Raw genomic sequence first — 60,249 nt, forward strand, 5'->3', positions numbered from 1 at the left:
TATATTTATTCATAAAGAGGAAGATTGATTCAAAATATCCAACTCACTCCCTCTTTTTGAACCTTCCAACCATCAAACCATGTAACAACTTTTTCTCTTTTTTCTTTTTTTCTTGAAATTATCATCACATAAATTCAATAGTTAATTAAGATTAAAAGTGGATTCTCCACCAAAAGGGAAGTCAAAGGATAGGTAGACAAAGTGGGTATAGTAAATGTTCTTTTTGCATGTGAAAATGCTTTGAGTTGAAAAGTTTGAATCAATAGTGTGAAAAGAGAAGGTTATCTTCAATGAATTGTTCCAAACCCTATCCCTTTTTAAAAGCATTATGTAGTGGTATCTTGGGATATTTACTAGAATGCATGGTTGAAGCATGTGGGAGATTGATTAGATATATAGCAAAGAGGGGTTCAATGCACTATGCTATAATTGATGATGGTGTTCAAAGACAAAATGCCCTTTGTCTATACCACTGTAAATGATTCTATCACCATGCATGTATGTTTTAAATTATGTTTTTCATGAGACAAAAAGTGGATAGAAGCATGTTACCATCCTCCAAACAAAAAATAAAAATAAAACCCTAGATTTAAGAATCACCAACCTTGGCTTATTTGAAGTCTTGCAATCCCAATCACATGTATATTTCTTAAACCTAAGGTTTTATTTTTAGAATAATATTAAGGTAAGTGAGAGGTACCTCTTGAACAATAGATTTGGACTGTTGAAATATATATGAGAATATCAAATATTTGAAAGCAAAATATTATTTTTAAGATAATGTTAAGATATTAAAGTGGTACTTACTAAATAAAAGATCTAAGCCATTAAAATATGTATAGTGAGATCAAAACCGTTAAATAAAAGTACAAATGAATAGGAACAACTTGTTTTCATTTACATGAAGAGTAAGGTGATGTTTGTTTTATTACTTTTGTTGAAAGCAAATTACTTTTAGATTTCATATTGTTTTTTTTTTCTTAGCTTATTATTTAGTTCTTAAAATTTTTTACTTAATATAAAAATATCAAATATTTGACTTTTATGAATAAATAAACTTAATACTATTAAATACTATTTAGTTTTAAGTTTTATTTAAAATTAAATAAATAAATACCATCTTATATTAATAATTTTTTTAATATTAATATTATTCTTTAAAAAATTTGACTTTGATTTTTTTACTATCAAAATAATTAAATAAGTCAACAATTAATATCACGTAAAGGACGGAAGGAAAAAAAAAAACCCCTCTGACAAGCTTGGAAAAAACAACTCAGAAAATACAAAAGAAAAGTTTGTGTCTGAAAAATATCTCAAACACCAGACAACCAATCCGGTCATATTCTGAAATCTACAGTAAAGTTTCTTTTTCTTTTCCCTTTTTCTTACTGTCAAAAGTGAATATTAAAAAGAGAGTGATTGAATATGTGAATTGGAAGGGCACTTGGGGCCAAGAGAGTTATATACAGCCCAAATGCACCAAATCCCAAGCAGATCAAGTATGGATTAGGGCAACCATCAAATTCAAATAATTCTATCAACAATTGAATCTCAAGACAAACACCTACCTTCTATGACACACTAAGATATAATATTATCATCATAACATTACATGTGTTTATGTTCCTCACAAGGTTCATCCCTTCCTCCATTTTCTCAATAATCAAAAACCCCCAATGGACCTCACAAATGGTTGTTTTTTCAAATGTTAGATTAGGGTTTTAGTATTTCTATGGAGAGGTGTTTCGAATATACTTCTTTTTGCAAAAGAAATATTACATAAAATATTTTCTAAATTTATATATAATTATAATTAGAGTCCTTATAAAATAAGTAAAGCCGGTGGAAATATCCCAATAAATATTTTAGGTTGTGAAGGGAAAAAGTTATAACAAATAGATGAGATAGAGATGTGAGAAAAAGTAGAAACATCTAGTAGAGTAAAAGGGTTCACGATAGAAATATAAAAATACCCACTAATTGTATCTATTTTTTGTCCTATGTAATATTCTATATTATATAATGGAATATTCTCTCTCATTCATGTAGGTAAGGCATGATTTGTCGAACCATGTTAAATCCTCGTGTATGTTTTTTATGGTTTGCTTTATTTTTTGTGTTCTTCTTTGAATATGTTTAGATTAACATTTTCGTTGATATAACAATTTCAGGTAATATTTTTAGTATTTAATGTAAGAAATTCCTTTTATATAAAAAAAATATATATTAAATGTAAAAGTAATTGTTAAAACATAAATAAATTATATTAAAAAATGTGTTGTATTCAAAAGTTTATATAAATATTTTAAAATTATATTTGACTTTTAACAATCCCTTCTCAAAAATGTAAATATTGATCATTCTAGATTCAAAGGACTCTCAATAACTTTAAAACTCATTTACATGGTTAAAATAAGTTCACATATAAAGTATTAGAAACTTTTTTCCCACATTTGATGAGGATATCACAATCACCTTTGCATATAGACGCCATCGTTATGTCCCATAGAATTACAAGACTAAGAAAACAAACTTTCATATTTGGATTGAAAATTGACTCTGATATCATTTATAATGATCTTTCCTTATCACGATTCATTCCCAATTATGTAAATATTATTCATTTTAGACCAAAAAAGTTTACATAACTTTAAAATGCATTTACATAGTTAAGAAAAATATATATTGTTAAAAACTTTTTCTCCCCTCGGATGTGAGAACATAAATATTTAATATATATATATATATATATATAAATATGAAATAAAAATCTTAGACTTGAAAAAATATATATATTATGTTAAAATTTTCTATTATATGTTTTGAAAACTCATCAAACCATTTCATTTTATTTTTTTTATTTATTTATTTATGCATAATTATAGCAGTGTAGTCTCACCTCACGTGGGCAAACGAGGGTGTTTTGTTTTGTAGCAAGTGTATGATAGATTGGTGGGAGTACTTGGAAGTGCACATGTAGAGGTACAGTGGGTGCCACTCTGAAACATGTCTCTAATAAACAAAGGAGTTGGGGGAATTTCTGTAAGGCCGAGAGCAGACACCATGCATCAAGAGACAGCAAGAGCACTGCCCATGTGGGGACGCACACACCCTCTTCTCCAAATGTTGATCCTTTTCTCAGTTTGTATTTTTACCTGGGTAATGAGCAAGTCAATCAGCTTCCCATCCCAATTCCCAATGTCACCACCTCCTCCACACACCTCTTTCCCTCAATCTTTTGCCAGTCTGAAATTTTGATCTCTGATGATGTGGGCTTGGCTAAGCAATTGGGTATAGCAAAAAAATATCCAAACCCATAGGGTTCTTAAGGGAATCCAACCTTAACCCGGCTGAGGCCACAAGTGATAATCCGAGTTGGGAGATAAAAACAAGAGTTATTTGGTGAACAAGTTTCAAATAACACCCCCATATGTCACCCTTTTTTTTTTTTCTTTTGACAAAAATACTCGTATTTATCGCTTATTTGATAAGTGATGTCAAAAATAGTTTTCGATTCTCCAAAATCATGTGACAATCAAAAACCAAAAAACACCGGAGTCATCTCTCTCTTTTCATTTTTCGTCTATGATAAAGTAAGGATTGATAGAAGGTAACAAAGTCAATAAAATGATGATAAGTAACAAATCTCATCTATTTAAAATTATTGTAATTTTAGAAAAATTTAATTATAATTTAATCTTTATGCATATTTTGAATAAAAATTTAATTTTAATTAAGTTCTTTATAAATAAAACTTAATCTCGGTATTATTGAGGTGATCTTTATAACAAATAACTTTAGTTAAGTTTCATGTAAACTTAACTATAATATAGTTCAAATGATCATTGCAACAAATAACTTAACTTAGGGTTAAATTCTCCATAAATAAAACTTAATTATAATATGTAACCCGGTAAATGAAACTTGTATTTATTAGGTGACATCCTTTTAAAATTTAAATATTATATACTATTTCTCATGGAAATAAAATTAATAATATTAATTAAATAAAGGTTTTATTTTTAATTCTAGTTTTATTCTATATAATAAAAACATTATTTTAAAAAATTAAATTTTAATTTAAGTAGGGATTTAGTGCACTTCTCATGAATTTTATTTCTCTCAAATTTTTTAATGATAACGAACTAAAAAAAAATTATTCACAATTTTCTTTCTTCTATTTTTTATTTTTAATTTATTTTCTTCAAACTTTCCGGTGATGAAATATTATTACAGAAATTAAAAAAAATCAATAAAAATGAATTATAGTGATAATATTGTAACAAAAAAGAAAAAATAAATAAATTACCTAAATTATTTCATTGTCACTTTTAATTTGTTTATCAAAAATTATTTAATTAAATGCAATTTAATATTTTTAATGTTTTTGTTAATCACTTAATAAAAAAATTAATTCTTACATATGAATCAAGTAGAGGTTATTTAGAAATATAATTTTATTAAGTTAAATAAATAAAAATAAATGATTGCATTTAAAAAAAAAATCAATTCTAATGTAAATTAATTAAAAATAGAGTTCGATTTCAATGATTTAATACAATTCCAATAAATCAACTAAAATAGTTTTTTTTAGAATTTTAATTTTATTACAAGAAAGAACTAATAATAAAAATTTTGATTTAAAAGAAAATACATTTTAATTTAAAATTATTTACAAGGATTAAAAAAAACTATAAATGAATAGGTAAGTGTCCTTTTCAAAATTAATTATTTATATTATATGTAAATAAATAAAATTATTAAAATATTAAATTGGGTTTAGATTAGACTTCGGTTGTTGGGACATATGAAATTGAATTAGGTTGAAATACCTTAACAAACCCCAGAAATAGGGCCATAACAAGTCATTTGTGGGCCGAAGTATGGGTTGGACTGCCAAATCCCTGGACTATGGGCCATTCCTGTTATGCCTTATCATTTATTTTATTCCAAGCCCATTCTCAAAGTCCAAAACTAGTAAAGATTAGAAAGATGGTGGATTAGTGGATGCACTGATAAATACTTTATTAATCATAATATGAATAAATTCCGAATTTTAATATGCATAGATAGTCTAAATACTCTTTATTAAAAATGATAAAGGAATTTGTAGTATGAAATGCGGCTTTTATCTTCTTCTTTTTTAAAAAAAATATTTCAAAAACTAAAATAAAAATAAAGGATCTCTCTGACAATTATTTTAAAATGTTTGATAATTTTATTCATAAATTTAAATTTATTTAATATTTAATTATATACAAAATACAAAAAAATTAAAATTAATTAATTTATAATTGATGCATATATAATTTATGATATGTATATATAGATAATATTTATAATATAAATGCATAAGTATAGGATATTTATATTTATGAATCTTATATCTATTTTTTTCTTCTAAATAATAAGATTAGTCCGGTCACATTAGTAATAACGACAGTCCAAATCCATTGGATAGTCTGTCGCTAAAAAAAATTTATTAGCAATGGAAAATTTCTATCAATAAACTTTTGTCAATATACCTTCCCCCAACTACCATGCATCGAGATTATCCATTGGTAAATGTTTCATTCCAACAACATATATCAATTGAGAAAAGTAAAATTTCTTGTAATGGTTGTCTTCATTTCTCGGGATGTAATGTTTCATAAACACGTTTTTCCTTTCCATTTCAATTTTCCATTCATCACTGATTCTGATTTTTTATTTTTTATTTTTTCTAATCGTGTGGTAGATGTCTTGACTAAACCTTTGTTTCCTACTCGGTTTAAGTTTTTACTCGGCAAAATGGAAGTGCACAATATTCACTCCCCATCTTGAGGGGGAATATTAAAGTAACAAGGTATTTTTGGTAATATAAGGTTTGGTTTGTTACGTGTGATTGTCTCTAACCACCATATAAGTCTTCTTTTGCACTAATTTTCTAATCAAGAGAAAGGAATAGAATCCTCTCTCTTTCAAGCTTTGTCCCCAAGCCTTCTAATATGGTATCAGAGTTTCAATACTTTGTTGTTCTCTGACCTTTTTTCTATTCTGTGATTTTCTCCCGATGGCTTGAGGAGGCCATAGTAATAATCATATGGTGGTTAGGTTTTCTACATCATCACCTTCGGAGGATTCTAGCAGTCCATTTTTCCTTCATAATGGAGATCTTGTTGGTCTCATCTTGGTTTCTAATCATTTGACTTAAGCAAATTATAACACTTGGAGCCAAGCAATGATTATGGCTTTAATAGCCAAAAACAAGGTTGAGTTCGTTGATGTCTACATCCCTTAACCCGATGATGAAGATCTATTTTATGATACTTGGACCCAATGCGATAGCATGGTAATTTCTTTGATTCTAAACTCTATGGCTATGTTTCTCGGAAAATTTAAAGGAAAATACAAAGGAAATAAAATAAAGAGGAAAAGTAAAAGGAAATAAAAAGTGAAGGAAAATAAAAAATAGAGTTAAAAATGATAAATTATTTTTATTTGTTATTTCAAACTCATTTTATTTATTTTAACTCATCAATATAAAGATTAAATAATTTTAAAATGCATAAGTTTTTAACTAATTTTAATTATTTTTAATTTTCTTTAGAATATTTTATAGGACAATCAAACATGAAAAAATCATTTTTCTTATCATTTTTTTCTTTTATTTGTACTTTCTGATAACTAAACATAAACTATATCTCGAGAAATTGCTAACGAAGTATTCTAAACTTTATATCTATTGTTCCCAAGCAACACATTAATCACACTCCAGGTTTCTAAAAGTAATTTTTAAATGTTTGTTAAATACTAATTTCTATAAGGAAATATTTTCCCCAACTTAGATAACCTCTCTCATATGGAAATGGAAAGATGATGAAAGAAGGGTGAGTACAAGAAAAGGGAAGTTAGACGAAGGAAGGGGTAAAGAAGAAATAGCCAAAAAATAAATTTTTCAAACTGACTCATAATTTGATTGGATACAAGTTAATTTAAGCATTAAGTTTTATTTATTTTAAAAAAAATCAAAACAATTATATATAAGTCTTAAAATGTCGGTTTGACTTGATTTTTATCGAAGAGGAGAGGAAGGAAACTAAAAACTAAATCAATAAAGTTGGTTATAAAAATTTGAAAACCTAATCAACTTTTGTGGTTATTGCAAATCAAACCAAAATAATCGATTTTTCGATTTTACTTAGACCCTATTTGATATTCATAGTTTGTATAAATTTTAAAATAATTTTTTTATACTTTTTATATTTTCTTGAATTCTAATGTTATGTTTATGCATTTTCAAATTAATTATCTTTATATAAATAAGATAAATAAATGAAATGATTTACAAAGACATGTAAATCAAAAATTTTAAATTTTAAATTCAATGTAAGAGTGATCAAATCCCAACCCAAACACTTATCATTTGATAATTAAAATAATTAAGTAATTATTATTATAAAAATAATGACATGGCTTTCTTATCTCTTAAAATCACTTCCAAATATTCTTAAATATTATTTAAATGTATTACGGTAGTATAAGATGAAGTCCTATTAGCTTTATTTTGAATAAATTTAAAATATTTAGGAATTGAAATTCTATTTTATTATGAGTCATATTTTAATTGTTTGTTTTAAATATCTATGAATTTAATATGTTGAATTGGTCTTTGGAGTGTGATTAAACAAAAGTTAAGTCCTATTGCATTTCTTATGACACACGTTTTAAGATATTTGATTATTTTAAAACGTTCACAAAGTTCTTTTTTTTTTTGTAAATATTAATTAAAATGTTTTTTTAAACTATATTATGGTTAAGTTTCATTTACAAATAACTTAACTAAAGAAAATTTTCTCTGTTTTTTTTATTATTATATTTATCACTTAAATTTTGGGTAAAAAAATTCAAGTAGGATAAAACAATATTATAAATTTTATTCGTGAAACACATTCGAAGTATTTTAATCATTTTTATAATTATATTTGTCACTTAAATTTTGGGTAAAAAAATTCAAGTAGAATTAAAAAATATTATAAATTTTATTTGTGAAACACATTCGAAGTATTTTAATCATTTTTATTATTATATTTGTCACTTAAATTTTGGGTAAAAAAATTCAAGTAGGATATAAAAATATTATAAATTTTATTCGTCAAACACAAATCGAAGTATTTTAATCAAAATCACTTCCAAATTTGGTTATTAGCTAATGGGCAAATTACACAATGGATAAACACCATAAAATTAGACCAACATACATAATGGGCAAGATGTTGAAACTCTAGATATTTCCAAAAAAGATGTTAGCTTATCATTGGATTTTTGAATATTTTCCCCAACTTAGATAACCTCTCTCATATGGAAACGGAAAGATGATGAGAGAAGGGTGAGTACAAGAAAAGGGAAGTTAGACGAAGGAAGGGGTAAAGAAGAAAGAGCCAAAAATGCTTTGAAATGACTTGAGAGAAGAATTCAAAGAGAGTGAGAGAGGGAATTTGGCTTCAAAGATATGAAAAATAAAAAAAAATTATTATGGGCTGAAAATAAGACTTGTCTTATAAGAAATAGTAAAAATTTACTTAACTCAAATACGACATGTTTATCTGCTTTGAATAATTCAATAAGACCTATCTAATCCATTAACATGATTCTAATTTATTAAACCCGTTAACACAATTTTATTTCATTAAATGTGTTAACACTACTATAACCTTATTTAATGTATTTAAAATTTAAAATTTTTAAATATATTATTTTAAAATATTTTTTTATTGATTTAACATAATAGTTTTATTTTTAAAATTTTTAATTATTTTAATTATTTAATTTTAATTAATAAAATAACAAGTGAATTAAAATTTTAATTTTGTACTCATCTACTATTTTATTTAATGTTTTAATTATAAAATATTTTTAATCTTTATAATAAATTTATGTGGATTATTCAAATCAAAATGGATTAGGTCATAAATGGGTTGTAAGTGATTAAATTATAAACGAGTCATTTGATACAATTAAATTAACAAAATTACATCTAATTTGAATGGTTAAACTCAAATATAATCTAATTATTATAATGATAATATAGATTTGAATTATGATATCAATACCTATTATATCTATAGGGGTGCAATAATATTATTCTTAAGCTTAAAGATGGATCGCTCAAATGATGGCTCTTAGAATAAGGTAACAGGATATGATATCAAACGCTATTAAAGATTCAACCTATCTTTATCAAATATCAATTGATTTTTAAATGAGATGATTAAAACCCGATCCTACAAGCGACCATCATTCTTAAACCTAAATAGGTTACTCAAATGATGGTTAACAATACCTTTTTCAAATCTTAAAATAGGTTATCGAAATGATGATTCTTAGAATAAGTCTACGGGATATCATATCTAATTTTAATTCAAATTCATTAAAATTATGGACAAGATTTCATCTTAGTTGAATTCATTAAAATATGCGTAGATTTAAAAGTCGTAGGAAGGAAAACGTATTAAAATTCCACCCATGAGCTAACAAGTGTAGAAAAAAGAAGAGTCCCCTGCCTAGAAAAGTCAACCCTAGAATTAGGGGTGGGCGGCCTAGAAACTATTCAACCTTTGACCATTGACATTGATATCTCTGAATTTGAATTTTCATGATTTAGGGGAATCTTCATAGTCGAGGAAGAACTGTTCCACCATAAACTATTATATAGTGGTTGAAACAGGAACCTTGAAATTCAAGTCATCACCCACATGTTGACACCAACTCCCTTGCAGTTTCCCTGTAAACCAATCAAGGTCAACAAGTATTGGTCAACAACTTTTACTTTTTAATTTTTGTTTGTTAGACTTAGCCATGGTTGCTTTGGGTCAAGCCTTGCCATTTCAATTATAGTGGTCAAACCCCCTTGCATGGTTCGGTTTGACCCCTTTGGAAAGGTTTAGGATTTTTATTTTTTTATGGTAATTAAAATTATTTTAATATTGAATTCATTCAAACTTTGAAAGCCCTTTATAATTAAATTTGATATTTATTGTTAATCATTCATATATAAATTATAATTACAAGAAATTAAATGTCATGCTTTTCATATAAATAAATATAATTTTAATTTTTTTTCATTAAGTTAAAAATAATATGTCTATATCAACTAATATAATTAAAATAAACTTGTTATTAATAGATTCAATTTAGTTATATTAGTTAATATTAACAAAATACTTTTAGGTGAATAGAAAATATCAAATATTTTTATTTTTTCTATTTAGTCAAAGAAACAAACACGACAATAAAAAAAAATTAAAATTGACCAAGAACCTTTTGACTCCACTTAATTTTGATAGCTTGAATGAAAAGGGAGAAGGTAAAGAAAATTTTTCATTATTCTCTTATTTAATCTTCCATAAAAATGAAAATTGATAAAAAAAAAAATTAAATTTAGGAAGATGACATGACACTTTATTTTCTCCCTTTTTCACAAGGAAAATAAGGGGAAAACTTTCCTCTTTTCCTTAGACTATTTTTGATTCTTGAAAAGCATCACAGAAAAAGGAAAAGAAATTGTTAAGTAAAATATTTTTCAAATGATTAAAGAAAAGACAATAAAAAATACTAAAAGATTTTCCTCCCTATTTTCCTTAATAAAGATGAGAAAAGTTCAAAAAAAATGTATTCATCAATAATTTAATTTTCTTTCTCTAAACTTTTTCATGGGCATCCAAACATTATGTTAGTTTGGTTTTAGAAAAATGTTAAAAATAAATTTTTTTTTTCATATTTTATTTTACTATAAAAAAAATATAAAAACTCAAATATAATTCAAAAATTAATTAGAAATTTATGCATGATCAATTTATTTATCTTTATAAAAAAAAAAAGATAAAATAAATCAAATGAGTCTCAAGTAGTATTTTTTTTTTTTTACTTTATCTTATCCTATAACATTCAAACCTAAGAAATCATTTTATTTAACATTTTCTAAGAACAAACATGGCCTTAATGTGGTAAAGACATTAAAATTAATATTAAATTATATATGAAAATACTTAATTGCAATATAATTTCAAAAAAAAATATTAATAAGAGTAAAGATATTTTCTAATGTTTTTCCAATGTGAGTGATTTTCCAATATTACACATGATTTTTCAGATTTTAAAAGTATTTCGATGATTTTGCTTAACTCTTAATTTTTTTTTTAAATATACTTTTTAGACTAAAAGTGTTTTCTATAATCACTGTCAAATAAACTCATAGTTTGGTTATATACAAGTTAATTTAAGCATTAATTTTATTTATTTTTAAAAAAATTTAAAACAATTATATATATAAATCTTAAAATGTCGGTTTGACTTGAAATTAAATCAACAAAGTTGGTTATAAAAATTTAAAGATTTTAATCAAATTTTTTTATTTTTTTTTTTCGATTTTACCTATACCTTATTTGATATTCACAGTTTGTATAAATTTTAAAATAATTTTATTATACTTTTTATATTTTCTTGAATTCTAATGCTATGTTTATGCATTTTCAAATTAATTATCTTTATATAAATAAAAAATAAATGAAATGATTTACAAAGACATGTAAATCAAAAATTTTAAATTTTAAAATCAATGTAAGAGTGATCAAATCCCAATCCAAACACTCATCATTTGATAATTAAAATAATTAAGTAATTATTATTATAAAAATAATGACATGGCTTTGTTTTTGGTATACAAAATAATATGAGGTATTAAGATACTAATTTTATTTTTTTATAATAATTATTGGAGGAACTAAAACATTAATGAAATAATAATTATCATAATTATTAATTACATATTTATTAGGTATAATATTTAAGGAAAAATATATTTTATTTTAATTGTAATAATTAGAACAAACATGCCATGACCATTTTTTTTTTTTTATGGTAATTTTTTTAGTTTAAAATATTAATTGAAATCAATGTAATGTCATGGCTAAGTATGAAGATTTCAACATAAATTAAATTTAAATAAAATATTATTAATTAAAAATAAATAAATAAAATATTAATTGAAATCAATGTAATGTCATGGCTAAGTATGAAGATTTCAACATAAATTAAATTTAAATAAAATATTATTAATTAAAAATAAATAAAAAGAAAATTTCCAAAACACAGTAGAGGGCTAAGAATTTTCTTCAGAGTGGGGCCCACCACCTACTCTTTCACCACTAAAACGTCGTCGTTTTACTTTTAAAACAAAGAATACAGCTTTGACTTTGCAACTTCCTCTGCTTTTCCTCTTTTCTTCTCTTTATATTGCCTTCCTCAGCCTCACTTGTTCTTCTCATTCTTTGTTGTGGAGTTCATCGATTGAGTTTTGTTACCGGCGTTTATGGCCGTCGATTTTCTAGGATTCTCCAAGATGGACGAGCAGATGGCTATCCAGGAAGCCGCATCGGCCGGTTTGAAGAGCATGGAGCACCTGATCCTCCTCTTGAATCATCACCATCCTCAATCTCAGCAAATCAACCACTTCGATTGCAGAGAAATCACCGATTTCACAGTTTCCAAGTTCAAGCAAGTCATTTCCATCCTGAACCGGACCGGCCACGCCCGGTTCCGTCGCGGTCCGGTTACTTCTTCTCCTTCTCAGTCTCCTTATGACTTGTCTAATAAATCGGAATTGCCCAAACCGGTTGAGTCAAGCCCATTTCATTCGAACCTGATTCTATCTGCGAAGCCTGATCCGCTCAAATCGGAAGGCAACGCTAGCGTGTCGTCGACGACTTCGTCTTTCTTGTCGTCGATCACCGGAGACGGCAGCGTGTCGAACGGAAAATTAGGGACTCCTCTGTTCGCACCTCCTCCGGCTCCGGCGGTTTCCGCCGGTAAACCGCCTCTTTCGTCGTCTCAACGGAGGAAATGTCATGAGCATGGATCCTCCGACAACATCTCCGGAAAACTCTCTGTTTCCGGCCGCTGCCATTGCTCGAAAAGAAGGTATTGAATTTTCCTTCGGCGATTGGGTACTCTAGAATGCCTCTTAAAAAAATAGATATTAAATATGGATTTTTCGATGTTTTGCAGGAAAAATCGTGTGAAGAGGACGATCAGAGTTCCTGCGATAAGCTCGAAGATCGCCGATATTCCCGCCGACGAGTACTCTTGGAGAAAGTACGGTCAGAAGCCGATCAAGGGCTCACCATACCCACGGTAATTTTCTACTCCTCTAAATCTCCACCGCAGATCCAGAAGACTTTTCAAAGTCACTTTTCTCATCCCAATATTCAAACAATTTCCTCTTCCTCTTCCTATTTTCAGAGGCTACTACAAATGTAGCAGCGTGAGAGGCTGCCCAGCGAGAAAACACGTGGAGCGCGCACCAGACGATCCGGCGATGCTCATCGTCACCTACGAGGGAGAGCACCGCCACTCTCAAACTCCGGCACCGGCCGGTGGGCTCATGTTCCCATCAACCTGACGATCCTCCCCTGCCCCCAATCCAGGATCGGCTGTCAGGGAGCAAGTTGTCACAGCCAGGTGGCCATAGATTCCCCGGGGCACAAAAGTCAAAGAAGAGTCAAACTTACTGTTCGGGAGAATAGTGTACAAAAGAAAAGAAAATTCAAAAATCAATGTCTAGAAATGAATTATTATTTTTCCCTCTTTCGGTATTAAATTAATTGGCTTGAATGGGGATTCTGTGTTTTCTTGCGCACCAAGTCAAAAAAGGTGGGAATACTTTTCATAAGAAGAGGGCCCCACTGCATTGTAGGAGGCAATGTATTGTTGTGGAGGTGTGAGTAGGTGGTCAATGGAGCTTTGTTGAGATGGGCCCCATTACAGCTAATAATTCCAACTCGGGGGTAGTCCACTCCAGGTTGTTGACGAATACGGGGCGAGTCCGCCCATGAATTATTAGGCTGAAGCTTTGGAGGGTTGACCTTATTCCATGTGATTGTCTGCCACATGAACCCAGGTCACATCATAAATAAATAATCAAAAAGAAGAAGCTAGAAGCGATGGCTGACTTTGGTTATTTTATTTAGGTATGGCAAATGGTAAGCTGATGGTTTCAAGAACCTCAACCAACTACCAAGTTTTCATCATCTTTTCCACATTTTCTCTATAACCAAACAAAACACCTACTCACTCTCACACCGGCTCCCTCCTCATCTTTGGTCATCAATACGAAGGAAATTAGAAGTCGGTTTGCTAGATTTGAAATTTGTTTCCCAATAAGTTTGTTGTCTTCTCACCAAGCAAATGGATTTGAACTAAAATATGATTTCAAGTTAATTTCACATTGATTTTAAGAATTGCTTTTAGTTTAATAAATGTTTTTATAAAAAGATTATGTATTTGGTAAAATTTATAAAATATTTAAAAAAAAAATTTTAAATCACTTAAAATTTTTTTGATAACGATTTTAAAAAACGTTTTTAATCTTTTTAATATTTAAATTTTTTTATTTTTCAAAGTATTAAAAAAATTATAAACACTTTTTAAAATTACTATTAAACACCTTTATAAATACACAAGGTGAAGTGTTTTGCTAAATAAACACTCATCTTTTTCTTCAAAAATCAATTTAAATAATTTTTTAGATTTTAAAAAGTAATATTTTAGATTTTAAAAAGTGTTTTTATTAGATATTTTCAGACATTTATCTAAAGATTAATGATAATTTTATAATACCAAATTTCCTTTTTATTTTTAAAACAAAAATTAGAATTCCAAATATATCATATTTTAATCATTTATAGCTTCCTCCAAAAGATTTATTTATTTATGTATTTTCTCATGGAAGATGTTCTATAGACTTTTAATAAAAAAAATTATAATACCAAATTTGTCGCTTTATTATTAAAAGAAAAAACTAGAATACCAAATATATCCTCTTTTCTATAGAACCTTTATTTAACCTATGCAAAAAATAATTTTATGTTTATTGAAGATTTTCCTATAGTAATTTACCATTTAAAAATTATACCTTTGATTTAACTTCAATAAAAGTCAAAAAAATAAAAAATAAAAATAAACATAAATAAAAATCCAAAAAGGGTCATATAGTTCCAATTTGTTATGCCCATGGCCTACTAGTCACTCATTTGTACTAGTCAATTAATCCCACTTTATGATTTCTTATCAATAATATAGCATGCATAGGTTCAAGTGAAATATGGGTAATATTTTTAATATTTTAGCTCATAAATATTATCTAGGGCTATTTACTTTGGGCCTTTTTAATTATGGGCCTTCTTATTCTACTGTCTATTTTAATGAAACCTCAATTACAATGTGGTTTCATCTTTTTAGTAGGATGTATGTTAAAGAAGTTGTATCACTCAATTGAAAATGTAGTCTCAATAGGCTTCCAAAATCTATTTGAGTTGATTCACAATCTTATTATTTTAAATTAAATCTAATTCAAAATCTTAATTTTTTTCAAACTAAGGGTGTTTGTTTTTTTAACTTTTTGTTAAAAATAATTTGCTTTCAAACTTTAAACTATTTGTTTTTCTATTTTTTCGTGACTTATTATAAATTTTTGGATAAATAGAAAAAACCAAAATATTTAATTTTTTCTAAATGGAAAAAGTAACAGGTTAGTATTTCTTTACTTTTTGATACTTAATAGAAATAAAATATTACAAAAATAAGCAACATAATACTTAATACTATTAAAATTTTATTTAGAATTAAAAAAAAAAAAAAAAAAAAAACCACCTAAATCTAAATTAGAAGTATGGAATACTTGATTCCTCCATGGATGGTTACTTTGGATTGCATAAGTACTTTAAAAGGTTCATATTATCAAAATAAAAATTAATCATAGCGAGTTTTGGTTAAAATTAATTGGTAGTATATGATTTAGAAGCCATACAATTAGTATAATGTTTAAGGTCGTCGATCTTCTTGTACAATATTAGAGATACTATTTATAAAATATCTTTAGAGGTCGTTGTCTTTTTTGACAACTTCTTCTCTTGTGTTCTTTTTTACACAACCATATTGATAAATAATTTCTTATAAGTAAAATATGAGTCACGAGGACAATGAATGTCAAGTTTAATCAAGAATTAGTATAAACTAAGAAAGAAAGAGAAAAAGATGGTGGAAGATGACAAAAAGAAAACTCTAGTTATGTATATTATATTGTATCACCTTTATCTTATGTGTGGTCTAATTAGACTTAGAAAAAGATAGTTGAATTATGTTGATCAAAGGTTCTTTCTTGACAAAAAGATGAGCCAAGGGAACAAGAAGACCTCAATCAACGCTTTTATCATATGTGTTTGGTGGTAATTGGATGTAGAAAAACATAAAATGTACTAATAAAATATACTTTGTGAATAAAAAGGTGAGCCATGAGGATGATAAGGTATCACTCAAGGCTTAGGGGGAAATCCAACGAGATTAAAAGGAAAGATGGGGAAGTAGAATGATAATCATCCAAAAGAGATTGAGCATTAAGTAGTAATTAATAGAAAACTTTGGGCAATAAAGTCATGAAGGCCCTTAAGGGTGTTGTGTTGGAGCAAAATGTCGGTCACTCACATAAGTAAGTTGTCAGGCTCTTCATACAAGGGTTCAAAGTAGATCCTTATTAATCAGACAAGTAGATCCTCCTTGGTTGGTCGAGTACAAATAATAGGCCTCTAACCTCTCATCAAGCTTAAAGGGGTAGGCTTGCCATGGGTGCAAGCTCAACTAAAGGGAGGCGTCCTAGACCAAAAACTATAAGGGACTTCGACATTGAATTCAATTGATGGCAATCAAAATAGGTTTGGTGCATATACAATTTCTCTCATCCTTAAAAAACCTCCAACTCTTTCCATCATACCAAAACCTTTAATCTATTTCAAATCCATGTTAATGTGAGACCAAACCTACACCCAAGACCTTACATAATAGAACCGAGGTGCCTCATTCCAATTGGGATGTCTATGAGATAGGGGAAACAAAATGGGATGGTGATAAAGTGGAACAAGCCTAGAAGAATTGTTTTATATAAATGGTACATATTAGCACCATCCTTAAGGGGGTTCACCTAGGGATGGCAATGGGGCGGGTTTTTTCAGGTACCCACCCCGCCCCTAATGGGACGAGGTTTAAGTTTAATAAACGGGTTTGGGACGGGTATGAGATTTTTTTTTAAAACCCGGGGCGGGTTCGGGTATTGCCCCATCCTACCCCGCTCCGTCCCGATTATATATAAAATTTAATTATTATATTTTTTATAACTTATGTAATTAAAAATTTTAAAAATAATTTTTATTTTTAAAAAAAAAAAAAGTTAAACGGACGGGGCGGAAGAATTGTTTTTAACAAACGGGGCAAGGTTGGGATGGGAGCGACCTATCTAGAACTCACCCTGTTGCCATTCTTAGGTTCACCTTGAAAACATCCTTAATTGAAGATCAAATTGAAACACTATGGATCAAATTGACAATCATCCATTTATAAAATTGATCCTTTTACACCATCCTTGTAAGGGGGTTACATTGATACCCTCTTATTTGTAGGGTCAAACCTCTTGGGCTATAAGGGTTTTCCTTTTAGAAAAAGATTATTGAATATGATATTTCATATATTATTAATTATAGTAAAAATAGGTTGTAAAAACCATATAAGATAGGTTGTGATGTGAGGAAAAGTTAAAAAACACTGAATGGACCTCACTTGATGTGGATTCTGGAATGTGGAATTGATGGATTGATTCTCCCTTGTGTTGGGGTGATGGAAAATTTTCCCTTAAGCCTAGTAATTCAATGGGGCGTTCAACATGTTGCATAGAAAGGTTGATCCACATTTAGCTTGTAAAATTGGACATTACCGAAGAAAAATAAATACAAAAAACTTTTACCTATACCTGATTTTTAAAAATAATCTCCTACATGCCCTTGAAAAGTACCTGCTCTCTTATATCTAGATGCCCTTTATCACTTTAAATATTCATCTTACCAAGTGCACATACATTTTTTTTTTATTCTTTTCTTTCCTTCATTAAAAAATTTCTAATTATCAAATTTTAGGTACAAAATTATATTTTTTTGTTTAAAAATGAATAGTCATATTTTAAAAAATTTAGCAATGAATTATAATATTTTAAATTTCATATAAATTTTAATTATTTTAAAACGAATATTATATTATATCTGTGAAACCAAGGTTTGGTTAATCTTGATTTTGATAATAACAAAATAAGGTTTAGAACTAATGATCATATTTCAAGTATGATTAGGCAAGACGACTTCCAAAGTGGCAATCCAAAGACAAATCAAGTCAAGGAGAAATCATGAAGAAGAAGACTACCTCAAAGAGAAGAGTTTTTCAAGACCAAAGCTTCTTAAGATCTCTTTGTAAGGTTGTTGGTGCGCTAGGACTTTCATGCATTTCATTCTTTATTTATGCACCAAAATCATCCAAGAGTAATATTGTTTTAAATATCTTAAGAATTGGATGATTTCATATTTTCAACTAAAACCTTGTGTTAAATGATTTTCAAACTTGTGTTAAAAGGTTTTAAGTTGAAAAATGTTGAGTATTGAGCCAAAAAAATGGCTCAACCGGTTCAATTGGTTGACTGGTTGTGCTCGTCCGGTCGAGGACCGGTTGAAGGAGACCAAAAAGTTTCTTTCTCTCCCAGTGGCCTTCTCTTCCCGGTCAAGGTTGAACCTCAACCGATCGAGGTCCGGTCGAGGTCCGATTAAAGTCCGGTTGAGGCCCGGTCACTTTTTCTAACGACTAGTCATCCGGTCGACCCCTAGCTCGACCGATCGAACCCCCAACGGCTAGTTTGGCTTTTTTGTTCTATAAAAAGGCTTCAATCTTCATTGTTTCATAAGCTAAACCTTCTCAAATCATTCTTGAATATATTTGAGCCTTGGAAAAGTGTTTTTGAGTGCACCATTGTTTCATAACTTGCATATCTTTAGTGCATCATTCAATCCTAGTTTTTCTTATATCTTTAAGCCTAAAGTTCTATTACTAGGATTTTTGTGAGATCAATCTTTGTATATCTTTAAGAGGAATTTTCTCAAGTGAGGGGTATCACTTGAAAGGTTGTTCAAGAGTGGGATAACTCTTGAGAAGTATAAAGGGTGCTTGGAGCCAAAAGTCCAAGAGGGTGAATTGGAACCATAATTCAATTATAAAGAGATTGGAAGCTTGGTTGAAGCTTCAAGATAGTGGAACCTTCACTCGGTTAGGAGGTTGAGGAGAGTGGACGTAGGCAAGGAAGTACCGAACCACTATAAACTCTCATGTTTGCACTCTCTCTTCCCTAACTCTTTTAAATTATATGCAATTGTATTTATTTTGTTTATTATATATTTGCATATAATTGTCTCTTATTTTTGTATAGTTTAAATTTATGAAAAAAAGACTATCACCCTATTTACCCCCCCTCCCCCCTCTAGGGTGATTACCATAGTTTGGATTAGCCTCAAATTCCTAACAATATCGAATACATAAAAAAAATCAATAAATAATAATTTAAATGAATATTGTAATGACAAATTTCATAAATACTAACATTAACAATAAAAATAAAAATTATGCTTTGTTTGTTTTAAAAGAATGATAATATTTTAGTAGATATTGGAAAATATGGAATGCAATATTTTAATAAATTGTATTCTTTTTTAACAAAAAAAAAAATGCATGATTTGTGTTGGCAGATCGAAGGGTTGGCCGCGTCCATCAACTACCCTTATGTTTGTCGTGGGCGCTTGAGTGAATGCACTATAAGGTTAGGGTATGCGCCTTTCCTAACAGCAATTGCTTTTAGGAAAGTTGGTAGCGTCTGAGGTCCTACAAATGGTATCAAAGTCGAGGTCACAGGTTCGAACCCCAGGGGTGTTAGGGGAGGAGATTGTTGGCAGATTGGAGGGTTGGTCGTACCTGAGGTCCTACAATTTGTATTTTATTTTCATGTTAGTATTCCCATTTAAATTTCATTTTAAAAGAAACTTAAATTTATCTTCATTTTGAAAACATTCATAAATTTTTTTAAATTTTATTATTCTTGTTTAAAAAAAAAAAAAAAAAACATGTATAATTTTTCATCATCATTTGAAAATGTGACAATTGGAAAACAAAATTTAATCAAAGGTAAAAGGTGAAAAAAATATGAATATGGGTACATTTAGTGAAGTGCATACGTAAATATGTGAAAATATAAAAATAATAAGGATTAAAAATGTCAAAAATCATAAAAGGATTGGTTCGATCATAGATTTTGTAAATTAGGTGAGCTCTTTTTAAGAGGATATTGTTTTTGTTGGTCTTTCTTTTTTTTACTTTTAAGCGTCCTTTGTAAATCCGTATATATCAAAACATTATTTTGGCACTTTTTATTTATAATACACTCTTTCATTTACTAATAAATTTATATCTATCGAGCACTTGAATTTGTACTTAGATTATAGGAAAATATTAGAAATATCGACAAGATTGAATTTAATCCAAACTTACAAAAGTATTTTTTTTTAAATAAGATTTTTTTTTGTTTAAAATTGTTTATAACTTATTTATTAATTTGTATTTATATATCATGTGTTTAATTATAAAATTACTTATTTATTAAGACAGTTATTATATATATGATGTTTTTATATCATCAACAATTAGTTAAATAGGATTTAAAAATGAGATAATTAAATATCTTTGAAAATGAGATAGTTAAAATTAATTGATTTATTAAAATTTTATTTTTATACTTCATTTTTTCTTTTTTTGAAAAGCTTTAGAAGATACAATTAATACATATATATATATATATATATATATATAGCATATGTCTTATGAGGGAAACTTGCCCTAGCAGCGAAAGCCCGCTGCGCGTGTGTAAGGAGTCGAGTGCAATGCCCGAAAAATCGGAAGAAATCCGAAATTCTCGGAAAATTGCAAAAATTGTCAAAACTCGGCCGAAGAAAATCCGATTTTTTAATCCACGGTCATAAGAGATTATATTTATTAAATACTAAAGAAAATAATTGGAAACATAAAGCCAGCTGGGCTTGTTTTTAATTTTTCTATTTAAGTTAAACAATAAAAATAATTTTCTGGTATTTTTTTAAAATAAGGATGTTTGGTAGCTTGTTTTTAAAAGTACTTTTCAAAAAAAAAAAAATTGTTTGGATAAATAATTTTTATTTTTTAAAAAATAATTTTTCTATTTTAATTTTCTAAAAAAATTATAAGTTCAATTTATTAATTAAATTTGGTTCAACTCTTTAAAAGTAAAAATAGTTTTGTAATTACAAATACATTAAAAAATAAATAGTTTTTAGTAAAATATAAATACTAATATTATAATAAAATCATAAATTATATTTTTATTAGAAATAATATTATTTTATTATATATTATAAAATATGCATATTAACATCTTCATAAAGATATAATTGATTTAAAAATAAATAAATAGTAATATTAAAATTTAAAAATAATACTAGTTAATAATATTTACTTAAAATTAATTTTGAAAAAAACAAGGATTAATTTTTTTTATAGATAATTAAGTCAAAATTTCATTATATACAAGCATTTAATATTCACTTAGTAAAGAATTTAGCATATTGGGTTTTACTTGATTTAGAATTTATTTACCTAATGAAAAATTTTTGAAAAAATATAATTGCATGCAACCGAGAAAGAGTAGTGTCATAATTCATTTTCTGGCCCATTATTTCATGATCGATAAAGATTTGATATATTTTTAAGTTTCAAAATAACTAAACTCATTAATAAAATTAATGCAACATTAAACTCATTAATAAATTCAATATATTAAACTACATTTGATTTTAAATCATTTGCGTGGTGATATATATATATATATATATATATATATATATATATATATATATATATATATATTATTTTGATTTGAAACCTATTTTCCTAATGAATAAAAAATAAAAAACTTCCCCTATTGGTTAATAAAGAAAAAAAAATGATAAAGAAATCATGTTCTACTTCATTTGATTTTTATGGTTTTTAAAAATAATTTTTTTATTTCTTTATATTTTGTTTTTACTTCTAAAAACAATGAAAACAACTGTTATGCTTGTTTTTTGAAAACTATTCTCTGATTTATTGTATTTTTAAAATTTATTTCCGAAGAACAAGTCATGATAATCCGATAAATTTTTACAATCAATTTGTTACCATTTGTCTCTCTTTATATTCTTGTTACCCTTTGTCTCTCTTTCTATTGAAAATTTCCGTAGTATACCCAAACTTTAAATTGGACATGGCACAAGAATTTTGACTCTTGACTGTCGGTGGCTGTATTAGTCCTATACATTCAACCTTTTGGCTTGTCCTCATAGTAGACATTTGACTGTCTTAGCCTACAATTATTGTAACTTTAGGATAACTTCATTGTTAATTTATTTATTTTTATTTGGTTTTAAATTATTTATTTTAAATATTAACTTCTATTATATGATAGTCTTCACTCTCATTTAGGGTTAAATACCCTTAAGGCTTTTTTCTAAAATTTGCTAAATAATAATGGAAAAAATCAATTAATTAAAGTTTAAAATATGAGGAAGTAATAATCATTTAAGGGACATAAAAACACAATTTTTATTTTTCTACTAGACAAATACGATATTGAAATCTTTTCCTAAAACACGATTGGTTTGTAAGACCACTTTCAGTACTAAGCCTTTTAATAATTAGTCCTAATAAAGCCCCCATATGATGTATTTTTTTTAAAATGAAACCCTTGATAACCTGATATAAAAACTCTTTATTTTAGTAAAATTGAATTATTTGAAATTATGAGTGATGATGTGAGAGGTCTTAAATTTTTTTTATTTTTTAAAATATATATAGTTTTGAAAGATTTGATTTTAAGTTTGAATGAGAATATGTTATGGTTGTTTAGTCCATTTCAAAAGAGAGGATCCTATGCGAATACCAAGAGGAATGACTTGGTGGGACATAAAATGATAGAAGGAAGGTGAGAGTCGTGAGACCAAGGTCCACCATCCATAATTTATGTATACTCCTTTTGGGGAGAACACATGAGCTTCAACAACATTTTTTAACATTAATAGGAGGTGGGGAAGACTTCAAAAGCATCCAATGAAAGTTTCAACTAATTTTTTTTTTAAAAGTATATATAATATAATATTAAATTCACCTTAAGATGTTTGAAATAGAGATTAGTAGTTGTCATCACATGCTTTCACACTTCAATTAAAGGAAAACATGACTTGACTCCATTTTATATATGAATACAATTCATAGAATAGGGAATTTTAGCTAGGAAAGCTAAAGCTAGGTCTCATTAGATCCGTGATTCAACACTAAATCTCTTAAAGGAGATAGAATCTTCATTGGAAATGGTAGGGATAAATCTTGGGATCCATGTGATGAAGATTAGGGCTAACATGGGCTCATGATCCCATAGTGGTACAATTTTTTTTTTTTAGATTCTTCAAAAGGTTTTCTTAATTGTTAAAATGTTTCAATATTATATTGGATTATAACAAATTTTGGATAATTTATTATTATTATTATTATTAAAATCCCATTCAATTGTGATTTTGAACAATGATTGAAGAAAGGCTAGCTTGGATTGGTATTGGGATGATGATGTCATTATCAAGGTGTAGTGGAAATTTCACATCCTTCTATTTGTGTTTGCCATGATAATATACTATTTGCATAGTTAGAATGAATAAAAAACACAAGGAAAAGAGAGTACCCACATAGGGATGAAAATAAGGCGGGCTCAAGATAGGTCACTTTCATTTCTACTGTGCCTCAATTATGTAATTCATTCTTATCTTCATTCCAAAAAAAATAAAAAATAAAAAAAGAAATTAAACCATGTAGGGTGATTAAAAATTTCTTATACCTATTTCATCCCGTTTATTCTTATTATTTCTTAAATTTTTTTTAAAAAAATAAATATAACTTATAAATTTTTATAATTTATTTTATGAGAAATAAATTTATTTATTTTATGTGTTATAAAAGGGAAAATGAAAAACAAATATTTTTTATTTAATTGTATAGTAGAGCATGGTTAAACAAAACAATACTCAAATCTACTGACTAGTCTTGGATATATATATATATATATATATATATATATATATATATATATATTTTCTCATCCTAACTTAACCCATTTATACTTCTCTCAAATACATACCCATTTATACTTCTCTCAAATACATTCTATTTAGGAGTGCAACGAGGCAGGTAATTAGAAAAAGATCATCCCATCACCATTTCCTATACCCACATCTTAATGAGTAAGGGCAGTGAATCTTACCAAGGATGAAGTCGTTTTCTACTACACTATCGACTCCAATTTCATTGTTGAGACGTTCCTGTCGCACTCCTCATGCAACATTAAAGGACCATCATTACCACGTGAGTTTAAACAAGGCTAAGATCAATTCATAATTCAACAATTATAGACCTTCTTATAACTTTTCAAAAGTTATTTATAATTTTCATAGGTATAGATAAACTATTTAAAAAAAAAAATCATTTGAAAGTGTGTAGAAATTTATTTTTGGAACATCAAAAAGCATCTTTCTCTTGTGATAGATCTTTTCATTTCATTAAATAGCATCCTTAATTTCCTATTATGATAATTTACTATTGGGCCAAGCATGGAAATTAAGATCATATGAATAAATCCATGCCATTTTTAAAGTTGATTTGCAATGCAAGGCAAGGTCAAATCAACATCAAATTTAGAAGACCATAAAATGAATTAAATAGACCTACTTTTTTTCTTTTTCTTTTTTCAAATTTAAGCTATAAGCCATGTACCACTTGTAGTAAAAAAAATTAGTTATTTTAAAGTCATGTTTTTCACATTAGGTTTGTACATTAGTGAATAGAATGTCTTAGGTCATATGTCATAATCAACCTATTCTTAGTACCAAAATATGTCTTTTTAAGAAATAATTACTTTAATTAAAAAAGTGTTCATAATTTTTATTTTAACGACTTATGTACTTGCAAACGATTTCATCGGTTTTACCCTGATCACAACAGTTGTAAATTTAAATTTTACTTATCTATTCAATAAAAAAAAATCTTTTATATTCAACGTTAGCTATATTTCAATCTCGTATTCTTATTGAGGAATGTCAAGAAATTGTGTAAAAAAGGTAAGTAAATTTTTAATGACTTGTACCCTTGAAAACATTGATATAAATATTTCTTATTTTGCCAAAAATACTACTTTACCATTAATTAGTATATTAGTTAAATATAATGTTTTTAATTTTTTTTTTATCATATGTTGATGAGTAATTAAATTGACAAAGATGTCACACACAATGATGCTGAGAAGAAAAAAAAATGGAAAGGAACATAATCCTTTTTAATTAGGTGTTGGGTGATGGTGGCACTTGAAAACAATGTAATGTGAAGGTGGGTGCAGTGTCAACATTACAGATCTAAAAAAATTAAGAGAGAGAGTTGAGATAGAGAGAGAGAGAGAGAGAGAGAGAGAGTTGGGTGAGGGAGAGAGTTGAGGGAGAAAGAGAGAGTTGGGAGAGAGAGAGAGAGAGAGAGAATTGAGTAGGGTTAGAAACTAAGACAAACTTAAGGACTTGGTTACCTGGATTTCTTCATTGCCTAGTGGTTGAAGGGGTCATGAAGAGATGATTCTCAGCAGGGTTAATTATTGAAAATGGTTTTCAATAATCTGTGTTACCTTTGCTTTGACCTTACTCTAGATGTGCATAATCACAGTGAGACAGATTGGTTGTTATGCACAGTGAGACAAGATTGGTGGGCACCTCCCTACATTTCCTTCCTATCATTGAGCTAACACATATAGGTGATGTAGCTCATCACTTTCCTCCAAATGGGTCTCCACAACATGCAACAAACTACCTTTTAAAAATCTCTACAATCAGCTTGGGGACACATGCAGGAGAATGGTTTTTAAATCTTAGATGGGTGGGTGCATTCCATCAACTTTAGTTTTTCAAAACGATAAAAATACATTTTTATAAATAAATAAAAATTAAATTTATGTTTCTCAACTTCATTTGGGTTGAATTAAAAAAAAATGGAAGAGCTTATTTTTAAATTTAATAAAAGCTTTTTGTATGTATTTAGTATTTTTATTAAATGAGTTTTTACTTTTAAAAAAAATAAAGGGAATTTAATAAAAAAAATAAAGATAATATTAATTCTCATAAAAATCATTTTTTAACTTATATTATATTGATGGCCTTATTGAAAGGTCCATTTCAAAGTGGGTAATCAAATAAATATTATTTTTATTTATAAAAAATAAAAATAAATAAATAAGAACATACTATTGAAGTTTTGCATAATATTAATGATTGAAGATGAATAAGATATGGTTACAATAAAAAATGATTTAAATGTACATCATGACATAAATTTCAAGTAATTGGAAGAATATTACTAGAAAAACAATGACAATTTCCTTTACTAAGAAGGAAAATAAAGTCAAGATCACATTATTGATAGTCATTGATGGCCCTAGCTAACTTGAAATATACAAAATTGAAAATAAAAATTAAAATTAAAAAGAAAAAAAACGGGTCCTCTTTGCTCTTGATGTTCCCATAACACCAAGGCAGACCACATTAATAAAAAAAATGAAGTGGTTAGACTCACATGTAAAAAGGATAATATTGATTGGATTAATTTCCATTATTCATAAATAAATTCTTTTAATTTTAAATATAATTATGGGTCAATTTTTAAAAATTAATATTCTTTTTGTGTTATATTGAATTTCCTGGCTCAATGTCACTTGAGCATGAAAAAATTAAAGAAGTCTCTTGAATATAAAAAAAAAAAATTCTAAAATATCTATAATTCCTAATGGAACAGACAACAAAAATTATTTTTATTGCCCCATGTTACTAAATTATGATCTCTTCAGTTAAATTGATATTTAGAGTTCGTTAGATAGTGATTTTAGAAAATATTTTTTTTTAATAAGGTGTTTGATAAAATTTAGACAATACTTTTAAAAATATAAAAAATCATTTATAATATTAAAAAATCACTTTTATTGTTTTCCAAAAAAAATACTTATAAATAATTCTCTTAAAATCATTTTCAAATAAAACATTTTTATTAAAAATACTTTGAGTAGAAATATTATCAAACATACTTGTATTATTGTATCGAGCACCATTTTCAAATAAAATATTTTTATTAAAAATACTTTGAGTAAAAATATTATCAAACATACTTATATTATTGCATCAAGCACCAGATATTAAAAACATATGAGTGTTTTGTATCAATGGAGTAAATATGAAATAAAAACACTCATTTTATTATTAAAGACAAAAGAATTTATTACTTGAATTATTTTCATTTTCAATATCCTTGAATGATCACTAAACATGTTCCTTGAATATGCCTCCCCGAGATGGTTAGAAAATGAAAATATATATATCTAATAAAAATACCCAAAAATAAAAATAAAAAGTTGGAAAAGAGCATGAGGGGGATGTATGTAGAAAAATTGACTAGTAGATCCAAGTGGCACCACATGTAGAGCTATCATGAATTGAAAAGGCTGCTACATATTCCACTTTTTTAAGACTCACCCTCACTCCCACACATCTCGCTTTTCCCTTATTTTAATGCCATTTGTCCTTTTCCTCACCTTTTTTCTATTATTTTCCGTTATTTCTCATCATCATCCTCATCTCCCTCCTCCCCTCATCTGTCTCCCTTTCACCATCTTCCATCATCACCCTCTCAATTCCCATTCCATCCCACGCTCCCCTCTCTCCCTCCTCCAATATTAACACCTCACCACAATTTATTATTTGAGTTATTTGTCCCCTTCGTACTCACATCTCATGGGTCTCAACCTGGAGGAACTCCGCCCAATTACTCCTATACGAGTGGCTGCGATCTCAACTCGGCCAGCCAATCTCACCACCACGCCCGAATTCAAGGAGCTGCATTCGGAAGATGAGGAGTGTCGGACGCCCAAATCCGAAGATCAAGTCTTGAGGCCGCCTCTGGTGTGCCCGCCGGCTCCAAGGAAGCCTCGGCCGGCGAAGAGAAAAGCTGCTGGCCCTGCTCCACGTGAATTCTTCCAAGTGCCCTATGATCTAGCCTCCATTTTTGTGGTTCTCTCACAGCCTTCAAAGAAGATGAGGTCAAGTTGATTTTTTTTTCTCTCTTGTTATTTTTAGGATTGTTCTCCATTGTTATGCCTTTTTTTTTTTCCCTTTTTTTTTTGGTTTGTATTTGTTATTTCAATATTGATGTGTAGAAAAGGGTGTAAATGAAAATTGTATTATTCCGAATAATGAAGTTTGTTGTGGCTTGTTTGTGATTTTTTTGTTAAGAAAAGATTTATTTAGTAAATGATTTTAGGAAGTATTTTTAATTTTAAAAATATTTCATAAAATTATTATTAAACTCATATCTAAAATTTTTTTTCGTTCATTAATATTTCATCAATAAATAGAAATAGGATCTTGATATTCTCTTTTAAATCGATCATTTTAAATTAAAACTATAAAATTTATACAAGAAAATTTATATTGATAATATTTTGAATATATTTTTTAATATATAAGGATGAAATTTTGGATATTTTTTAGTTTTAAATAATAAAATTATTTAAATGAAAAGGATGTGAATGAAAATAAGAAAATTTATATTGATAATATTTATATATAACAATAAAAATAAAAATAAAAACGACCTTTTAGTGATCAAAAACAGTGGGTCAGATAATTTGAAGAAAAGGCCAAACTTTATTAAGAAACTTTTCAGACAAAAAAAAAGAAAAAAAAAAAGAAAGGACTCAATTGATTGAAGCCAACTAAATGATATCTCACTTTCTCACCAGAAGTTCTACTCATTCAAATGGTTAGGTTGGTTTTTCTTTGGAATCATATAATTGAGAAAGAATATTCTTCATGAGTTTGGTACATGAAAATGGAGAAAAAAAAAAGCACAAAATATAAAATATAAAATATAAAATTTTAATAGGAATGAGTTTTAATTTGCTTTTAATTTTTATGATATTATTATTTTTAATAAGCATTATTCTTATTTTTATTTTCCTATTTCAGCATTAAGTATTTCTCATTGGAGTGGGTTTTTCCACTGTTAAAAGCAATATTTAAAAGTTAAAAACAAATTTTAAAAATGTTTGGATAAATTTTTTTAGGATGAGTTCGAGACTTCAAAATGTGATTTAAACAAAGACACCCGCACTTTTTCGCAAACATGAAAATGGAAATATATTTTTTTAATTAATTTTGTTTAAAATATCGTAATTAAATTCAATTATTTACATTAATGATTAATTCTACTTCTTTTATTGTTAATCGCAAAAGTTAATTAGGTGTTATCCCAAATGAGATTATACTGTTTTAACATTATGAGGAATTTGATTCCTTGTTTGTTTTTATAGAAGGAATTTGATTCCTTGTTTGTATTTATAAAAAAGAAAGAAAAAGCCACAAGCAATCTCTTCTCTTTTATTATTATTATTATTATTAAAGAAAAAATCATAAGCAATTTAATTATTATTAGGAGGAGGAATTTGAGTCCTTGTTTGTTTTTATAAGAAAAAAAAAATCATGAGTATTTTTCTTCTTCAATTTCATGCCTTGTTTGTTTTTATAAAAAGAATAAATAAATAAAAAAAAATCAAAGCATTCTTCTTCTTCTTCTATTATTATTATTATTATTATTATTATTATTATTATTATTATTATTATTATTATTAGGAGGTGGAGGAGGAGAAATTTGATTTTTTATGAAAAAAAAGAAGAAAAAATCATAAGTTTTTTTGTTCTACTACTCGGTTTCAAAAAAATACTTTTTTTGTTTGATTTATAAAAAATACTAACAAAATAGAAAAAAAATATCAAAGAAAATAATTTTTTAATATTTGATTAATCAAATAAAATATAAGAGAAAATTAAATATAATTAAAACTTATTAGAAATTGATACATTTTCAAAGTATTTAATTTTTATATAAAAAAAAAAAAGAAAAATAAGTGAAATGGGTGTGAGAAAACATATAAAAATTATTTATTAATTTTAAATTTATTTCAGTTTATCTCTTTTATTTGAATTTTTTTTCTATTTTTTTCATTACATTTTCCATCAAAGACACATGAAGGCTTCACAATAAGCCAATGCCACATTCCATATATAATAATTAGAAAGGAGAAATAGGTTAAAATGAAATTATTTTTATTAAATTTGTTAGGTGAAGGAAAATTTTCATAAATAATTTAACCAATTATCCATATAGAAATCGAATTTAGTCTAATTATGAGAGAGAGGATCTTAAACCTAACATTAGTAACTTAAGTACTTAACCCAACTAAATAAACCTAAATTTAACAAAGTTGAATGTCATTAAATATTTTTGAAGTTTATTATTATTGTTATTTGAATGATGTTTAGTGTTAATTTGTTTCTTTTAATTAATGTCTTAATAGTATTAAGGCTAAAATTTATTTATTTATATTAGGAACATATATAAAATTAAATATTATATTTTTTTTCTTATTTTAAAAATATTTGAAAACTAGTTATTTTAAAAAAATAGTGATTTATGGTGTTTCAAAAGATCATAATTTATTATAATAATAAAATTTTATAATAGTTAATTATATAATTAGTTTAAAAAAATTGATAATTGATAGTAATTAGGGTTTCTAATTATGTTTGGTTGTTAAGAAAATCTTAAAAATTTTATAAGGTGATGTTTGTTTTTTTGACCGAATAGAAAAAGGCAAAAGTAATTTGTTGATAATTGATTTTTTCTATTCACCTAAAAGTAACTTGTTGATATCAACCAATATAACTAAAATGAACCTAACATGACTAAAATGAACTTATTATTCAATAGTTTCAATTTAGTTATGTTGGTTTATAAAACAAATTATTTTTAACTGAATAGAAAAAACTAAATATTTTAACTTTTCTTATTTAGCTAAAAAACAAACACCAATTTCGAAGAGTCTTCTCCCATGTGAAGAGATTCATTCTGTCTCTCCCTCCAACACCAACCATGGACATATCGTTTGAATTCCTTCAATCCTACCAACCATTCCTTTTGGGACTCGAGACCATTCCTTTTGGGACTCGAGACAAGGAGGGAATAAAGGCATAAAGAGTGAATTTCATTACAAAGAAGACCTTACCAACTTGACTTAATAGGACAGGCACATTTCCAACCCGAAAGCTTTTTGTTGAATTTCTTTGTAACTTAATTTCAGAATTCATCTCTTTATCTTCCCAACATACCCTTCTAAAAAAAATGAATTGACTATTGAACAACCAAACACATTCTGCCCGACTCTCGTAATGGGGATAATTGTTTCAAAAGACAGAAACAGAGAATAGGTAATAACGTCTCTAATATTGACCTTGTTTCATTGATTTTATGTGATAGATCTTTGGTTTATGAATTTATGATTGAAATGTGTATTTCATTATTGACAGTAATTCATTAATTTTTCAGATTTTTAATTTGAGAAATATTATATAGTTTATTTTATTTTTATTATACAAATTAAGTAATTTTATGTTAGTTTTGTTTTTAAATAACAATTTATGAAAATTTAAAATTCATTTTTCTTAAAAAATAAGAGTAAAATGGGAAAAAATATTTCACTGATATTGAGTTTTTTTATTGATGAAAATTTTACTAATTTATAGTAAATTTATTTATCATCCAAATTATATAAAATTGAGGCAATTTAATTTGTTTCTAAGACAATAATTATTTAAAATTTTCAAAAATGAAATTGACTTTATTTTGTGTGAAAAATCGGACTTAAACATTCCAATGAAGTTAAAAAGTGAAAAAGGAAAAAGTACCTTTTTCTTATTAAGATTTTAAAAAAATTAAAAATCAACCTTAACTTTTTCCTATTACTTCTTTGCTTTCTTTTGGATTGAAAAAATTTGGAAAGATGAGTAATGAAATTACAACTTTACCCTTTGATTCACCCTTTTTTATTACTCTTTTGCTTATGTTGAGTTAAAAATATATATAAAATCAAGAAAATTAGGCAAAAGAAAAAATAATAAAAATTATATAATTTTTTCTTATTTTATTTTAAGAAATTAAATTATTTGAAATATATTTTTCCTAAAAAAAGATTAAAAATTTTCATATATTTGTAGAAAATCCAGTAAAAAAGGAAATTTAATTTTCAATTTCTTTGGAATAGAAAACCAAACCCTATGGTTACTATGTCATTTTACACATGTAATAATAAACTTTAATAATTATTCATGGCTAACTAAAAAACTTTGTTACTATAATAGAATAAATAGTTATTTTTCATGTGCACTCATTAATTGAATAATGAAGTTTGCTTTGGCTTGTTTGTGATTTTTTGGTTAAGAAAATAATTGTTTTGACAGTGATTTTAAGAAGTATTTTTAATGGTATCTTGATATTCTCTTTTAAATTGATCATTTTTATTTAAAATTATAAAATTTATACAAGAAAATTCATATTGATAATATTTTGAATATATTTTTTAATATATATGGATGAAATTTTGGATATTTTTTAGTTTTAAATAATAAAATTATTAAAATGAAAAGGATGTGAATGAAAATAAGAAAATTTATATTGATAATATTTATATATAAAAATAAAAACTACCTTTTAGTGATCAAAAACAGTGGGTCACATAATTTGAAGAAAAAGACAAACTTTATTAAGAAACTTTTCAGAAAAAAAAAAAAAAAAAGAAGAAAAAAAGAAGAAAGGACTCAATTGATTGAAGCCAACTAAATGATATCTCACTTTCTCACCAGAAGTTCTACTCATTCAAATGGTTAGGTTGGTTTTTCTTTGGAGTCATATAATTGAGAAAGAATATTCTTCATGAGTTTGGTACATGAAAATGGAGAGAAAAAAAATACAAAATATAAAATATAAAATTTTAATAGGAATGAGTTTTAATTTGCTTTTAATTTTTATGATATTATTATTTTTAATAAGAATTATTCTTATTTTTATTTTCCTATTTCAGCATTAAGTATTTCTCTGTGGAGTGGGTTTTTCCATTGTTAAAAGCAATATTTAAAAGTTAAAAACAAATTTTAAAAATGTTTGGATAAATTTTTTTACGATGAGTTCGACTTCAAAATGTGATTTAAACAAAGACACCCGCACTTTTCTGCAAACATGAAAATGGAAATATATTTTTTAATTAAATTTTTTAAAAATATCATAATTAAATTCAATTATTTACATTAATGATTAATTCTACTTCTTTTATTGTTAATAGCAAAAGTTAGGTGTTATCCCAAATAAGATTATAACGTTTTAACATTATGAGGAATTTGATTCCTTGTTTGTTTTTATAAGAAAAAAAGAAAATATCATAAGTATTTTTCTTCTTCAATTTAATGCCTTGTTTGTTTTTATAAATAAATAAAAAATCAAAGCATCCTTCTTCTTCTTCTACTATTATTATTATTATTATTATTATTATTATTATTATTATTATTATTACAATTATTATTATTACAATTATTATTACTACTATTATTGTTATTACTATTGTTATTTTTATTTTTATTATTATTATTACAATTACTATTATTATTATTATTATTATTATTATTATTATTATTATTATTATTATTATTATTATTATTATTAAAGGAAAAATATAAGCAATCTTATTATTAGGAGGAGGAGAAATTTGATTTTTTATGAAAAAGAAAGAAAAAATTATAAGTTTTCTTCTTCTACTACTCAATTTCTAAAAAATATTTTTTCTTTGTTTGATTTATGAAAAATACTAATAAAATAGAAAAAAAAATATTAAAGAAAATGATTTTTTTTTTTTAATATTTGGTTGATCAGATAAAATATAAGAGAAAATTAAATATAATTAAAACTTATTAGAAATTGGTACATTTTCAAAGTATTTAATTTTTGTATCAAAAGAAAAAGAAAAATAAGTGAAATGGATGTGAGAAAACATATAAAAATAATTTATTAATTTTAAATTTATTTTAGTTTATCTCTTTTATTTGAATTTTTTTCTATTTTTTTCCTTACATTTTCTGTCAAAGACACCTGAAGGCTTCACAATAAACCAATACCACATTCCATATATAATAATTAGAAAGGAGAAATAGGTTAAAATGAAATTATTTTTATTAAATTTGTTAGGTGAAGGAAAATTTTCATAAATAATTTAACCAATTATCCATATAGAAATCAAATTTAGTCTAATTATGAGAGAGAGGATCTTAAACCTAACATTAGTAACTTAAGTACTTAACCCAACTAAATAAACCTAAATATAACAAAGTTGAATGTCATTAAATATTTTTGAACTTTATTATTATTGTTATTTGAATGATGTTTAGTGTTAAGTTGTTTCTTTTAATTAATGTCTTAATAGTATTAAGGGTAAATTTTATTTATTTTTATATATTAGGAAAAATAAAATAAAATATTATATTTTTTTCTTATTTTAAAAATATTTGAAAACTAGTTATTTAAAAAAAATAGTGATTTATGGTGTTTCAAAATATCATAATTTATTATAATAATAAATTTTATAATAGTTAATTATATAATTAGTTTTAAAAAAATGGTGATTGATAGTAATTAGGGTTTCTAATTATGTTTGGTTGTTAAGAAAATCTTAAAAATTTTCTAAGGTGATGTTTGTTTTTTTGGCTGAATAGAAAAAGGCAAAAGTAACTTGTTGATAATTGACTTTTTCCATTCACCTAAAAGTAACTTGTTGATATCGACGAATATAACTAAAATGAACCTAACATGACTAAAATGAACTTATTATTCAATAGTTTCAATTTAGTTATGTTGGTTTATAAAACAAATTACTTTTAACTGAATATAAAAAACTAAATATTTTAACTTTTCTTATTTAGCTAAAAAACAAACACCAATTTCGAAGAGCCTTCTCCCATGTGAAGAGATTCATTTTGTCTCTCCCTCCAACACCAAACCATGGACATATCGTTTGAATTCCTTCAATCCTACCAACCATTCCTTTCGGGACCCCACACAAGGAAGGAATAAAGGCATGAAGAGTGGATTTCATTACAAATAGACCTTACCAGCTTGACCTAACATGAGAAGCACATTTCCAACCTGAAAGCTTCTTATTGAATTTCTTTGTAACTTAATTTCAGAATTCATCTCTTCATCTTCCTAACATACCTTTCTGAAAAAAATGAATTGACCAAACACATTCTGCTCAGTCCTCATAATGGGGATGAAGGAAGAACACATTACTTGTTTCAAAAGATAGAAACAGAGAGTAGGGTAATAACGCTTTCTAATATTAACCTGGATTCATTGATTTTATATGATAGTTCTTTAGTTTATAAATTTATGATTGAAATGTGTATTTCATTATTGAGATTAATTCATTAATTTTTCAAATTTTTAATTTGAGAAAGAGCACCAAATCTTAAGTTCCTAACCTTTTGTTTTTCTATATTAATTAGAATTGTTGACTTTAGTGGATATCTAGGTTATGGCGAATTACCTTTTGAATTCTAATTAAATAAATATTATATAGTTTATTTTATTTTTATTAAATGGCAAGAGGTTGAATTTTGAAAATTTAAAATAAATTCATATATAATCAAAATTTTTATGATTTTTAGTGCTTATATTTTCGTTTTGGAGAGAGAAAATTATAATATAAAAAAATATATGTAAAAAATAATGGTTACATACTTACATGTGATAAGATTCAATTTCAGTTTTAAAACTTTTTAGGATTTTATACAAATTAAGTCATTTTTATGTTAGTTTTGTTTTTAAATAACAAATTTATGAAAATTTTAAATTTTAAATTTTCTTAAAAAATAAGAGAAAAATGGGAAAAATTATTTCACTCATATTGAGTTTTTTATTGATGAAAAATTTACTAACTTAGAGTAAATTTATTTCTCATCCAAATTATATAAAATTGAGGTAATTTAATTTGTTTCTAAGGCAAGAATTATTTAAAATTTTCAAAAATGAAATTGACTTTATTTTGTGTGAAAAAATCGGACTTAAACATTGCAATGAAGTTAAAAAGTGAAAAAGGAAAAAGTACCTTTTTCCTGTTAAGATTAAAAAAAATTAAAAATCAACCTTAACTTTTTCCTATTACTTCTTTGCTGTCTTTTGGGTTGAAAAAATTTGGATAGATGAGTAATGAAATTACAACTTTATACCCTTTGATTCATCTTTTGCTTACGTAGAGTTAAAAATATATATAGGTAAAAATTAATAAGAAAAAAATATAAAAATCAAGAAAATTAGGTAAAAGAAAAATATTAAAAAACAATATAATTTTTGCTTAGAAATTAAATTATTTGAAATATATTTTTCCTTACAAAAATTCATATTTTTGTAGAAAATTCAATAAAAAAAAATAATTTTCAATTTCTTTGGAATAGAAAACCAAACTGTAGACCCCTTTTAACAGGCCACCCGGGAGGAGTAATTTTCATTTTTTAGGGGTGGGGGATGGCTACCAACGGCACATGCATGGGACGCGTGGTGAAAGGCACCACCACCTCGCCATGGTGGTGGTTGAGAATGGAGACGAGGCTGATGGCTGGAATAGGAGAGCAGTTGGGAAAGAAAAAAAGGGGGGGGGGGGGGGGAAGCTGGACGGTGGAGGAGAGGCCCAGGCGGAGTCGCGGAGAGCAGGGAAAGAGCTTGTTAGTTCGATCCAGGTATGATTTCCGCACTATTTTGTATATTCTAAAGAGATCTATCCTGTTTCTTGATAGTTTTTTGGTTTTATTTGTTGGTTTGCTGTGGACATCAAGAGCCACAAGATGGTTTTGGTTGAATGTGATTATCTGCCCATATATGCTCTATTTTGGTCCTCTTTGATGCTCTCGTTTTTTTTTTTTCCCTTGTAAATGGCCCATGTGCATGGAGAAAAGTTTAACTTGTCCAAGTAAAGGCTTCATGTTCTCATGATGAATAACACGGTTACCACATGCCTACACCTTCTTCACTGTTCGCGTCAGCCATACCCATTTCCTCACTCAAGCTTGCAAGAATCAAGCATCCTCCACCACACCCATTTTCCTCTCATTCATTCTCCATCCCACTTCCTCACTTACATGGAGTCTTACGGGTGCATGCTATCCTTCACTCCTTCACATACCCATTAAAACCATTCACCCAAGCCTCCATATCCATACAACTCATACTCATCCTTCATGCTACTCATAACCATGTTCTACCATACCCATGTGTACACCCATTTAATCATACCACCAAACCCGTTTTTCTCTCTAAACCTTCACCTACCTGTGGGATCCTCCCTAAAAAAATGTCACGTGGCTCTCTCTCCCTTGCACACGCAGATGGTCCCCTTTGCGACACGCGGCATAGCTCATTCCACCCGGGGAAAAATTCTGTCCGGCCGACGTTCAACCTTCTCCGGATATCTCACATCCGGAATTCTGTCCGGCCGACATTCAACCTTCTCCGGATATCTCACATCCGGAATTATGTCCGGCCGACGTTCCACCTTCTCCGGATATCTCATATTTGAAATTATGTCCGACCGACGTTCCACCTTCTCCGGATATTTCACATCCAACACCCGACGCCGGATGGGAGAGGAGAGCGATTCAACTCCCCGATCAGACATGTCCGGATCCTCTGATAGCGCTTACCCGGAGAGCATCTGCAGCCGACAATTCAAATTCCTCTGACAGCTTGGCTCGTCAGACACTCGCGATTCGCCAGATCCATTTCCGCCCACAATCAAAAAGCAAACTCCGATAATACTGACGACCAAGTCTCCTGAACTGTCACTCATCTTTAATGCAAGATAGATTAGGCTTTGGTGAGGGCCCCACACGCGTGATTTTGTGATCGATTGGTGGATTGATTGATTTGATTGCTATATGTGATTGATTTACACTATTCTATGATACACACACGATTATTTTGTGTTTAATTGCTAACATTTGTTTTCATTGAAGTAAACCAGTTCATCACTCAGGTACATTATTTGTCTCTCCTATTCATTCAATTATTTTGTTTTGAGTGATATTCATTCAATATCCATGCTCGATTAATTAATTGTCATGATTGCTCCATTTTATTAGTAGAGACCCGTTTTTAGGGACTTAAAAAGGTACTACGGTTTTTACCGTACCTTCTTGATAAGTAACCTGACCCCCGAACCCGATCCGGTTTTTCGCAGACTACCTTTTCCAAAATAAGGAGTCACACTTAGAGTTTTCTTTCTTATTTTGTTTACCCTTTAAAAATAAAACAAAAATAAGTGGCGACTCCAAGTCATTTTTCTTAATCAATAAAAATCAATTTTTCAAATAAAAATCGAGCTCGCCATCGAGTGGGAAACGCATGAGCCGAAATGCGAGGTCCACATAAACCCTATGGTTACTATGTCATTTTACACATGTAATAATAAACTTTAATAATTGTTCATCGCGGACTAAAAATCTTTGTTACTATAATAGAATGAATAGTTATTTTCATGTAGACTCATTAATTAAATAACACACAAATATTTGATTGGTAGTATAGCTTATAAAATTAAAAAATTTCTAAATTAGGTTATGTCATAATGTATTATAATGTTGATTTATTTATATTATGTGTATAATGCATTTATATCGTATCTATTTTTTATAACAAAATTAATAATTTTATATTATAAATACTTATTTATATTGTATCGACATTGATATTAACAACCCATCATGTCAGTATGTTAACATCATTAACTAAATATATTAAAATTATTTTATCATTTTTATTAAAAATAAAAATAAAAACTATAAATATTGTGAGTTTAAATTAGTATTTCATTTGGTTTTAAAAATGGTTTTATATAAACATGTTGGAGAGAGTATAGCACGATCATAGAAAACCGTGAGAAATAAAAAAAGTTCAAAATTTTCTCAACTACATTTTGTTGTGATGTATTATAATGTTAGTATATTTATATAATACGATACCTATATTTTATAACGAAAGTAATGATAGTAGAGATATTTTTTTACACCTCGTTGACATCCAACACATCATACCAATAATACGAGGGCCACATGCTTTAAATGTCCTGAATGAAAAAATAAAAATCACGTTGTTTGCTTTAAGACGCTTTAAATGTCTCTTTAAATGCCAAGAAAATATGTCACTCGCTTTAATTGAAGGATGGTTGTAGATTTTTGGCCTCTTATCTTGCTAAATGACCTTCGGAAATTTTCCCTCTTTTGTCTTCTTCACAAGAATTGTCAAAATACAATCTTTTGGGTCAATATCACATCAAGTCCACCCTATTTGATAATTTTATCCTTTCTATTAGGGATGACAAGGGGCGGGGTTTTCCGGTACCCACCCCGCCCCTAATAAGATGGGATTCAATTTTAATAAAGAGGTTTAGGACGGGATTGAGAATTTTTTCTTAAACTCGGGGCAATTGCCCCGCCCCCACCCCACCCCACCCCAGCTCCGATTATATATAAAATTAATTTAATTTAATTTTTATTTTACTATTTTTAATATATAGATAATAATAAAATAATTTTAATAAAATAATTTTAATAAAATAATTTATAAAAAATATAATAATTTAATTATTTATAAATTATATTTATTTTAATGTAATTAAAAATTTTAAAGTAATTTAAAAAAATAAAAATTTAAAAAAAAAGTTAAACAGGACGAAGTGGGACGGGACGAGTATGAAAATTTATCATACCCGCCCCACCCCGTTTAATTTTTTAAATGGAACGGTGATGAGAATAATTTTGAATAAACGGGGCTAGGTTGGGATGAGGATGACCTGTCTCGAACCCGTTACCATCCCTACTTTCTACAAGTGATATATATATATATATCATGTCTATATGGGGTTTTTTTTTTTATCTCTTTCTTATGAAAAACCTTAATATTGTGGCCTATTTAACATTTAAATATAGTTTAAGATTATTTAAAAAAAATAGGTTAAATAAAACCACAAGTAAAACTACAATAATGCCCTTTAGTCCTCACCAGCCAAATTTACATCAATTACTAGTAAAAACTATGCAAATCATTGTGCCTAGCTACTAGCCAAAACTTTCAAAAAGAGTAAAATCTTTTGAAGAATTGCAACAAAATCAATCTATGGCTAAGGAGGATACATAAATGTAAATGTATATAACAAAGCAACTTCTTCTCAAGCACAGATATGTACCTTATTGGAGATTGAATGAAAAAATGCCATTGATTAAAGGAATTACATCCATCGATCACTGCTCTCTTCAATTGCATTTGCTTCTACAGAGCAGCAGAAGGCCCATAGAAATAATTAATTGAATTTTCACCTTCCATCAACAGAAAAACAATGAACCAGATTGCACAATTTGCTGAGACTTCTCACTTGTACCTCCCTGCCAAGAAACATATGTTTTCATTGAATCGCAGTAACTCTGATGGTAGCATGTTAGCAGCGAAACCACAGCCATTATATCACCAGCAAAGCGTATATAGCAGTAAAATATTGTGTTCATCATCTCTTCCCCATTGATGTAGTAGGGAGACAATTAAAATAGGTGGGTTTCATGATTTTCTCATCTTCCACCAAGTTTTGGAAAACATAAATGAAAATAGTGCCTTCGCAACATCATATTTTCTCATGGTAATACTTTAAAAAATCCAACATTAAAAGTCCCGTCATTACATACAAACAGTTAGAGAAATGGGTTTTCTTAGGACATACCTTAAGTGACACGAATCAGAAGCACAACCATTATGAAGATACAAGTCATCACAAATATCATAATCCACGTGAAGCATGTGGTCTTAAAACTATTTGAGTATATATCCATAGCTCGTGTATTGACATGGCCAGTGCTTGCCAAGCTATGCTCAACTGCCTTCTCTGTAGAATCAAGTATCTGCACTCAAAGCATGACTAAGCTATAACTGATCATTAAGCAAGACAAATATGTAAACACAGGGAAGGAATGTAATAGCTATCCAACTTCTTTTCTTTTCTTGGATGATTAACTCCATCTGAGAAAGAATAACTGACATGAATTTTTTTTTTAGGATCATTACACATAAAGCAACTCAAATGCATTGGTATGGAATCTCAACAACTTTTTACCAGATATATTAGCAAACAAAACACATTCTACTAATGCAGAACATGGTGGTAGCTACAGCTGATGAAAAGGAGAGACGACGAATGGGACGGTGGGAGGTGCTGTTGGTGGTATAGGTAGCATTTGTGGCAGTGCTGTGTGGAGTTGGGTTCATAGTGATCTATTTTACTTGTACACAAACACAAAAATTTCACAGCCATTGGCTCCACCATCATGATGCATAGTTTATCTTCTTAGCAAGAAAAGGTGATTACTCTGGCCATTGGTAAAGGTAAATCATGCTTTTATGGGTAACTTGGAAGTTTGGCCTGAAAATATGGGCCCTATGTCAAGTTCGTGGTGCAGAAATTTGGAGAAATGGAATGAGGATGCATGATAAAATGGAAACAACTCATTACTACATCAATAGGCTATCCATTGAAATTGGAAATGCTACTCTGTTAGTTTGCTATTGTGTGTGACGTGGAACATAAAAACATCAATTGGCAAGTTTAGTTTCATATCTTGACAACTACAATTTATGTTTCTGACATCACCAGACTCCTGCTTCTTTACAAACTATTCAAATCTAATGAAAGTCGTTTAAATAAAATAAAATAGATCTTCAAGAAAGCAAGGATTTTAGAATGTAATCAAATCAGCCCCAGATGTATTAAACAATGAATAGTTTTAGGAGAGGAATAAAACTCATATAACCTATAATATAATTTTTTTAAAATAACCCACATAAAAAATGCAATTAACTAATTATAAAAAAAAATTGAATATTGGATCTATTATTTTCTGTGACTAAGATTTATTGTAAGCATGATTGTCGAAGAATAAAGAATGGACTACCAAACTGCCCAATTCCAGCTAAAAAAGCAAAAAAATAAAAATGGAAAAACATGAGATTCACTCAAAAAGCTATGTTTTCATTTTGCACAAATGACATTCATTTGAAGCTGTGGTTCATATGCATCAGCAGATTTCAGCACCAATGTGTGATGTAATGCAAGATTACATAATAAAAAACCAAAACTCACTTTTTCAGTGTTCTGAATGGACTGGCTCATCAAGAGACTACTCTGCTTGAGCTGCTTTGCCAATCCAACCATTTCATCTGTCAGGTCTTCTTGAAGCTTCCTGTCAGAGAGGAAAAATAAAAATTTGCAAGAACAAAATGTTTAGAAAGACAAATAGGCTAATATTCAAATTTCTCAAAGCTTTCGTTCTGAAGTCGTTCTCCGAATCTCAAGTCAAGCAATCGCAAAATAGGTTTGAATGTGGTAATCAAATAAGGACTCTTATGCCAACTGTACTAGTGACCTACTGACCTGAGCCCTTTTCTGAGCAGAGCCAAGGGTAACCCAGAAAACTGGGAGCCCAAGCAACTAAACAGCCCAAACCATGTGACTCAATTTATGATTTTTATTTTATTTCACAACAAAGGGAAATAAATATAGCAGAAAAAATACCACCCATACACAGATTTTGTGCACTCAAGTTGGTTTGTCAAGATTTTGGCGCTACACAAAAATTGCATCGGAGTGCTAGATTTGATATTCAGTGGATTGGCATGACCTTGATATGAAGGGTATTAAGATTTTGAGACTTAACAAAAATTGAGGTGCTAATTCGACACCTAGTTGATTCGTCATGACTATTGAAGCATAGCAATGTTACAATATCAACATTTAATGCACATTTGAGCGCATCGGAGTGTTAGGTTTGACATCCAACTAATTAGTCATGGCCCTGATGCAAACCGTGTTGAAATTTTGGCATTTTCAAGAGATGAGGTGTTACTTTAACTCTTTAGCACAGATTGGTATGACCCCATGGATATTGGTACCATAATTTCAACATCATATAAAAAATTCTTAACTCATCTCTGGATTTGCTCTTTTTTTTTTTTCCTACAGAGATGATTTGCTTTGAGTGCTTTAAGGAAAATGCTATAACTATACTTGAAGATGGAAGTGATGAATTTATGGAGGGAATAACTTTGCCCATCCATAAGTCACTGGTTCTCAAGCCTTAAAAGTATTGACAAAGGAGGACTCTTTTCACATTCTTTCTTGGTCTCGAATTGCTACTTTTGGGTTAACAAAAACATTCAAAGATTAGTGAAGTGGAGTTTGTTTCCAATGTCTTATCACTCAACTCTTCTCATGCTGAAGCCAGTGTGGAATCTCAATTTCAACTCCTCAATCATCGTATTCATAACCAATAAATTACATGGGGCACTACTTTTAAAGCTATTGGAGAGTCCTTTGTCAACAAATACTAGGAATGAGTAGACGATGTGTAGGGCCTCTTTGATAGCTACTCAAGAAAACCAAGATATACGATACTATCTTTGCCTCTCTTATCTAGTTATGCTCACTATGCTTCTATTAACAGGGCTTTTTGTGAATGTTGGTGTCCAGCTACCAATACTCTACATACTTCCATAGGTGAGATTTCTATCTCTCTTTGGGACATGAACCACACCATTGGATTACCCATTCATGGGATATTTTATAATGAAGTGGTGTCAAAGAGTTGTGTAACAATAAAAGAGAATTTTCACTTCCATCAAGTATTGTTATTTCTTTTTGGCCTACATCAACATTTTTCACAAACGAAAGGCAAACTAGTAAAGATGACTTCATAAGTGGTTTTTTGGTATAAAGGCACAAGAAGGTATGAGAAACCACCAAAGAAAAGTAGAAGGAACAAGGCACAACAGCCAAAGGAAATTCACAATTCTTCCGGAAATATTACAGAACTTCCTTCACCACATACTTGGTGGGATTTGAAGGTATTCAATATTCTTGATGTAGCCAAGGAGGACGTGAATGAGACATATCTAGCAGTCTTCCTTGCCTATTGGTTATGCCAGTTTGTTATCCCTGGAAGGATTATCATTTCGATTGTCCTGGATTTTCATGGTGGCAAGACAACTGGCTTTTAGGTGTTCATTTTGCCTTACAGTTCCAGTGTTGGCTAGCATTTATAAATTGTAATGGATAGAATGAGATTGTCAACTCCTTTGATCTTGGGTCAAGTGCATGTATCTTCTCGATCCATTATTTGTATAGTTGGCTAAGTGACTACTTCAACACTCACTTCCTTTCTCCGACATGGGACCATTCTCCATGAATGACTAGTTGTGTTGGGGAGTTTCTTGCTAAGTATTTTGATGAATCACAAGCATGAGATTTGTTCATATCTTGCAAGGATGTGGTATTAAACCATTTGGCACCACAAATCAAGAATGTGTAGACTTGATTGATGACACCTCTTCGCCTATTTAAATGTCCTCCATGTTAATAAGCATTCGCTCAGGTTATTTAACCTTAAGGACTCCAACCATACAGGCCCCATCACTTTAGCAGACAGTTTGGCTACCCTCAAGATGTGTGTGGAATGTTCAAGAAATTCCCTAGAAATGGCACTTTGTTAGAAGTGTATAAGTATTGGAACGCATGCACTAGACTAAGCACCAACTCCATATTTACCATACTTGATTGTGATAGTGTTGAGGAATTCTCGATTACCAAAGCTTATGCTGATTGTTGGTCAAAAGTGCAATTTAAAAAAAAACACACACACACTTCTACAGCTTCTATATAACAGCATCCTAGCTCCATTAAACAACAGCCCTCAAAGTCGTTAAACAGTATAGCATAAATGTCTAAGCTAGATACCCTTATGAAAAGAAGTGCTCAAGAAAATTTCAATTAAGTTTTCCATGATGATTGCAACGAAGTTGCCTGAAGGATTTCCTCTTCACCTCTGTTGGTGATTATCAAGTTAATTATACTATACATGCAAAGAAAGAGATGACTATGCTCTGTGATGCTAATAGTCATGGGGATCAAACCCAGGGAGGAGATAATGTATTCCTTCTTGATGTACCAGATGACAGTTCACAGGATGTTAGCGAGTGTTACTTCAAGTGTCAAAAGACTGTCTTTCTCTATGTACTATGATGAGGCTAACTCCAACCCACATGACATGGATGTCTTCTTTGAGGATGTGCCAACATTGGCTCAATTAATGCAGCTTGAAGAACCAGTAAGCTTAAATTTGCTTAAGTGTCCTCTATCATTCTCTAAATTTGCTTCAAAATCAAGTTCCTTACTAAATTTCAAGAAGATTCTCAAAGTAGGAAAGTCAAGATCAAACCTGGTTGGCCCTTGACTAAGTCAATCAAAGATAGAGATCACCCTTCCCTTTGTATGCGTATGCGACTTGGTTCTTCCTTGAAACATTGACTTCACTTAAGATGAATAGAGAAACTTCAGTCAAAAGAGATGAAAGGTAGAAGGGTCCCATTGGGTGAGCACACTCCTCTGTGATATTCTTTAAATCAAAGAATATGTGATCCTCTAATTTTATTTTATTTTTGATAAGTGAGCACAAATTGTATTAAAGGGCAAGAAGCCACAAAGCATACAGGGAGTATACAACATAGCCACACCCAAAAACAAAAGAAACAAGCAGCCTCGCCAGCCCTTAAGTAGCCGTTAGCCACTCCAAAAAGACTAAAAGCGAAGAGGACTCCTCTCCCATGTACATTCTAGCCTAACTCTACAAGTTACAAACAAAATAATTTTTGAGTTTCTGTATATCCAAAGAACCCCCCCAGAGACTAATCTATTTCTTTCCTTCCATACCGTCCAAAAAATACACAACAGGATGAAATACCAGATTTTTTTCCTCTTTTTCCCCACAAAAGAGCCCCTCCAACTAAGTAACACCTCTTTGACTGTCTCTGAGAACACCCAATGAACCCCAAACAAGGCAAGGACAATTTCCTAGAGGACTCTGACCACTATACAGTGTAAAAGAATGTGATTTATATTTTCCTCTTCACAACCACACAAAAAACAGCAATTAGAAAACGGTCACCCTCGTTTTTTAAGCCTATCCAAAGTGAGGATCTTCCCCCACGTAGCCTCCCAAGCAAAAAAAGGCAGCTTTAGTAGGGACCTTGTCCACCCAAATGCATCTAACCAGGAAGGCGAGGGTATTGGGAGCAACCAGCAGATTGTATGCATGTCTGACTCCAAAGGTGCCTTGACCCCCACCTTTCCAAACCACTGAGTCCTCTTCTTGGGAGAACTTGAAGTCCCTCAGCATATTAAACAAAGCTCTTATTAAATCCAGCTCCCAATCATTAGAATCTCTAGTAAATCTGACATTCCAGCCCCCTTGACCGAGGCTAGAGTCCCACACCTCATTAACCGTTGCATTCCTATGCACCGCTAAGGCAAATAACTGAGGAAAAATTCTGGACAGCACCTCGTTACCACACCAGTGATCAATCCAGAATTTTACCTTAGTCCCCTTACCCACCTTAAACATTATGTTATCCCAACACCAATTTGCCTCCTTCAAAATCTCCTTCCACACCCCCACTCCAAACGCCCCCCGAGCTTCATTAGTCCGCTAGCCAAAGCCTTCTTGACCATACTTCACCCCGATCACTTTCTTCCAAAGAATGTCCTTTTCAAAGGCAAACCTCCAAATCCACTTGCCCAGCAAGGCTTTGTTAAAGAGATCAATCTTCCGAATACCTAGACCTCCTTTCTCCTTTTGAGTACACACCACCTCCCAATTGATTAGGTGGATTTTCCTTTCCATTCTTCCCCCTCCCCAAAGAAAGTCTCTTTGCAACTTTTCAAGCCTTCTTGCCACTATATTGGGCATTCGAAAAAGGGACAATTAATAAATAGGAATGCTGGCCAAAGTGCTCTTGATGAGGGTAATTCTCCCGCCCTTAGAAATGTATTGTCTTTTCCAAAGGACTAATCTTCTCCTCATTCTTTCTTCCACCCCATCCCACATAGATATGGCCTTGTGGTGGGCTCCAAGGGGCAGCCCCAGATAAACTGAAGGAAGAGCCCCCACTTTACACCCAAGCTCCACTGCCATTTCCTCAACTTCTTCTACCTCCCCAATAGGAATTAATTCGCTTTTAGCTAGGTTTATTCTTAGCCTAGAAGCCGCCTCAAACCAAGCCAAAATCCAGCTTAAAGAGGTTAGATACTCTTTCCTTGCTTCACAAAAGATGATTGTGTCATCAGCAAAAAGTAGATGAGAGACATCCATCTCCATCCTCCCTCTTCCCCGAAGGCTGCAACTTGAGATGAACCCCCCAACAACAGCCCTTCTTATGAGTGCACTTAGCACTTCCATACCCAGGACAAAGAGGTAAGGAGATAAAGGATCTCCTTAACGCAGCCCCTTGGAACTTGAGAAGAAGCCTGCTAGCACCCCATTGACCAGGATAGAAAATTTGGCAGTTGAAATGCACCACCAAATCCACTCCATCCATCGAGACCCAAAACTCATCTTGTGCAAGACCTTCATGAGAAAATTCCAATTAATGCTATCGTAGGCTTTTTCAATGTCCAATTTGCAAATCAGCCCTTTCTCCTTACGCTTGTGCCAAAAGTCGATCACCTCATTAGCTATAAGCGAGGCATCCAAAATCTGTCTGCCCCTCACAAAGGCATTCTGGTCCTTAGAAACCACCTTTCCTAGGACCTTCAGCCTATTCGCCAAAACCTTGGCCAAGAGTTTGTACAGTCCCCCTAATAGGCTGATAGGCCGAAAGTCCCCAAGGTCCTCAGCTCCCCCTTTCTTTGGAATTAGGATCAGGAAAGTGATGTTGAAGCTTTTGGCAAAAGATTTTTGCTCAAAAAACTCCTTGAACAGATCCACAATCTCCTCCTTCACAAAGTCCCAACAAAATTGCCAAAAGGCCATTGTAAACCCATCCAGTCCAAGAGCTTTGTCATCATTCATGTCCAACAAGGCAGAGTGGATCTCTTCCTCAGTGAATGGCAACTCCAAGCCTTCAGCTTCACTAGAATTTAGACTTTAGAGGTGCAACCCCTCAATATCAGCTTTCCAGCCTGGCTCTTCAAAGAGCAGTTGCTGAAAAGCGTTCACAATCCCCTCCCTCACCTCCTGCTCCTCGGTCCTCCACACCCCATTAATTTTAATTCTGTCCAGGGAATTGTTTCTTCGGTGGGCATTGGTCATCTGGAGAAAGAATCCTGTATTCTTGTCCCCTTCCTTCAGCTACAACTCCCTCGACACTTGTCTCCAATGGGTTTCTTCCAGCAGAACCCACTTTTTGAAAGTTTCCTTAGCTTGTTTTTTCATCTTCGTTTCCCTTACTGAGAGGCTCTTTTCACTTTCCACCCTATCCCAGAACTCGACCTGCTGGAGAGCCAAGTTTTTGTTAACTTCCAGTCTTCCAAACACATCCCTATTCCAGTCTTTGATTTTCTGTTTCAGCACCTTTAGCTTAGAGGCCAATCTAAAACTAGCCTTCCCACTCACCCCAGACTCCTGCCACCATCCTCGAAGAAGGTCCTTAAACCCATCCACTTTCAGCCACATGTTTTCAAACCTAAACGTTCAATCTCCCATGTTGATCTTGATTCAAAGATGGTGATCTCTACTCTTGATTCAAGCTTGATCTTAATTTTTCTTCTTTGAGAATCTTCTTGAAATTTAAGAAGAAACTTGAACTTGAAGCAAATTTAGAGAATGCTGGAAGACATTTGTGATATCCTGCAAAGCTTTGTTCTTCTTCTTCTTTTTTTTTTTTTTTTTCCTTCTCGAATAATTTCTCTATTTATAGAATTATGGATAAGGAGGTAAATTGATTTCATAATTCAAATAATTTATTTGAATTTAAGATTTAGATGTTTTCTAATTATGACACATGTTATAAGATTTGGGCCCACCTTTTTTTTTTGTGTGTTTACACCATCTTTATTCTTTCTTTTGGTAAGAGACCAGGCACCAACATTGCATCACTCTTACAATACATGGACATCTAGTTCCTACTGGATTTTAAAATCAATATTCTAGCACTCTCACACTTGCTTTCTTCCATGTAGCAGCTACACGAACAATTGGTCTTGAATGTTAAAAAAGTACCTGTGCTTCTCAATGTGTGCCTGTGCTGCAGCATCCAATTTGACTGGCCCCGATGCATCTGCCTTTATAGTATCATGAGATCTATCTTCAAATTTTGAAGCAGGCCTGTTCAGTGAACCAAATGATTCAAAAAATAAAACAAGATAAGGGAAACAACAAAGAAAGAAAGGTCTGGTTATTGTCCTGCTAAGCCCAATAATAAGAGTTTCACTTACACAAATCTCCTTCGCAATCCTGGGGAAAGGGGCATGTGATCCTCTTCTTCAGTTTTAGAAGTGCCTTCCTTGCCAGAAGTACCAGAAAAAGGCTCCTGGGAAACTTGCACATTGGACTAGAAAGTTTCCAAGAAAGAGAATTTATTAGAAACAAGAACCACCATATCAAGTTTGTAAGATTGATTTAGGGATTGTAAAGAAAATATCATAAAACTTCATAATTCAAAAACCAGAAGCATCAGAGAAGGAGAGAGAGAGGGAGAGCAGGAAAGAGAGATAGAGAGGGAGAGCAGGAAAGAGAGAGAGAGAGCAGCAAGCACTAAGAATTCTAGTACTTAACAAAATGGACAGCAGCAAGCACCAGTGATGTTGATGGCCAATTTATGGGAATTGGAAAATTAGAAAAGATGTTGACATATACATGGATTCCAGTTATTGCGATTATGATACTCAATTCCTCTTCATTAAGATTCATGCATTTAAAATGATGGGAAAATCACATTTTTTAAGTATGGGATTTGGTAGGATCTCAAACTACCCAATACACCCTATAGTGCCCTTCCCTAAATGGTGAATCAACCAAGGTGCCTAACATTTCTTTGCTAAAAATACTCTTATACTTATAATTTATAAGTACAAAATGACACCATTGCACCTACATGCATAAATAGATGTAATAAACTTTTCAATTAAAATTTGTGTGCAAAAACTAACAGTTTTAAACAAAGAAACTGTCATAAATAATTAATATATCCCTGTTATTGTGTAACTAACAGTTAGAAGGAGCCTGTGCCCTCTCTTCCCAAGGATTTCTCTCATACAGAGGCGATCATATACTTCTTAAAAGCTAGATTCCTACATCTAGAGTAACTTTTTACCAGCCTATCCATTAAAATGTCACCAAAACAAACAAATAAATAAATAAATAGGTAAGAACCGTAGGTAACATCCAACCAATAATGAAATCTACATCCTCTCTCCCCCAAGGATTTCTCTCATGTAAAGGTAATTATATATTTCTTAAAAGCTAAATTTCTGCAACTAGAGTAATTTTGACATAAGTCAATCCCAGAATAAAAACCATAGGTAAATAACCACAGCTGATGACAGGTGCCTGCATTATGATGTTACCATATAGCCACTTGATGTAATCATCTTTATCATATATATTGTGATTGCTGTCCTAATTTCATCATTAATTTTCCTACTGAGAGCAACCTCAACCTACAGAGCAAGAATACTCCTCTTTTAGCCTTTTCATGCATGTGGACCAGACACATCCACAGACACAATTATAGCTCAATTAAACATTTCTCGGCATAAACACCTATGTCATTGTTATATATAAGAAAAATGCACATACAGAAAAAGTTAAAATGGTTGCACAAGAACTATGTCTGACAAAATCCATACTCTTAAAGAAGCAAGAAGTTGACATCTACCTATACATAGAAAGGAAACAGAATGCTGAGGAAGCCTTTCAGGCCTTCCCTCCCTTGATCCTTAATCTCAGGATTACCCCAAATCCCTTCACTTTTGCTACTCTTATCCATCTGTTTTATTTATGCAACTCCTGTAATTCATAAACACTGCAAATGCAGCAAATCTTCAGGCAGTTAGGACTACTCTTAATCAAATTGAGCAGCCATGTGCAGTTCAACCACTTGTTCCTCCTATTAGCATAACAAAAAATTTGAATTAATAAGGGAACTTTCTGTTCTGTCTCTTAGTGAGCATTACCTAACCAACCATATGGGGTTTGGACCCTTTTTAATTGATGTGTGCAATTTATGTTCAATTAACTACTGCCATGGCCCCAATGCCTCATGCAGATTCCCTGATAAGGAAGATTTAGAAATTTACTGCAAACTATGTTCAATCAAAATTGAAAACAACCAAATATTACTTATTTTGCATGTAAAATTGTAAATAGTCACAATGTAAAAGAAAATCAAAATACACACCGATGGAGAACCTATTTTGGAAGCAATAGCTTCGATCTTCTCTGAATATTCATTCACCTTCGGTTTTGAAACTCTACAAAAGCATTACAAAAAGAAGAAATAAATTTATGGTTTAATTGAGAAACTTGTCTCACAATACCAGGACACAGTAAACAGGATTAATAGAACACGAAAAGGCATAATCAGAGCCCCCAAAGCCTGGTCAATTAGTAAGGGCTAGACTGGGGAAGAGGAAGTTCCAGGTTTGATGCCATGTGCCCAGAATAATTTATTTTTTTTAGATGTTATGTTAGAAAAATAAAAAATAAAAAAAAAAGGCATAATTATCATGAAAAAGAAATACAATGAGCTACATTGTTGTTAAATGGAAAACACATATCACATTACCAGAAAACACATTAGCACCATGTATAAAAATGAGCCACATTAAAATTTTAATCACAAGTTAAGCTAGTTTGAGAGCTCCTTAGACAGTCATCAAGAAGTGGCCTGGAAAAGTAGTTACTACATATAAACCAATATATATTAGATGGTGTATGTCAATCCATATCATCAAATACTCAATATCTAATCAAATGCCAAGAGAAAATTCACTTGTCTAATAAAGAACTTTCATTGAAGAAGACAAAAGTGCACAAACACAAGAAGCAATGAGGATAAACAGCAAAATGGAAGTAAGAGACCAAGACTTCCTTGAGAACCTACACAAAAAAGCAAGAGAAAAAACTTTACAAACTTGTGCATCTAGCAGCAATTTTTATTGCACTTCCACTCCACAAAGATCATTTGATTCCATTTATAGATAGAGGATTCTCATGCATCATGCTGAAGAGACCAGGAAGCATATAGTTTGTGGTACATAAGAGAGAATAGGACGAGAGGAAATAAAGGAGAAAGAGGAGAAGATGAAACCCTTTGTCTGAGACTGTGTTAGGGACAACCTCTTGCTCCTTGGAACACAGGCCCACTCAGCTAGAGAATAGTCCCAATTAACTCAAACACACGGGACATTAGTAATGATCAGTGACCACCCAAATTCAAATTTCCAAGTCTTATTATACCAGATATAGAGCACACTTGCTCTTAACTTGGGCAGCAAATTATCCTAAGAACTTCTCTATTTTCTATAAAACCAGAAAGCATGTAACGGTAAAAATTTGATCACTTCTGCCAACACCTTAATTGCACCAGACTGATGCATGATGAGATGCACCATTGATGACATCAAGCTTATTATAAATCTTCTTGGATTTGAAGTTTGTTGATTTTTTTTTTAGGTAAGTTGTAAATATCCCTAAAATAGATGAGTATTATCGTCTATATATATAGAGGGGAATATAATCAGTATTTATATAATGGAATGTTGAGTTTTTTTTCCTTCCACATCGATATGGTATTAAAGCATTCTCTGAACCCTAATTCCCTCATATGACCAAATACGGCAAACGTGATCCAACTGCTACCGTTTCCCAAATCACCTCCAATCAAGAAGCCATGGCTTCTAGCAACAGTAGTGCACATAGTAACCTCATGCCCATTACAGGACAAACTGAATGGGAACAACTATCTCCAATGGTCCCGTTCCGTAATGATGTTCATATGCAGAAAGGGCAAAGACGATTATCTCAATGGAGTTGCTGCCAAACCAAACAAGACAGATGAAAAGTTCAAAGTCTGGAATGTTGAAAATAACATGGTCATGTCATGGCTCATTAATTCCATGACAAATGACATTGGAGAAAATTTTCTTCTCTATGGAACAGCAAAGGAGATTTGGGATGCTGCCAAGGAAACGTATTCTAACAATGAGAATACGTCGGAATTGTTCGAGGTGGAGAGTGTTCTCCATGACTTCCGTCAAGGAGAGTTAACGGTGACTCAGTACTTCAACACACTCAATCACTACTGGCAGCAACTGGACTTGTTCGAGGAGCACAATTGGAGCTATCCGGGTGATGGAATCAGGTACAGACAGATTATTGAACGGAAAAGAATATACAAATTTCTGATTGGATTAAATAAGAATCTCGATGAAGCACGAGGAAGAATCTTAGGATCCAAACCACTACTAAATATTCAGGAAGCATTTTCAGAAGTTCGGAGAGAGGAAAGTCGAAAGAAGATCATGATGGGCTCTCAAGATTCTGTGACAAATCCTGAGAGCTCAACCCTTGCAGTTAAAGGAAATCCATCCAACAACAATGATCACAGACCAAAGAAAGGGCGACCATGGTGTGATCATTGTCAACGTCCTGGTCACACCAAGGACACCTGCTGGAAGATTCACGGCAAACCTGCAGAATGGAAGCCTTCCCGGTTTGCCAATGACAAAGAAAGACGGGGCAACCTTGTCTCCATGGATGAAAAACCCTCACCTTAACCCACTCCCTTTAGCAAGGAACAAATAGAAGTCTTACAGAAATTGTTCAGCCAATCCTTGCCTGCACCTGCCCCCACTGTGGTTGGTACTGGTTCCTTGGCACAAAAAGGTAATTTTTTGAGTGCTCTAAATGTTAAAAAGGAGAAGCTAAGTCCATGGATTATAGATTCAGGAGCATCTGATCATATGACTGGGGATGAGAAGCTTTTTTCCACTTACGATCCATGCTATAAAAATTTAACTGTGAGAATAGCCGATGGTTCACTCTCAAAGGTGGTTGGTACAAGTTCTGTTAAAGTTTCAAAGAACATCACTCTTGATTCAATTCTCCTTGTGCCAAAATTAAATTGTAATTTACTGTCCATTAGTAAACTCACTCGGGATCTCAACTGTGTTACTAAATTTGGCTCAAATCTGTGTGAATTTCAGGTCTTGGACTTGGGGAAGACGATTGGCAGTGCTAAGATGTGTTCGGGGCTCTTTCTTCTAGAGGTTAATGATCCTCCTCAAGGAGCAACTCATCATTCTGATTGTTCAGTGTCCAATAGTCCTATTTCTTTGTCTGTGAGTCAGTCTAATAATGATAGTGCAATTATGTTGTGGCACTATAGGTCAAGTCATCCAAATTTCTTATATCTTGAGAAGTTGTTTCCTTCATTATTCCATAATAAAAATCCAAATGAGTTTCAATGTGAGATCTGTCAATTTTCTAAACATATTCGTAATTCTTATCCTAACCGATCCTACAAAGCATCTCAACCTTTTCCATGATTAATAGTGATGTATGGGGTCCTTCTAGGATCAAAAGTGTTACTGGTTCTCACTGGTTCATTTCATTTATTGATGATCACACTACACTCACATGGGTATTCCTCATGAAAGAAAAATCAGAGGTAAACCAGATTTTCAAAACCTTCAACACCATGATCCAAACACAATTCCAAGCAAAAATCCAAATTCTGAAAACTGACAATGCCAAAGAGTATTTCAACTCCATTCTTAATGATTATCTCTTGAGTCATGGTATAGTTCACCAAAGTTCCTGTGTCAACACTCCTCAACAAAATGGTATTGCCGAAAGAAAAAACTGGCATCTTCTTATTGTTGCTCGCTCCCTAATGTTCTCTACCCATGTACCAAAATTTTTCTGGGGTGAAGCCATCCTCACTGCCGCCTATCTCATAAATAGGATGCCATCTCGTATTCTCGACTTCCAGACTCCCTATCAAATTCTTCTTCAGTCCTTTCCCAATACTCGTCTCATCTCTCCAATCCCGTTCAAAGTTTTCGGGCACTCAACTTTTGTCCATGTCCATCAACAACACAGGGACAAACTTGATCTTAGAGCTCTTAAATGTATTTTCCTTGGGTACACTCCAACTCAAAAAGGATATAAGTGCTACTCATTGGTCACTAAACAGTTCTATCACTCCATGGATGTCACCTCCTTTGAGCAACAACCTTATTTCTCCAAATCTGATATTCAAGGGGAGACTAATTTTATCTAGGAATACCAGCTTTGGGATATTGAAGAATCATCTCATTTCTCTCCTAATTCTGACCAACCCTGCCATCACTAAATCATGAATCCATTCCTCCTCAAAATCTCTTCCTTGAATCTCCTTACTTCCTAGAATCTCCTTCTCAAGATCAAACCAACAATCCGCCTACTAATCCACCTCCTCAAAATCTGGACACTATTCAATCAACAAAGAATGATGAGTTGATTACCTACTCAAGAAGGAGAAAGAACCAAAAGGAGATGGAACAACAAGCATCTCTTGAGCAACCCTAAGAGTCTGACCCAAGTTCTAGATCAAGTGAAGATCCATCAGGTAACTATAATCCCGAAACTAATGATGATAGTGACTTTCCTATTGTTGTGAGAAAATGTGTAAGATCATGCACAAAACACCCTATATACACATTTGTGTCATATAAAGGACTGTCACCGAAGTTCAAAACATTTGTTGCTAACCTCGACAACACCCAGATTCCTAATAATATACAAGAAGATCTCAGCTCACCTGAGTGGAAATCAGCAGTGTATGAAAAAATTCATGCACTTGAAAAAAATGGAACCTGAGAAATCTCAGAATTACCAGCCAGAAAACGTCCAGTAGGCTGCAAATGGATCTTCACAGTCAAATATAATGAAGATGGGAGTGTTAATCGATTCAAGGCACGGCTGGTTGCAAAGGGATTCACCCAATCATACAGAATTGACTATGAGGAGACATTTGCCCCTATAACCAAGTTAAACACAGCTCTGGTTCTACTATCTTTGGCTGCAAACCTTGACTGGCCTCTCCACCAACTAGATGTCAAGAATGAATTCCTAAATGGGGACCTAGCTGAAGAAGTTTACATGGAAATTCCTCCAAGATTTGAGACACAAACTACACGCAACAAAGTTTGTAAACTTAGGAGATCTCTATATGGGCTCAAGCAATCTCCAAGAGTCTGGTTTGAAAGATTCACAGAGGTAGTTAAGAAACATGGCTACTCCCAATGTCAGACGGACCATACTCTATTTGTTAAACACTCTCCTGCAGGAAAGCTTGTTGTCCTCATTGTATATGTGGATGACATAATTCTAACGGGAGATTATGAAGAGGAAATCTGCACCATCAAAAGTTTTCTAGTTGCAGAATTCGAGATCAAGGACCTTGGGAATCTCAAATACTTCCTAGGTATGGAGATTGCAAGGTCAAGAAAGGGAATCTCTATCTCACAAGAAAATATGTCCTGGATCTCTTAAAAGAGACTGGAATGCTTGGGTGTAAGCCAGCAGATACTCCTATGGATCCAATAACCAAACTAGGAGCTAAGGAAAATTGTGCACCCATGGATAAAGGGAGATACCAAAGATTAGTGGGTAAACTAATATACCTATCTCACACATGACTGGATATTGGTTTTTCTGTCAGCATGGTAAGTCAATTCATGAATAATCCAAATGAAGAACACATGGAGGTTGTGTATAGAATCTTGAGATACTTGAAACTAACACCAGGTAAAGGATTATTTTTTGAGAACCAAAGAAGAGATATTGAAGTGTTCAACGATGCAGATTGGACAGGATCAGTACAAGACCGAAGATCAACTTTAGGGTACTGCACATATGTGTGGGGTAATCTAGTCACATGGAGAAGTAAGAAGCAATCGATGGTGTCAAGAAGCAATGCAGAAGCTGAATTCCGAGCAATGGCACACGACATTTGTGAGGGAATATGGTTAAGAAGGGTGCTAAAGGAATTAAAGATTTCAGATGAAGAACCTATGAAAATGTTCTATGATAATCAGTCAGCAATCAACATTGCAAAAAATCCAGTACATCATGATAGAACAAAACATGTGTAAATTGATCGACATTTCATAAAGGAGAAGATAGAGGAAGGAATAATCAAGATGTTGTACGTGCCTACATGCCTTCAAACAGCTAACATTCTTACCAAGGCTCTACCGAGAAAGGTGTTTGATGATCTGAGTTCCAAGCTGGGGTTAATAAATATTTACCGCCCAGCCTGAGGGGGAGTATAGAATTATAGGAAGATTTAATTTGATGATCTGTCAGCAATGTTAGGGGCTAAGATTGAGGTAGTTTTGATTTTTTTTTAGGTAAGTTGTAAATATCCCTAAAATAGATGAGTGTTATCATCTATATATATAAAGGGGAATGTAATCAGTATTTATATAGTGGAATGTTGAGTTTTTTTTCCTTCCACATCGATACTATACAATCCTAAAGCATCACTACAGAAAGTAAAAATAAAAGAAACTAAATACCACCTAATCAAATCTTAAAGTGTATTGCACTCCTTTTATCCACAGCATAATCAATTATTCCGGTGAAGCTCAAAATCTTTGGGCCCTCTTAAAATGCCTTCACCACTGCTTCATTGTTTCAAATCTCCAAGGTTCATATTGATCAAAAAAAAAAAAAAATCCCCAAGGTTCACAACTCATGAATACAACATCAATAATCCCTTATTTCTTACAAACAATCCAGCACAAGAACCAAAAAGGATTGCTAATCGCAATTTAACTTCATAGCACAGAGTGAGAGTTTAAGAATGATGATCCTTTTAAAAAATTAATGTCCAGAAGATGAGAAAGGGTACATTTACTACAGTTACATAATAGACTTTATGATACAACCAGAGTAAACCAAAAATAACAAAATATCAGTGTCCTCTATGCTAGTGCAAAGATGGAGGATGCAACCAAAACTTTCCTGCACAATTAAGCATAAATTCCTCCACCCCTATCAACAACCTAGACAAAGGGTGGCACTGACAACAAGCACCTTGGTAAGGTCTTTCTGAAGAACATGAACATAGGAATGTATATGCTTATGGGTGCATACCATTAATACAAGCGCATATGTGCACATGCAGAAAAATCACAATGGTATCATAGATGAACACATACTGGAAGCACGAGCATGTTAGCATATGTTTGCTTCTCAAAGTAACACAGAGTAGGAGGGGAAAAAAAGAGTAAGCAGACAGACCTTGGTAATCCTTCTAGAGTTCTCTCTTCAGTCAATTGTTCTAATTGTTCTCGTAAAGTAGCAACATACTGCAAAGTTCCATTAATTATCAATCAAAAATGGTAAATGAATATACATATACATGTAAATTAAGACAAAAAAACCAAACAACTACTGAACCAATCCCACTCAAATACGATCAAACATAACATGCAATCAATGATGCTAATGAAACAAAGAAAACAGTTTTATCAATTAAATTATTCAGTTCAAACTTTCAAACACCAAGGTATAGAACATGTTTCAACAGAGATCAAAAGCAGATAAAGCAACCAAAATATTCAGATCGCACTCTTCACACTAAAAGAAAAAAATGTGCACAAATCATTAGAAAATGAATCTTTGATTTGAGAGATCTCTGGACATGCAAAGAAACATACATGTATAAGCTTTGCCTGATTTTGTTGCTGAGGTGCGGCTGCAAGCAACCTCCTCAAGTTTACTTCAGTTCTACTGATACCCATTACAAGACCCTGCAGCATTGAACAGACAAATCAGATGCAACCCAACAATATCAACAAACCAAAATAACCTCCTACTGCATTACATGCACTATGCTAGTTCTTCTTCGGGCAAGGCCAAAATTCGGAAGCAAACCAGGGCAGAACCCATTAGTCATTTGGACCTAAGTATATAAAGATCTTGTATTGACTGCAATTGACAAACATGCTCCATTAACATCTAAGAGGAACAGTCTGAAGAATCGTTAAACAGAAGAAAGGGATTTTTCATTAGATGTTTCACAAGGGAACAAAAGGACAGAGATTAAAGCAGGCATCCAGATGTTCAAACCCACAAATACAACTGAAACAATTGGGTTCATGAAGCTACAGGAGGACTTAAAAATCATGCAACCACAATGTATATTTTACCCAAAATAACAACAAACAGATCATTGAACATTATCCAAAGCCGACTCAAATGCTCAATCTGAGTATATTGAAATTATAGTTGGATTGAGATGTTACATAATTAATGCTACGCTAGATTACATGTCTAAAAAAATTTCTCTGCACCATGCAAATTCATAGTAAAAAAGAGGAATTTTAGGAAAACAAATAATTATAAACCTCATGAAACTGCAATTCAGTGAAAATTAGGAAAAACTCGAGAAAAACCCATCTCATGAAATAAGAAAATCTGAAAAGCTGCTACAAGAGAAAGCGTAAAATCAAATTTAACTACTGGAAAAAGTTTCATCACACACATTTTCATTTCAGAAGAGAAGTCGAAACTTCCAATAAGAACAAGATACAAAATCAATTTCCGAAAACCCAAATCATCCTTGTCTTTCCAAACCCATCAACAGTATGGGCACATAAATCCTCACGGATCGAGGAAAAAAAGAAAATAAATAAATAAAAACTAAAAAATTCTTAGAGAAGCCTAGGTGTGTTTATCTACACTCTACAAAACAGAAAAGGAAAAAATCGAAAAATTTACCTGTGGATATCTCCCTGATCATTAACACCCTCGCCGATGGCTTGCGTTCAGCCTGTCTTTCACACCAGGCTTTCACATTTGCAGGCGCTTATCTTTCAGTTTCTTCTTCGTCCTTTTTTTCTTTTTTTCCTTTTTTCCTCTGTTGGTTTTTAAGGGCATGTTTGGTTTCCAAAATGGTTATTTGATTAGAAGGGTTATTGAAAGTAAATAATGAAATTTGGGCTGTTTGATGATTGTAGAAATAAAAACAAAGTATACAAAAATTAGATTGAAAAAATGATATCAAAATACAAAACAATATAATGTAAATAGGATATGAAGGACTTAGTGTTAGACTTAAGTATGGGTCACTCAAATGATGACTTTGGCTTTACCAGATGCAATGTTGAATGTCATGAAATTTTTAGTTCACCTTTATCAAACACCAATTGATTCTTAAATAATATAATTAAAGTTCGATCAAAAGATTGGTATAAAAAAATCAAGAGTCATGGGTTTGAGCTACAGGAGTGTAATGTTGGGAAGGATTGTCGGGTGATGACTTTACTGCTCTTAATAAAAAATGATGGGTCGCCTTATGATACCTCTTAAAACCAGCAATGGACATTAATTAATTTTTGGATGGCATCATCAAAATCCAATCCAAAAA

General features: G+C 30.8%; 2 protein-coding genes across 4 annotated transcripts; one reads left to right on the forward strand and one right to left on the reverse strand.

The window, feature by feature from the left end:
- Window positions 1-12,286: 12,286 nt before the first annotated feature.
- On the forward strand, window positions 12,287-13,639 carry WKRY (protein). Its single transcript, XM_002266152.5, has 3 exons — window positions 12,287-12,960; window positions 13,048-13,173; window positions 13,282-13,639. The coding sequence occupies exons 1-3, from the start codon at window positions 12,353-12,355 to the stop codon at window positions 13,439-13,441; spliced, it is 894 nt and encodes a 297-aa protein (XP_002266188.1). The 5' UTR covers window positions 12,287-12,352; the 3' UTR covers window positions 13,442-13,639.
- A 26,442-nt stretch (window positions 13,640-40,081) lies between these two features.
- LOC100246170 (uncharacterized) lies at window positions 40,082-60,036 on the reverse strand. Of its 3 annotated transcripts, none has more exons than XR_002031148.2 (9): window positions 59,601-59,896; window positions 58,538-58,630; window positions 58,119-58,186; window positions 51,223-51,295; window positions 49,259-49,374; window positions 49,044-49,148; window positions 42,137-42,236; window positions 40,724-40,918; window positions 40,082-40,394 (listed from the first exon to the last, which is right to left on the reverse strand). XR_002031148.2 is itself a non-coding variant. In XM_002266346.4 (9 exons), exons 2-8 carry the CDS (start codon window positions 58,619-58,621, stop codon window positions 40,725-40,727), a joined length of 723 nt encoding a protein of 240 aa, XP_002266382.1. In that variant the 5' UTR covers window positions 58,622-58,630; window positions 59,601-60,036; the 3' UTR covers window positions 40,082-40,394; window position 40,724. The 3 variants fall into 3 exon arrangements, 2 of the variants coding, with proteins under 2 accessions (XP_002266382.1, XP_019078674.1); XM_002266346.4 differs by having other exon boundaries at window positions 40,724-40,901; window positions 59,601-60,036; XM_019223129.2 differs by lacking the exon at window positions 59,601-59,896 and having other exon boundaries at window positions 40,724-40,901; window positions 58,538-58,639.
- Between the last annotated feature and the right edge of the window lie 213 nt (window positions 60,037-60,249).

This window comes from Vitis vinifera, chromosome 11 (assembly GCF_030704535.1).
Source record: "Vitis vinifera cultivar Pinot Noir 40024 chromosome 11, ASM3070453v1".
In the NCBI taxonomy this organism is placed as follows: domain Eukaryota; kingdom Viridiplantae; phylum Streptophyta; class Magnoliopsida; order Vitales; family Vitaceae; genus Vitis; species Vitis vinifera.

Excerpts from the sequence above, each read along its gene's own strand:
- LOC100246170 (XM_019223129.2), bottom strand. The coding sequence starts at position 58,639 with ATGCTGCAGGGTCTTGTAATGGGTATCAGTAGAACTGAAGTAAACTTG. Across the intron at positions 58,187-58,537 it reads ATCAGGCAAAGCTTATACAT|TATGTTGCTACTTTACGAGA; the intron begins GTATGTTTCTTT and ends GGAACTTTGCAG. Across the intron at positions 49,149-49,258 it reads GGATTGCGAAGGAGATTTGT|GCCTGCTTCAAAATTTGAAG; the intron begins GTAAGTGAAACT and ends TTCACTGAACAG.
- WKRY (XM_002266152.5), top strand. The coding sequence starts at position 12,353 with ATGGCCGTCGATTTTCTAGGATTCTCCAAGATGGACGAGCAGATGGCT. Across the intron at positions 12,961-13,047 it reads TGCCATTGCTCGAAAAGAAG|GAAAAATCGTGTGAAGAGGA; the intron begins GTATTGAATTTT and ends GATGTTTTGCAG. Across the intron at positions 13,174-13,281 it reads AAGGGCTCACCATACCCACG|AGGCTACTACAAATGTAGCA; the intron begins GTAATTTTCTAC and ends TCCTATTTTCAG.